Source organism: Podarcis liolepis (genome assembly GCF_965112155.1).
Source record: "Podarcis liolepis genome assembly, chromosome: 13".
Lineage (NCBI taxonomy): Eukaryota > Metazoa > Chordata > Lepidosauria > Squamata > Lacertidae > Podarcis > Podarcis liolepis.
This window is the reverse complement of record NC_139573.1, coordinates 42015602-42076786: the sequence shown is the minus strand read 5'-3', so window position 1 is coordinate 42076786 and position 61185 is coordinate 42015602. Positions and strand designations below refer to the sequence as shown.

General features: G+C 47.4%; 1 protein-coding gene across 1 annotated transcript; it reads right to left on the bottom strand.

The window, feature by feature from the left end:
• Positions 1–2136: 2136 nt before the first annotated feature.
• On the bottom strand, positions 2137–23222 carry EREG (epiregulin). Its single transcript, XM_083470287.1, has 5 exons — positions 22686–23222; positions 9063–9149; positions 8214–8337; positions 6356–6505; positions 2137–2616 (listed from the first exon to the last, which is right to left on the bottom strand). The coding sequence occupies exons 1-5, from the start codon at positions 22939–22941 to the stop codon at positions 2523–2525; spliced, it is 711 nt and encodes a 236-aa protein (XP_083326413.1). The 5' UTR covers positions 22942–23222; the 3' UTR covers positions 2137–2522.
• Between the last annotated feature and the right edge of the window lie 37963 nt (positions 23223–61185).

The following is a 61185-nucleotide window of genomic DNA, read 5'->3' as shown; positions in this document are numbered from 1 at the left end:
GCGCGTAGATCTCCAGAACTCCAGAACAAACACCAGCAGAAGCGACCAAGTGTTACCTTTGACGATAAGTACTTAGCTATGTGCTGTATGCATTCCGCTGGCAGGAAATCACTCGACACAATCCTTTACATGCCTGCTCAGAACAGACGTAAGAGTGTGAGCCTAAAGCCACTTCCGACCTCGGGAGGAGGTGGTGTTGCAGGCTTCACGCCCCCAACACTCGCGTGGAGGCTAGCTCCCAGCCGCGCGCGAACAGGGGAATCCTCTGCCGCGTCAATCCCCTGGCCAGATAATCGGCTGGCTCAGGGGGTGTGGCTTGCCGCATTTAAGGCAAGCGCGGCAGAGGATCTCCCTCTTTGCCGCCGATCAGCTGGGGAATTTCCTACCCACCCACCCTTTAAGGTTTCTCCTTTGACCTTGCTATGGACTTCAGTTGGTCGCCGTTAAGGGGCCTGGCAGGAATTTTCCCACTTGGCAAATTGGCACCAGCCATTTGGGTTTTTTGCCTACCTCGTAGCAAATCGTCACAACTTCCACTGTTTGGCGGTTAGGCATTGGTTGGGGTATTGTTATGTAGATGAATGGGGGGGGAGCGCCATCACCTCCCCCAGTTGCGAAGGGTAATCCGGTAAAGGACTCCAGGGGACGGGGCCCCGTCCGAAGCCTCTGGAGGCCAGAGCCCAAGGCACGCCCCCGAGTGGTGACCCCCGGGGGAGTGCTTAGTTGATGTGCATCAGCAGGGCTCCCCCTGCTCGTGTTAACCCTTCCCATCCTCTCAGGCAGACAGTCTGAAGCCGGATAGTTGATTAGGACCAATGCCTAAGCCAATACCGCTCATCACCAATAACCAATAAAGTCGTGGCCAATTTTAGCCCATTAACCTTAATTATCGTGTCTCGTGTCTTTATTTCTACTGGTGGGAGGTGGGAACTCGCCACGCAACCCTGCCTGCTCAGTCCTATTGAGTGAAGAGCTGCTTATTCCAAGGTTAAATGGGTTTAGGATTTGCAGATTTATGCCTGATTCAGTTCAATGGGGCTTATCTCAGATACACAGGGCAAAGGATTGCAGGCCGTGTCACGTGTAAGAATATAAGGGGCCGGATGATAGGGAACAGTCTCTCTTGTTTGACTCCCTTAATGCCTGGGCCTCCATAATTTGGTTCTCTCCCTACCCACCCAGTCACTGTTTCAGTGTTTCCATAGGGAGGAAACTTTTCTACCGTATCATCTCTCCCCACTCTCCCCATGGAGCCTCTTCAATTCCCATGACTTTTGGCACCAGCAATATGCACATGCAGTCTGACCTGTTTGCCCCAGAACTTCCTCTCGTCCTTCTGCTTGGATGATGGCTAACAGATTGAGGTTGAATCCTGACAAGACAGAAGTACTGTTTTGGGGGGACAGGAGGCGGGCGGGTATGGAGGACTCCCTGGTCCTGAATGGGGTAACCGTGCCCCCGAAGGACCAGGTGCGCAGCCTGGGAGTCATTCTGGACTCACAGCTGTCCATGGAGGCGCAGGTCAATTCTGTGTCCAGGGCAGCTGTTTATCAGCTCCATCTGGTACGCAGGCTAAGACCCTATCTGCCCGCAGACTGTCTCGCCAGAGTAGTGCATGCTCTAGTTATCTCCCGCTTGGACTACTGCAATGCGCTCTACCTGGGGCTACCTTTGAAGGTGACCCGGAAACTACAACTAATCCAGAATGCGGCAGCTAGACTGGTGACTGGGAGCAGCCGCCGAGACCACATAACACCGGTCTTGAAAGACCTACATTGGCTCCCAGTACGTTTCCGAGCACAATTCAAAGGGTTGGTGCTGACCTTTAAAGCCCTAAATATAAATATAAGTTGTGGCCTATCTCAACCCTATACCAATGTCCTGAGTCTTATTCCTGACTGGCCCCTCACCAGGCTGTGAGCATCATGCGCCTGGGAATGCGAACGCATGCTCTAACATCGAGGGCTGGGCCTTCCTTCTCCCTCTTGCAGTTGTGGATTGAAGAGGAAGCTTGGCGGGGAGCAAGATGTCTTCCAAGGAAACCTCTCTGCCATTATTGGTTGAGAAAACCAGCCCTGCTTTCAAGGAAGCCCAGATTTGCCTGAACCAGAGTGTAAGAACCACGGCACGAGTCAGTTAGGATGAATGGAAAGATTTAATCCTCAAACGAGTGTAGAGTTTCTTCAAGCGAACAGGATAGACATGAAAAAAATTATGTCTTTCCAAAGTGGGTCACATACAAGCAGTGAGAAGATTACATTCTTTAATATATTATATATAAGTATTTACACACAAAGGAGCGCAAGACATCATGGCGTTACATTATCAAACATTGCACAGAAATAAGATAAAAAAATACAATACCAATAAAAACATTATTCATATATATAAAAAAACGGAGTTTTTGACCTGCACGTGTATTTTGATCCGCATCATTTTGAAATTTTGCTTTGGAACATAAATATTATTAATAAAATATTTAATAATAATATTAAATAAATGCCTTCTGGGATTCCCCGGATTCAGACATGAAGCAGCTTATTGTCTTTTTCGGTCTCTGTAGAAACTTCTTTATAGTTACTGCTTGCAGCAAGTCTCCTGCTTTTATTCTGGTACCTGCGAAGATTAACGGGGAAAGGAACATCTTTAGAAAGTCAAAATACACTACAGGCAACCGGCTCCACCATGAAGTCCACTGAAATTACTGTTCTTCCAAGGCATCTTCCTTCAAGGCGCATCTGCCCAGTGTCCCAGTCCACTGGCCTTCTGACTTAATTTGGAGACACTGGAGCACGCAATATTTGCTGCCATTGTTAACACAAATACACACAAAAACACACACACATGGGCTTGTTCTGTGTGTGGAAAGGAAGGGTCGGAGAGGTTTTTTGTTTGTCTCATGCTTCTGAGGCATGGGGTTGAGAGTTATTTTGTTTGCCCTACCACTTTCCCCGGGGAAAACCCGCTGCTTACTGCCGAATTGGAACAACTGATTGACTTTGTTCTGATCCAGAAAACAGAGGGTTTTCCTGAGGGAAAGTGGCAGGAAGTATAGATTAGTGCCCTCCCCCCGTGGCAGATTTCCCAGTAGTGATGTATGGAAGTGAGAGCTGGACCATAAAGAAGGCTGATTGCCGAAGAATGGATGCTTTTGAATTATGGTGCTGGAGGAGACTCTTGAGAGTCCCATGGACTGCAAGAAGATCAAACCTCTCCATTCTGAAGGAAATCAGCCCTGAGTGCTCACTGGAAGGCCAGGTCCTGAAGCTGAGGCTCCAATACTTTGGCCACCTCATGAGAAGAGAAGACTCCCTGGAAAAGACCCTGATGTTGGGAAAGATGGAGGGCACAAGGAGAAGGGGACGACAGAGGACGAGATGGTTGGACAGTGTTCTCAAAGCTACCAGCATGAGTTTGACCAAACTGCGGGAGGCAGTGGAAGACAGGAGTGCCTGGCATGCTCTGGTCCAGGGGGTCACGAAGAGTCGGACACGACTAAATGACTAAACAACAACCCAGGGCAGAGTGGCGTGCCTGGGGGCGGGGCTAGCCACCCACGGGAGCAGGAAGAGTGTCCCAGGGGGGCAGCGATGTCATCCCTCCTCAGGGATGACACCCAGGGCAGGCCGCACTTACAGCACCCCCTTCCTCCGCCAGTGCTCCCCCCTTCCGCCCATGGTTATGAAGGTGCATTGCCAATGTCAAGGTTTCCTTGGGTGCAATGCTTTAACTGATATATATATATATATATATATATATATATATATATATATATATATGCATTCTCAGTGGCGTAGCGTGGGGGGTGCAGGGGGGGCCGGCCGCACCGGGCGCAACTTCTGGGGGTTAGGGTTAGGGGGCGCAAATCCACGGGTTAGGGGGCGCAAATTACTTGCCTTGCCCCGGGTGCTGACAACCCACGCTACGCCACTGTGCATTCTTCTTAATGGCACCTTTCAAAAATAGAGAGGTGCCGGAAAGCAGCAGCCCACATAACACACACACAAAAAGTCCAGAAGTCATCTATTAAGTAATGGGCAGCCACAAACCTAAGAGCACCATTCAGCTTGCGAGATAAGATCATTTGGACTCCCAAAATCGGGTGGGGAATTCAAATGGAGGAAATGTCATAAACATCCTCAGGGGAATTTTTACTACGGCCGAGTGCTGTTGAAACACTAGGTATCGAAGTGCCAACTTGTAATTGGTTCCCCGCCCCCCCCTTGTTATTTAAACTGACTTTGCTCCAGTGCCTTTAAGGGCCTCTTGACATGCAGAGACGGAGCAGCTGAACTTTCCCCCATAATCTTATCTACATAACAGGAAAGGTTTCGCCTCCTTAGTTTCTGCAGGTTGCCCTGCTGTTAAAGAGGCAGGACTGACTGTCAGGACTGAGACGAAAACATCAGTTCAAGTGCTCAGCTGGTTATGTTTCAAAAGTGCAGAGATGGGCACATGTCTATCAGTTGTTTTCCCACTAAGAAGAAGAATTTGGATTTGATAACCCGCTTTATCACTACCCAAAGGAGTCTCAAAGCGACCAACAATCTCCTTTCCCTTCCTCCCCCACAACAAACACTCTGTGAGGTGAGTGGGGCTGAGAGACTTCAGAGAAGTGTGACTAGCCCAAGGTCACCCAGCAGCTGCATGTGGAGGAACGGGGAAGCGAACCCGGTTCACCAGATTACGAGTCCACCGCTCTTAACCACTACACCACACTGGGTAACGGCACATATTACAGAGCAACGAACCCAGGTTTGCCGTGATTTGTACACTCCACACAAAGCTACTGTAACTCCTGGCTCCCAAACAAGTGTTGTCGGCATCTGTCTGTCTTGAGAGAGGGTGGCTCCGGGGCTGAAGTCAAACCGCTGTGTTGGCAGCAGCAAAGTTATCTCCCCAAGGTGTAAGCCTGGGCAGTGTGGTATGGAGGTCCTGGCCTGCCCAGACAACAAGACCTCCCCTCTCAGCCTCACCGATGTGCTCCAAAGGAAAGCAGAGCAATACGTTGGCTGCAGGAGTTGCCTTTTCTTCTCCCGAAGATATCCCACAAGGCAGTGGAGGTTTAGGATCAGAGTTTTCCTTCTCCTAGATGGGCTAACTTCCCAGCCTCATCTGCCCCTCCTAACAAGTGTGCCCATTACAATATACATGTTTGCTGCCTTCACGTTAAAGATATACAATTCAAAGTGTTGGTGCTGACCTTTAAAGCCCTAAACGGTCTCAGTCCAGTATTTCTGAAGGAGCGTCTCCGCCCCCAACGTTCTGCCCGGACCCTGAGGTCCAGCTCCGAGGGCCTTCTGGCGGTTCCTTCACTGCGAGAAGCCAAGTTACAGGGAACCAGGCAGAGGGCCTTCTCGGTAGTGGCGCCCGCCCTGTGGAACGCTCTCCCACCAGATGTCAAAGAGAAAAACTACTACCAGACTTTTAGAAGACATCTGAAGGCAGCCCTGTTTAGGGAAGCTTTTAATGTTTGATGCATTACTGTATATTAATATTGTGTTGGAAGCCGCCCAGAGTGGCTGGGGAAACCCAGCCAGATGGACGGGGTATAAATAATAATATATTATTAATTATTATTATTATTATTATTATTATTATTATTATTATTATTATTATTATTTGGTGTTTACCAACATAGTGTTCCCCTGATACAGGGTTTTCGGACATCTCCATTGCTGAGCATTTTGGTTTTCGAACGCCGAAAACCCGGAAGTAAATGCTTTCGTTTTCAAATAGCCTTGGAAGTCAAATGGCTTCCACTACATATATCTGTAGTTTTTCACAATTTCCTCTATTTGCAGACCGCCCTTTGTGCCTCGGTTTTCAAATGTTTCACAGGTCAAACGGTCTTACGGAACATATTACATTTGAAAAGCGAGGTACCACTGTACAGTGGTACCTCGGTTTAAGTACTTAAATTGTTCCAGTGGTCTGTTCTTAACCTGAAACTGTTCTTAACCTGAAGCACCACTTTAGCTAATGGGGCCTCCTGCTGCTGCCACGCCACCTGAGCACGATTTCTGTTCTCATCCTGAAGCAAAGTTCTTAACCCAAGGTACTATTTCTGGGTTAGCGGAGTCTGTAACCGGAAGCGTATGTAACCTGAAGCGTATGTAACCTGAGGTACCACTGTACTGTGAACCACAACCCTCAGCAGCCCCTCCCCAGCACAGCCAAGGGTCAGGAATGATGGGAAGTACAACCGCAATTGTATCCTCGAAAGATCTCCTGCCAAATGTCCCAAAGGCCTAGCAATTGCAACACAGCCTAGCTCCGAGTACTTTTGTACTCACAGCTCCGGAATGCCTACAACCGAGAAAAAACAGAGCAGGCGAAGCAGAGGGAGGCTTACCATCTGTAGAAGTAGTAGATAACCACTGCAGCGGTGATGACGAAAAACAGAACCAGAAGAATAGTGAGCGCCAGGTATTCATTGCTCAGGGGCTGCTGGCTTGTCAAAGTGGAATGACCACACCGGTCGCCGTAATAACCATCTTCACAGCTGTGGGGTGCAGGGAAGAGAAGGAGAGAGACCATATCAGACCTGTTGTGGAGTTGGGTTCTCAAACACAGGTTGCAAGCTGGAGAAGCCCCAGAACAGGAGACGCTACCCTGGTTGCTCCACCGGAACTCCGGTTCCTTAAATTGTCACCCAGGTGCATGTTTACACCTGCTGGCACCAAATCCAGTTGAAACTGGTTTGTGGGTGAAAGGGTGTTAGGGAAACTGATGTGCCTTAGAGCATGTTTCGTTTTGTTTCACAAGAAATGGTAGTCCTAACTGGGACGTTGTGGTCAGTGCTATTTTTCTGGAAAGAGAGGTGCCAGAACTCGCTGGAACTCGCCTTGTTCTCTTATACAGTGGTACCTCGGGTTAAGAACTTAATTCATTCTTAGTTCTTAACCTGAGGTACCACTTTAGCTAATGGGGCCTCCCGTTGCCACCACACAATTTCTGCTCTCATCCTGAAGCAAAGTTCTTAACCCGAGGTACTATTTCTGGGTTAGCGGAGTCTGTAACCTGAAGCATCTGTAACCTAAAGTGTCTGTAACCCGAGGTACTACTGTAATGGCAATGGTGCTCACCTGAGAGGTGCCAGAACTGATTTCAAACTTGAAAAAAAAGCCCTGGTTGTGGTTATCTCTGTACCACAATACGAGAGGATTGGGTGGGGTATGTGAGCATATTATTAAACCTGATTTTAAGGTATGAAGTGGACATTTCCCCCTGTCTTAAATGCTTTGTCACTGTGATGCGTGCATGAGAAAAGCTAAGATTAGAAGAAAATCTAATGTAATGTTTGCTTTACACCCTACAAATCAAGATAGAATTTCACAGGTTTAAAAGCAGCACAATCTTTTTCTTCTAAAAGCCAGAAATTAGAACAGACTGACCCTCAAAATCAGTGTTTCCCAAACTTGGGTCTCTAGCTGCTTTTGGAATATAGTTCCCATCATCCCTGACCACTAGCTAGGGATGATAGGAGCTGTAGTCCAAAAACAGCTGGAGATCTAGGTTTGGGAAACACTGATCTAAATGAAGGTGGGGAGAGTAGCGCTCAAACACTGAAATAATGTGTGCAGGATTAATAACATAATAATGCAAGAAGAGTCTTCTGGATTTCGCTTCTGACAGTGGAGGTAGAACATAGGAGTCATCTAGTTAGATCTGGTCAGCAACTTGAGGTGGAGTGATGGCAACCACGAAATAGTTCAGTGCCAGTTTCAGTCATCTGTACTGCTGCATCAGTGAAATGGGCATATTCCCCCCATAGGAAGTTCGTCTGCCTTCAGCCAACGAAAAGGAAGGCCAATGCCAGCACAGAACTCATAGGCCCCACCCAGCCTGTGCTTCGAACAGCAACCTGATCCGTGAAACTTAAGCAGGTGAAACTTTCCCTTGGGATGAGATGAGCAAAACATTGCCTCATTCATTTCTGAGAGCCAAGCTGCTGCTATGGATGCAAGAGTGGGGCCAGAAGGAAGGAAGGAAAGAAAGAAAGAAAACCACACTATTTCAGGGACGGGGAACCTGTGGCTTTCCAGATACCATAGAACTACAACTCCCAAGCATGGCCAGTCGGTCAGGGATGATGGGAATTATAGTCCCACCACCTGGAGGGTCACAGCTTTCTCAGCCCTGCTCTGGATCAAGCGCTATGCAAAAATCAGGTGTTGTTTTATTGTCTTATCCCGCAGCATTCCACTTACGTGCACGATGGTGTACTCAAAGCCACAAGGTACTTGCAGTGCCCATTAATGCAGTAGTTTTTCAAGTCAGAGCCGCAATCTGTGGTCTTAACTTCAGCGACACGGGGACTGTGCACTGTTCGAACTATCAGAAAGAAAGAAAGAAAGAAAGAAAGAAAGAAAGAAAGAGAAAGAAAGGTGTCATTTTATTTGACGAAGGGGGGTCAGTAGTAACACATCTGCATTGCAAAGACCCTCCAAGTGTCCCTATTTTCCAGGGACAGTCCCAGATTTACAGAAGCCATCCCGATTCTTGATTTGATTCCAGAATGTCCCGCTTTTCCTTAAAAGGTAAAGATAAAGGAACCCCTGACCATTAGGTCCAGTTGTGGGTGACTCTGGGGTTGCGGTGCTCATCTCGCTTTATTGGCTGACGGAACTAGCATACAGCTTCTGGGTCATGTGGCCAGCATGACTAAGCCGCTTCTGGCGAACCAGAGCAGTGCACGGAAACGCCGTTTACCTTCCCGCCGTAACGGTACCTATTTATCTACTTGCACTTTGAGGTGCTTTTGAACTGCTAGGTTGGCAGGAGCAGGGACCGAGCAACGGGAGCTCACCCCGTTGCGGGGATTCAAACCGCCGACCGTCTGATCAGCAAGCCCTAGACTCTGTGGATTAGACCACAGCGCCACCCGCGTCCCTCGCTTTCCCTAGGACGTTCCTATTTCCATCAGGAAAATGTTGGAAGGTACGGAATAGGACGTCCCTATTCCAAACATTCATTTTAGCCAACCCAGTGGAGACAGAAGCCTGCAGGCATTCTGAAAAAGTTTGATATTTCATTAAGTGTCAAAGAATCCAACTCACTCAGAACTGTCGTGCAGTTGCCTGTTTCATTCCTCCCGCATAACGGTGTCACAGTTGTCCCAAGAACGGCTTGAAATAGGTGGAAGCCTGAAGAGAAAGAATGTGTCGGGTTGAAATAGAGACACCAGGAGAGGGGTTTCTTGAATTCCCCCCCGCATTAAAACAAGAACAACAACAGCCATCATTTTACCTTGCAAGTGCTCATGCCATCCGGCTTCAGCCGAAAAAGGTGGCATACGGTAACTAGATCTTCCTTCAACCTGCCTTTAAAATGCTACCGCTATACCCAACCCTGACTGAGAGCCGATTCACTCCTTGTGTTGCTTGCAGGGCGTGCGTGTAGTGGAAGTGCAAAACAGAAACATCCCCCAGCCCGTTCCAAGTCCGGCTGAAAACATTTTGCTGCCTGAGGCAGCACGGCAAATGCGCTCCACCACCCACGGTGCAAAATACCCATGGCTGACCCAGTTAAAATGCCACAAGCACTTAAAGACGAGAGTAAAAATAGCATAAAACTAAATTCAAAAGTAGCTATTTGCTGCCCAATCAGCTGCCTGAGGTGACTGTTTCAGCCTAATGGTAGGGCCGGCTCCATCTTTTTTGAGTCAGCACTCAGGAACCCAGAAAGCTATTGGTTCATCTAGCTCGGTGGTGAAGAAGAAGAAGAAGAAGAAGAAGAAGAGTTTGGATTTGATATCCCGCTTTATCACTAACCAAAGGAGTCTCAAAGTGGCTAACATTCTCCTTTCCCTTCCTTCCCCACAACAAACACTCTGTGAGGTGAGTGGGGCTGAGAGACTTCACAGAAGTGTGACTGGCCCAAGGTCACCCAGCAGCTGCATGTGGAGGAGCGGAGACGCGAACCCAGTTCACCAGATTACGAGGCTATCGCTCTTAACCACTATACCACACTGGCTCTCAAACTTTTTTCAAAGGGGGCCAGATTTGATGAAGTGAAGAAGGCCCGTGAGGGCCGACCAAAGGGCCAACCAAAGTTGCTAACATTTTTTAGGGTTGAAGTTGTTGAGGGTTTTTTTAGGATTTTACCCCAGGAAATAAACTGACAGAGGCGCCGGATTAAACCGACTGGCAGGCCATATTAGGCCCCCGAAATGGACTTTGGACATGCCTGATCTAGTTCATTCTCGTCCCTACTGACTGACAACATCTCTCCAACGTTTTAGGCAGGGGCATAGCTGTCAACTTACAGATTTGAAAATAAGGGATCAGCAGCCAAAATAAGGGATTTCAGTCAACCAGCAGCCAAACAAAGCCTCAAGCGGTGGTTCCCACAGCGCAGCAACCCGGCAAAGGGGATGCAGCAAGGAAAACCACCGTCACCTCTCCGCTGGGAAGTGCTGAGCAAAGGCGAGTCCCCAGGCAACGCGGCCGATTTGATCGGCACAAGGCATGCAAGCTCCACCCCCCGGTCGTTCTTAGACTCCCTATTGGGTGAGCAACACAGCCAAGCAACACAGTTGGAGCCTCCCTCCTCCCTGGCCGGCAGGCAGGGAGGGAGAGGAGCTGCTTCCTTTGAAACCCGGGAAATTTAAGGGACATCATCAATCTGGGACAGCAGCGGGAAACGGCGCTGGGATAAGGGAGTTTCCCGCCAAATAAGGGACGGTTGACAGCTATGGGCAGGGGACCATTTCCAGCCCAACCTGAAGATGCCTGGGACCTTCTGTGTGAAAGGTGGAAGTGCTATTACCGAGCTATCACCCTGCCATCAGGATTACCTGGCGTGTGTCCGTTACACCTCCCCAGCGGCTTGCAAACATGCATTTCCATTTCAGACTTGTTTGCTGCACCCAAGTTGCTTGGGCATCCCTGTCACGTAAAGTGGGACCCGCCATTGAAAAACATACTTGACATGTATCATCATTAATGCTGATTATATAATGGGACTTTGTGTAGCAGAATATTTTTGATCACCATCATTCCTAGGTTGGGAATACACTTCTTGTTTTTCACATAATTTACAGTGGTACCTCGCAAGACGAATGCCTCGCAAGACGAAAAACGCGCAAGACGAAAGAGTTTTCCTTTTTTGAGTCATTCCGCAAGACGAATTTCCCTATGGGCTTGCTTCGCAAGACGAAACGGCTTGCGAGTTCTTGCGAGTTTGTTTCCTTTTTCTTAAAGCCACTAAGCCGCTAAGCCGTTAATAGCCGCTAAGCCGCTAATAGCCGTACTTCACAAGATGAAAAAACCGCAAGACGAAGAGACTCGCGGAACAGATTAATTTCGTCTTGCGAGGCACCACTGTATATTGATAACTGGATGGATGGATGGATGGATGGATAGATGGATGGATAGATGATGGATAGATGGATAGATAGATAGATAGATAGATAGATAGATAGATAGATAGATATAGATGGTGGATGGACGGATAGATAGATAGATGATATAAATAACAACAACAACAACAATAATTATTTATACCCCGCCCTCCCCAGCCAAGGCTGGGCTCAGGGCGGCTAACAAACAATAATAAAAACAAATTGAATGAATACAACTTAAAAACAAGATTAAAGTACAACATTAAAATATTGAAAAATTTAAATATTAAAATGCAGCCTCATCACAGGAGGAGAAAGGAAAAAGAAAAAAGAAAGAGGGGGAGGGTGAGGGAATCAAATTGGCTCCAAGCCAAAGGCCAGGCGGAACAACTCTGTCTTACAGGCCCTGCGGAAAGAAATCAGATCCTGCAGGGCCCTGGTCTCATGAGACAGAGCGTTCCACCAAGCCGGAGCCAGAGTTGAAAAGGCCCTGGCTCTGGTTGAGGCTAATCTGACTTCCTTAGGGCCCGGGACCACTAGGGTGTTGCTATTTATGGACCTTGAGGCTCTCCGTGGGGCATACCGGGAGAGGCGGTCCCATAGGTACAAGGGACCTAGGTACTTAGGGATGTAGATAGATGATAGATAGATAGATAGATAGATAGATAGATAGATAGATAGATGATAGATAGATAGATAGATAGATAGATAGATAGATAGATAGATGTCCTACAGGATACTTTAGCCATGTGAAAGAAGACCTGCCAGTTTACTTTTTTGAAAGAAAAGTTTTGTTTGCATTCTTAAAGATTATATGAGCTGCACAGTAATTATTATTTTAAACTGTGAGTCAACGCTGGCATGGTTCAAAAACCATGCAAGACGTAGCAGGGAGATTACACGGAGGCTGAAAAGCGAAGCAGAGGCAGCTGTTAAATGGACAGGGATCTTCCGAGGGAATCCGTGTAATCGCTGGAAACAGTGACTCAGCAGCTGGAATGCTTTTTTGCTGACTCAATGTGAGCCGCCACCCTGCAATTGAATGAGATACAGACACCACACAATACCAACAGTGGCTTGTGTGGGAGGCAATTCATTACAGGGTTACAAATGAGCGCTGCATGGAGTAATCCTTAGGGGACATAAGGGACGTTCAGGGACGCTGGTGTTGCAGGCAGATGTGCAATGTGAAATGTTTTAGGGTTGAGGGGAAATCCAGGGAACTGCTAGGTACCGTATGTGGAAGACAGGCCCCTGGGGCAGATTTGCATATGCTAATTTCCAAATAATAAATTAATAAATAAAGACCTTTTCCTCTCCCCTCAAGCTTTGGGTTACTCTGTGAGAAAAGAAACTAACAAATATGATAAATACTTGTAATAAACATTAATTTCTATTTTTTTTAAAAAAAATGCAAGTTTTTTTAAGGCTGATTTTCAGAGGTGGGAAAACGAATTCTGGTTCTTGCTGTCAGGGCTTAAATTTGTTCTTAGGCCTTAATCTGCCTCGGAGCTCTCCTAATGTATAGGATAAAACCATACATTTTCATAATTGCCTCAGGGTAGGTGGCTGGAGTATCACCAATACCACAGCTTGTAGTGCCTCGGAGAAAAGAAAGAAAGAAAGAAAGAAAGAAAGAAAGAAAGAAAGAAAGAAAGAAAGAAAGAAAGAAAGAATCGAGGCCTAATAATGCTTCTGAGAGAAACCAGGCCAAGGAGTCACACATTCATACGTTTAAGAGTGCTTAAATTTCAAGTGTTCCTATTTTCCTCACATTGCTACAATTCTCAGAGTAGTTTAACAATCAATTCCTCTCCATGGGGAACTCTGGGAATTGTAGCTTTCAGAGGGGAATAGGGGCCTCCTAACAATTCTCAGCATCCTTGACAAACTAGAACTCCCAGAATTCTTTGGGGGGAAGCCATGACGGCCTAAAGTGGTGTCATAGTGCTTTAAACGCACAGCATGGTGCAAATGTGGCCACAGAAACTGAAGCTCATCCTGTTCGAATGACAAGTTCCTTCCTTGGGCAATTGCAACCAAGCAAGCAAGCAGTAAATAAAAACGCCCAACTCCAAGACCTTGCCGTACCCTCCATAACAGAGCCATCTTCCTAACTGCCAACTCCTTCCCCTGTACGGATAAAGTTATATTCATTGCAGAGCAGACAAGCTGTTCCTTTAATCAATTACCCATTGGGGAGTTTCACATGCTCTCGAGTGCCTCTCAAACAGATTAGCCCAAGAACCGAAGAAGGTGGGGCAATGTTTGCATTAATACGGCTGCCTGGGTCATTAAACAAATACTGTTATCTTCTCCTTCACAGGCGAGATGCTGCCTAGTTCATATTGCCTTACTGGAATGCTATGGTTATTGTCATTGCCGGGCTGGTGGAATGTTAGTGCGCAATGCACATTCCTGCTTTACAGGAAAGTTAGCATTGCTCTGCGTTGCAAGCTGCCTGCCCCAGAATGCAAGCCCGGTTCCTCACAGGTGGCCTGATGAAGGGAAAATATGCACCTCAAAAGGGATAGATTTTCCACTCTTGTCAAGATCCGGTGACACTCAAAGCCAAGTCTTTGGACAGAGGTTGCACGGAAAGGGCTATGCGCTGGCTGGCTTAGTTCAAACCAGTGTGAGACATAGCTGTCAACTTACAGATTTGAAAATAAGGGACCAGCAGCCTCGAAAATAAGGGATCAGCAGCCAAAATAAGGGATTTTAGTCAACCAGCAGCCAAACGAAGCCTCAAGCGGTGGTTCCCACAGCGCAGCAACCCGGCAAAGGGGATGCAGCAAGGAAAACCACCGTCACCTCTCCGCTGGGAAGCGCTGAGCAAAGGCGAGTCCCCAGGCAATGCGGCTGATTTGATCAGCACAAGGCATGCAAACTCCACCCCCCAGTCGTTCTTAGACTCCTTATTGGGTGAGCAACGCAGCCAAGCAACACAGTTGGAGCCTCCTTCCTCCCTGGCCGGCAGGGAGGGAGGGAGAGGAGCTGCTTCCTTTGAAACCTGGGAAATTTAAGGGACAGCAGCGGGACACAACGCTGGGATAAGGGACTTTCCCGCCAAATAAGGGACGATTGACAGCTATGGTGTGAAATTGGGCCTCATCCCATCACACTGCCTGCTCTCTTCAGGATCACTAGATGACAGCAATCACCTCTCTACGCTACACTTAAATCAGAGATGGGGAAACATATGGCTCTCCATTTGTTGTTGGACTCTTGAATTCCCATCAGCCCTAGCCAGCGTCCCTAATAGTCAGGGATCATGGGAGTCCAGCAACACTGGTTCCCTCCCCCTGTCCTAAATGAACTGGAGCTTTCACAATATCTAGACCTGGCGTGCAATGTCACTCTGTTGCCTTTGTTCATAGTCCCCCCCCCCATTTTTTTCTTGGGACTCTATCTCTTTGTCTGCTTCATCTTACCCCATTGCTTTCTCTCTCCCTTTTGTTCAGCCCTCATCTCTCCGTTTTTTATTCCTTTACACCTGAAGGAGCATCTCCACCCCCATCGTTCTACCCGGACACTGAGGTCCAGCGCCGAGGGCCTTCTGGGGGTTCCCTCACTGCGAGAAGCCAAGTTACAGGGAACCAGGCAGAGGGCCTTCTCGGTAGTGGCGCCCGCCCTGTGGAACGCCCTCCCACCGGATGTCAAAGAGAAAAACAACTACCAGACTTTTAGAAGACATCTGAAAGCAGCCCTGTTTAGGGAAGCTTTTATATGTATTACGGAATTTTAATATTTTGTTGGAAGCCGTCCAGAGTGGCTGAGGAAGCCCAGCCAGATGGGTGGGGTATAAATAATAAATAAATTATTATTATTATTGTTGTTGTTGTTGTTGTTGTTGTTCTAGCTTTTGAGAGCTCCTTCTCAACCAGATTTCTCTCCTTATCTTGCCACAAAAAGTTCCTCCTTCTGAGGGACCTGGGTCAGGTTTTAATCTCAACGAATGACTTTTCCTTCCCTCAGTGAAGTTGCACGAAGACGACGGCTCTCCAATCGCTTTTGTTTGTTGAGAAGTTGGGGTGTTTGCGGGCAGCACACCAGCTCAAATACTCAGCAAAAAAGGCTGCAGTGTGTCACGAGGCTAATGAAAGAACAGAGACTCTTATGCTAACAGCCTCCCATACACAACTTTCTTTAGACAGCGTGAGAGAGTGTTCCCTTGTGACTAAGCACCAGCTACGTTTTCAAGTAGTAATTGTGACCACAGAAGCCCATAATGGGCTGGATCCGTGACTGGTTTCATTTGAACAACATTTATATACTGCTTGATCGTAAGAAAACCTTTTTGGCGGTTTACAAGGGGCAATGATTACCTACCACTGGGGATAGGTGAATTGGAGAAGTTTAGGGGTACTCTCATTTTGACTCAAGAAAATCACCATTTTATAGTTCAAATCGGGGGAAATAAATGTAGTAAATGGACAAAAGTACAAAGATTCACAAAATGCTTAGGGGTATGCGTACCCCTGCGTCCCCCCCAGAGAAAAGCACTGCTTATTACCATTTAGTCATGTGTGCACGAGCAATATTTGTGATGCAAATTTTACTCATAAACATTTGAACCAAGTCAGTAAAACTACTCTGGAGCAAGTGCCTGTCGAACTGTAGCTGCTATCACATAATCGTTCCATTTATTTGTTCCTTCCACGTCCTTCCCCTCCTCCTAAAGCAGCCCAGTTCAGGAAGCAATAAAACAGTAAAAAACCACCTGAAAAACAGTTCCAATAGGGGTGCAGACTGGGAAAGATTATCTACCCAGAAGGCTTGTTGAAAGAGGACGTTCTTCAAAGAACGGAGACTGCGCTTGAGGCTGAGCACGCAGGACATTAGCCATGATCCTTAGGTAGCCTATAACGTCTTGAGAAATACTGCTGTTCGATGCGTATCCACGCCAAAACCAACTTCCATCCAATTCGAAAATGGAAGCTGAAGTGTGGCCATTTCAGAGAGCCATTGAACGCATGGTAGCCTTGTTGAATTTGAGTTTGACGCAGGGGAACGTGCATTGGGCGAAGACACCTGTGGCCTTCTGTGGTGTGACGATGCACAGCAGGGGAAACAGACCTTGCCGCATTTCAACCCACAAATGTGTACATAACCTTAGAAAAGAACGTAAGCGGGTGCATTGCTCCTTCTTTCCTTTCTGCTCCCAACATAGCTGTCAACTGTCCCTTATTTGGTGGGAAAGTCCCTTATCCCAGTGCCGTGTCCCGCTGCTGTCCTTTATTGATGATGTCCCTTAAATTTCAAAGGAAGCAGCTCCTCTCCCCCACCTCCCTGCTGGTCAGGGAAGAGGGAGGCTCCAGCTGTGTTGCTTGGCTGTGCTGCTCACCCAATAAGGAGTCTAAGAACGACTGGGGGGTGGAGCTTGCATGCCTTGTGCTGATCAAATTGGCTGTGTTGCCTGGGGACTCGCCTTTGCTCAGCGCTTCCCAGCGGAGAGGTGACGGTGGTTTTTCTTGCTGCATCCCCTTTGCTGGGTTGCTGCACTGTGGGAACCACCGCCTGAGGCTTCGTTTGGCTGCTGGCTGGGCTTTCTGCCTTTGGCTCGGAGGGGCTCAGAAGTTGAACATACCTGTGCTTGGAAAATCCCTTATTTTGGCTGCTGATCCCTTATTTTCAAGGCTGCTGGTCCCTTATTTTCAAATCTGTAAGCTGACAGCTATGGCTCCAACAACTGATGCCGTCATGTTTACACTTGCAAAGAATTGGTCCAGGGTTGGCCAATGTGGTGCCCATGGGCACACAGGTGCCCACAGAGGACATCCACTGGATCCGCATCCCCACCACTTCTTTAGGTTTTAGGCTTGAAGAAAGCATTCTCTCATAGCCAACTGAATAGACTGTGGTGCATGCTTGGTTGTGGGGTGTGTTAGTGAGTTTCTCTAGTTTGCAAAGGTTGGCGACCCTCGCGTTTCTCTCCTTGGCTGAAGCTTCTGAATGGCAGCTGAAGTTTGGCAACAGAAGCTAGGAAATAGGATTTAATAGGCTAGAAGCTCACCCACTCTTTGCCAAGAGAGCTTGTTGCATGAGGAGAATGATACACCAAGCGTGGCAGCCCACATTTTATTTATTTACCGTATTTTCCACTCTATAAGACGTACCAGACATAAGACGCACCTAGTTTTTGGAGGAGGAAAACAAGAAAAAAAATATTCTGAATCCCAGAAACCAGAACAGCAAGAGGGATCGCTGCGCAGTGAAAGCAGCAATCCCCCTTGCTGTTCTGGCTTCTGGGATAGCTGCGCAGCCTGCATTTGCTCCATAAGATGCACACACATTTCCCTTTACTTTTTAGGAGGGAAAAAGTGAGTCTTATAGAGCAAAAAATACGGTACTTATTTATATCCTGGCTTTCCTTCAGGGAGCTCGACATGGCATACTTGGTTCTCCCTCTCCCCATTTTCTCTTCACAACAACTCCGTGAGGTAGGTTAGGCTGAGAGGCCTTGACTGGCCCAGTGAGGTCACCCGGGAAGTTTAATGGCCGAGTGGGGACACCCTTGTATTTCCCTCCTTCCTGTATATATTTCGGCTCAGAGATTTGCTGCGCAATGGCTGAAACGCAAGGCAGCTGAGAATTAACTGGCCAGGCATTTTAAAAAAAACAAAAAAGGGAAGAAACAAAAACAAAAACTGAGCAGCTCCTGTTGAAATGGACTTGGCAGATGAAGAAACACCTGCCCTGTAATTAGGAGGCGCAACCGAGTGGCTGAGTTTCCTTGAGAAAAGCTCAGAATCACTAGGCAGAGGGTGGCTGGCAGTGCAACTCTGGGCAACACCTGTGCCACCAAACAACTCAATTAACAAATCCCCTGCCAAAAACAAAGCAACAACAACAAAAAAACCAAAGAGGGAAGAGGTGTAGGCCTACCTATGAAATTTCTGTTCCTGACACATCACCACAACATCCAGCAGAACCGCAACTTCCCCGGCTGAGGTGACACCGAACTGCAGCCAGGTTGCAAAATTGGCTCTGAGCTTCTCTAGTGACGGACCGCGCAATCCCAGGGCATGATAAATCTGTTAGCTTTGCAGGTGCTCCCGGCAAATGTCAGAAACACCTTCATGCCACGGCTTGTTCGCAGCATTCTAGCACGGCCAAGAAGAGAGGAGAGGCTCAAGGAGAGGCTGGCTCGGTTATTTATATATTTTTAATGTCTTTATTGGGTTTTTCAAATTGCAATTTTACAGAGAGATATCAAACATAAATCGTAAAAACAAGGTTCCAAGGAATCTCCTGGATTTCCATCTTCCCCTTTGTGGGTCCTGTTATTTATCATTTCCTTCTGCATCTTTTATGATAGTCCAAATCTTTTACATCTCCATTGCACCCAGAATTCACTCTTAAAGCGATATTCCAATCCTACTCACCGTTTTCACTGTTTACAATGGTCTTTAAGCTAAGTTATAAATTTCCCCCATTCCTTATTAACATTTTGGTCTTCCTGAGGCTGCCTTGGTTATCGATGGACGTTAAAGGGCAAGGAGCAGGCAGGTTTGAACCACGCCGCGACGGGAACCCTGAGCGCATCGCTTCCTTTTCTCCCATATGAGAAACAGTGGTACCTCGGGTTACATATGCTTCAGGTTACAGACTCCGCTAACCCTGAAATAGTACCTCGGGTTAAGAACTTTGCTTCAGGATGAGAACAGGAACCAAGCTCCGGCGATGTGGCAGCAGCAGGAGGCCCCATTAGCTAAAGTGGTGCTTCAGGTTAAGAACAGTTTCAGGTTAAGAACGGACCTCCGGAACGAATTAAGTACTTAACCCGAGGTACCACTGTAATGGTTGACATTCACCCCTATGGAGAAAAGGGGAACGAGGGAGGATCAGTGCCATTTGCCACGGTGATGGAAAACCCGTCTTGCGCCATAAGCAGGTCGCAATGTGTCTTACTGGTCCCCGCTTAGAGAAATCCCCCTAAGGCAGGGGTACCTGTTTGGAAACCAAGGGCACAGGCAGTTTCTGCATCTCCCATGAGTCCTTACTACAGATAAGTCCCACCTTCCGGCTTGCACCACCCCTCATAAGTACAGGCACATTGCTAATCAGAGCTAACGACTATGGGCACGATCCGGCAGAAAGTTCTCTTGCACACACCCCTTTGAAATGAATGGGCACCGACCAAGGAATCGCATGTATTTAATAGGAATTCACGTGCATCACTGTTTCGCCAAACAGGTAGGCCATACAGCGGTTCCTGCAAGTATAGACAGATCTGGGAATTGGAATGCATGAACATTCAGCCGAGAGAGAATTCGATCTTCTACACTCCGTCAAACTTCCCCAAGAGCAGAACACCAAACTTTCAGAGAACGTGAATTGCATTGCAGAATTCAGATATATGAGGCGGACTCCAAACCCCCACCCCTTTGCTCTCCCCCTTTGCTTTATTTATTACCGGAATAATAAAGTTTGGGAGTCAGTTCAGCCTCACAACTTGCTGGGTGTAATTTAAGACTGGGTCATATATGCAGGCAGCTCCCCGTTTGTGCAGGGGTTGCGATCTGGGTCATTGCAGGCTTGTGTGAAATCAGAAACCCATTGAAAAAGCCTGCAGACACCTCTGTCCACCCCCAGCCATCGTTCTGCCCTTGTAGTGATGTTTCAGTGACATCTTTATGTTGTTTCCAGGTCACTTACATGTTCTGCGTTCACTGTGCGCATGTGCGCACATATCGCTCGCCCGTAAAACAGGAGTTGTCTGTGTGTATGCATATTAGTGCTTGAGTTTGATTTTCTTTTGCATAGTTATTTAGCCTTTCCCCCCTACATCTGTGGAGTCGGTTTTTGTTTTATTTCTTATTTTATCTATTAAATGCGTATGCAGCCCTTCACCCAAAGATCTCAGGGCTGTTCACAGCATAAAAAATACTAGGGAAAAACACAAACCAAAATACATAATAAAAACCAAACCGACCAAACGTTGCTGTCAAATGAACTTTTGGGTTTTCTGTTCTTTTTGCAAATGCATTGCTTTCAAAGACGTTTTAACGCTCTATAAACTCCTATTTCCCTAAAGTGTGCATGCACACAAAAGCTCATACCAATAACTAACTTAGTTGGTCTCTAAGGTGCTACTGGAAGGAATTGTTTTATTTTATTTTGTTTCGACTAAGGCAGACCAACACGGCTACCTACCTGTAACTAAATCTAACCAATTAAACATGCTAACCTGTGTCTTTCCGCTCACAAAGATTAACGCCGCTGTCAAAGATTAACACCACAGCAATCGTGACAAAGCAACCAAAGGTCTTCTACCTTTGGACCAAAATGATCGAGCCTATGAAATTGGTGCGATCTCAGCAAGTGAGATATTTAGAGTAGAAGCCGTGCAGCAAAGAACATTTGTTGGAACAGGAATGTCACCTTTGTCCAACTGTAAGGAACCAGTGACTTGACCCCTGATCAACTGGCACCCTGGATTTCTCTCTACTGGGTGGCCTGGCAGCAAGGTTCTGTCCTCGCCGTCCTCTTTAAACCAGCTACCTCTTCCTCACCTCTGGGGCAGACCCACTGGGAATATTCTAGCAACAGGCTGAAATCCCTGTCCACACTTTGGGAGATTAGTCTTGTTGAAGGCAGTGGGATTTTGGAGTAAGCACACTTAGAGCATTAGGGATTTCTCTTAACAGTCTTAGTACTGTTAGCGAGTGGGTTGTTTGTCCAGTTAAGCCATGTTCGCCCTACCTTGGATGGTGTCACGACTCAAGGATGAGGTTTGCAGCTAGCAGGTGCTCTTTGGCCCAAGCATATTGCCACTTGGAGCTGTGGCTGACACAACCTGCCATCTCCAGGTTGGATTCCGGCCGCACATTGTATGTGGGGCTGCCTTCGAAAACAGTCCCCTCAAAACCCCCCATGGAAACGGAGAGCAGCTGCAGGAGAACGTCGCTGCGCCATAACACAACAGTCATCGTGATAAAGCACAAGGGGGGGGGGGACCTTTTCTGTCTGGAGGGCCGCAATCCCTTCAGAACAATCTCCCGAGGGCCACTCGCCAGTGGCGGGCAAAAGAGAGTTGAGCAATCACGGTAAGTTTCCCCTTGGGAATTGTAGGCAAACTTCGACACACACACACACAATCCTCTCTGTTCTCTGGATGAGCTAAAGGCACCACCAAAATTCAAGGACATATTCCAGTCAGGCAAAAATGTTTGGAGGCGTGAAGCTGAGGCCAGTGAGGGTGTGTGTGTGACCTGGGGAGAGTTTCAAGGGCCAAACAGAAAGGCACTGAGGGCCGCGTTAATTCTGTCTTGTAATTCTGACCTGTCAGATTCTACTGTGTCCTCATCCACCTCACCCTTTATTCCCATGGGGGAGGGGGGAGTCCTACAGCGGATTGCAATCGTTCTGTTGGGGCTGCAGGGATACCAACTTGAATAAAATATTCAAGGCGCCCAGGTAAGCTCCACCCCACATAATTGATCACAAGACACAGCACACCCCCCCCCCATTTGAATGGCAATGCCCATCAACTGAGGGGAAGGGCAGGGACTCCCTCAAATATTTTAGGGGTGTGTGTGAAGGGACCTTGGCCCATAGCTGTCAACTTTTCCCTTTTCTTGCGAGGAATCCTATTCGGAATAAGGGAATATCCCTTAAAAAAAGGGAAACGTTGACAGCTATGCCTTGGCCCCTAGGAGTTCGCTCCCATGCCAAGCTGTGAGTTTCCCATGCTACCTGCTACAGAATTAAAACATGAGCCCTGCAGGATCAGGCCGGGGGCGCATCCTGCTTTCACAGCCGCCAGACAGATTTCCATTGAGAAGTATCTGCATTTTCCTTTAGCCAACCACTCTTGGATTTGTAAGATATGCAACCTGTCAGACGCACACCCCAATAATTCCGGTCCAAGAAGCAACACAGCTTGCCAATTTTCTTTTGTCGGGACTTGCGAGCCATGGAGAGAGAAAAAAGGACCGCGGATAGAAATTCATCAGCAAAAACGTCTTTCTCTCTCCCCAGCTCCCATCCCGCCCGCCCTCTTTCGCCGTGATGAGAGAAGGGAAGTTTCACCTGCGGAATGACTCCTTTCACCCCACCCCAGCTGTCAAACCCCGACGCGGAAAAGCGAGGGCTTCTTCCTGCAAAGCCGTCGAGAAAGCCAGCAGAGACGCGCAGCTCTCTGGCTGAGCTCCCTTCCACGCCAAGCCCGTCGGGGAAACTGGGAGAAAACCGGACGGCCCGACGGCAGAGCCAGATCTCCTTCGACGGCGCGTCCCTTTGGGAAGGAAGAAGCCACCACCCCGCATTCTCCCTCTGCCTGCTAGACGGCGCAGCTTTGGAGCCAAAGCAGGTCGGGAGCGCACAGACTTACCCAAAAGCAGAAGGGCGCCTTCGACGGTTTGGGAGCTGCAGCTGCTTGCCATCCTGCTGGAGCCTGTGGGTAGCGGGTTGCCGTCGGAAGGTGAAGGATGCGCGGGCGGCTGGGTCGTACGGGCAGGTGGCGCGGAGCTGCTGCGACCGTCCGAAGAGAGACCTCGCCTCCTTTCTTCCCGGCAGGCGTTCCCTCGGGTTTTTATACCTTTCCCCAGTGGGTGCGGACGCGCAGCGGAAGCTGGCCCCAGGCTCATTGCCTCTGAAATTTCCCCGGTGATGAAATCGGAGGCCGGAGGTGGGGGAGCCTCCGTCGCCTACCTGCCTGCCGCGTCTTTCTCGCCACCTGCCAGGGCGCAGCGGACAGAGAATTACGCGCGGCGCAGGGCGCGTTTGCTTCCAGAGGGAGGTTCTTAGGCGCGCGGGGAGCCGCGAGAAGGAAGCAAGAACCTCCGCGGTAAAGCTTGCTGGACGGAAGTCGCTCCCGTTCCGCAGAACTACCCTTCTTTTTCCCCCTCAGAAATTTGATTTTACAAATATGAATTAATAAACATACCAATTATATTGACCACAAACTTGACATGAGCCAACAGTGTGACGCGGCAGCTAAAAAAGCCAATGCAATTCTGGGCTGCATCAATAGGAGTATAGCGTCTAGATCAAGGGAAGTAATAGTGCCACTGTATTCTGCTCTGGTCAGACCTCACCTGGAGTACTGTGTCCAGTTCTGGGCACCACAGTTCAAGAAGGACACTGACAAACTGGAACGTGTCCAGAGGAGGGCAACCAAAATGGTCAAAGGCCTGGAAACGATGCCTTATGAGGAACGGCTAAGGGAGCTGGGCATGTTTAGCCTGGAGAAGAGGAGGTTAAGGGGTGATATGATAGCCATGTTCAAATATATAAAAGGATGTCACATAGAGGAGGGAGAAAGGTTGTTTTCTGCTGCTCCAGAGAAGCGGACACGGAGCAATGGATCCAAACTACAAGAAAGAAGATTCCACCTAAACATTAGGAAGAACTTCCTGGCAGTAAGAGCTGTTCGACAGTGGAATTTGCTGCCAAGGAGTGTGGTGGAGTCTCCTACTTTGGAGGTCTTTAAGCAGAGGCTTGACAACCATATGTCAGGAGTGCTCTGATGGTGTTTCCTGCTTGGCAGGGGGTTGGACTTGATGGCCCTTGTGGTCTCTTCCAACTCTATGATTCTATGATTCTATGATTCTATATCCATGTAGAGAGATTACTCTGAATCTCGGGACTTCTTCCCATCTTCTCCATGGGTCCTGTTGTCAACATTTCCAACTGCATATTATTTCGTAATCTATATTTTATGTCTCTCCATATTGTCCATAGTATTTGTTACATTGCAAGTGAGATTAAAATCCTGCTAATGTTCTCCTTGGACCACAAAGAAGGCTGATCGCCGAAGAATGGATGCTTTTGAATTATGGTGCTGGAGGAGGCTCTTGAGAGTCCCATGGACTGCAAGAAGATCAAACCTCTCCATTCTGAAGGAAATCAGCCCTGAGTGCTCACTGGAAGGACAGATCCTGAAGTTGAGGCTCCAATATTTTGGCCACCTCATGAGAAGAGAAGACTCCCTGGAAAAGACCCTGATGTTGGGACAGATGGAGGGCACAAGGAGAAGGGGACGACAGAGGACGAGTGTTCTCAAAGCTACCAGCATGAGTTTGACCAAACTGCGGGAGGCAGTGGAAGACAGAACTGCTTGGCGCGCTCTGGTCCAGGGGGTCACGAAGACCCACTAAACGACTAAACAACAACAAATGTTCTCATCTGCTTACAGTGGCCTTCTAAATAAATTATAAACTTTTCCCATTCTTTCTTGAATTTCTTGTCTTCTTGGTCTCTTGAGTTTTCTAGTCAGTTTTGCCATTTCAGCATTGTCTAACAGCTTAGTTTGCCATTCCTCTCTGGTAGGAACTCTTTATTCTTTCCATCTCTGGGCTAGTAGCATCCTTGCTGCTGGTGTCGCATACAGAAAGAGTCTTTTCTGTTCCTTTGGGATGTTGGTACCTATAATTCCCAATAGAAAGGCTTCTGGTGTGGTTTTTTTTACAAAAGTTATTTTTTAAAAAAATATTAAAGATTTTCTTGATTTACAAAAGTTTGTGCAACGTCTCTCTCTTGTATATCCCCCCCCCCCCATGTAACATTTTTACAAGTCAGTTTCATTTGTTGAGACATTGGGAAGAAAAGGAGGTGGAGGGGGGAAAGACGAGTGGGTGTACAAACATTTTAAAACATTTTTTAATTTCTAAACATATTTTTTAAAAATTTCCCAGTTCATTATATATCATTTCCCAGAAAGCCTTTATTCCCTTACCTGACCACCACATATGATAAAAGGTACCTTCTTTTCCTTTACATTTCCAGCAGGTATTTGTACTTGTTTTATACATTTTTGCTAATTTAAAGGTAAAGGGACCCCTGTCCATTAGGTCCAGTCATGACTGACTCTGGGGTTGTGGCACCATCTCGCTTTATTGGCCAAAGGAGCCGGCGTACAGCTTCTGGGTCATGTGGCCAGCATGACTAAGCCGCTTCTGGCAAACCAGAGCAGCACACGGAAACGCCTTTTACCTGCCCGCCAAAGTGGTGCCTATTTATCTACTTGCACTTTGATGTTCTTTCGAACTGCTAGGTTGGCAGGAGCTGGGACCGAGCAATGGGAGCTCACCCCGTCGCAGGGATTCGAACTGCCGACTTTCTGATCAACAAGTCCTAGGCTCTGTTTCCAGTTTCCAGTTGCCAATCTTCTTTGGTCGCGACTGCTTCCTCTTTCCATCTTTGGGCTAATAGTATCCGGGAGGCCTTCGAAGCATACATAAACAATTTTTCCCTGGTCTTTTGGAATTTCCACTCCTTTCAGGAAATGATTTATAATGAAATGAAAAAAATGTTTAGAGTATCCTTTGTTAAAAAACCAGAAGCCTTTTTATTAGGCTTCTGGTTTTTTAACAAAGGTTACTCTAAACAATTTTTTTCATTTCATTATAAATCATTTCCCAAAAGTTTTTAACCTTCCTACATTCCCACCACATATGAAAAAAGTACCCTCTGTTTCTTTACATTTCCAACACTTATTAGAACTTGTTCTATACATTTTTCTAATTTAACAGGGGTTAAATACCACCGATACATCATTTTCATGTAATTCTCTTTCAACAAAGTGCATGCAGTAAATTTCATATCTGACTTCCAAAGCCTTTCCCAATCCGTCATTAGTATGTTATGTCCCACATCTCTCGTGTGGGCATCCTTTTAAAAGAGCAGTCTTCTATTCAAATATACTTTCTCAGAAAAAGCCAGACGCTTTTTTGCTAGGCTTGATGGGAGAAGAAATTGAGAAAGCAGACCAAAGATTATTCATGTATGCAATGACTGCTGCCAGAATTTTGATAGCCCCCAAAATGGAAAATACAGGAAAGCGTGTTCTCCCTCATGGAGAGCGCGTGTTGCGGTGGGGTCTGCCGAGCCACCCCTCTGTTGCCAGGCAGGGTTTCTAAAGAGGGCCTAGGGCAACGATTGGATGGCTGGGTCGCTGGGGTAAAAGTTATGTTGCAATTTGGGTGGGAGGGGTAAAATCTTTTAAACACTCTGCACGCAGCCTGGAGCTTTCTCTTTGCTGCGTGCAATGGATCACCCACCCGCCCTAAATTAAGGGTTTTTTTGCACTGACCTTGCTATGCCTGTCATGGGGTCGTCTGCCGTTGGGGCAGGGGCCTAGTAGGAATTTTGTCCATCTGGCTGATTGGCTGAGCCATTTGGTTTTTGCCTACTGCGTAGCAAATCGTCACAACTTGTAAGGTTGCGGTTAGGCATTGGTTATAAACTGGTTGGAGGAGGGGTTAGGATAGGCTGGGCCTGCCCCTCCATGGTTGCTGCGGAAAGGGAATTCCGTTAAAGGAATCCAGGGGCTTGCCATCTTTTCGTCTGAATCCTTGGAATGGGCCTAGGGCCAGCAAGCCTTGGGGAGTATGTGGGGAGAGGTGAGGGCCTGTGACTCAGCTCCATTTCTCCCTGATATTGTTTTCCCTTACTGGCTTTTGGTGGTACTCGGAAGTCAGTTCTGTCCCCAGGTGGGGGGACAGATAGCCTTAACCAATGCCTAAACAACCACTCACGTTTATGTATTTCAATAAAGTTGTGGCCAAAAACCTTAAACAAAAATTATGTGTCTGTTGTGAGTTATTTGGGGGGGGGGTGGCTTGGGGACCTCGACAAGCAACTACCAACCATGGAGCAGTGGCAAACAAAGATGGTTGATTATGCGGAACTAGCAAAACTGACTTACGGGATCCGTAATCAAGAGGAAACAAAGTTCCAAAGAGAATGGAGTAAATTTATGGACTATATAAGTGATAACTGTAGAAGTTTGAAGACGTTAGCAGGGTTGAACTAAATCTTAGGACTAGATATTATCAAGGAACTGTGGAATGGAGACTGAAATAAGAAAACCTGCTGAAGAGAGAGCGGGAAGAAAGTTAGTAGCGGACGGATATGAAATATCATTGTATTTTGTTTGTACATATGGAATGAAAAACTAATAAAAAGTATATTGGGGGGAAAAGAGCAGTCTCCTAATAATCAGATGGCAAAAAATGGCAGTGAACAAGTTAAATGATGAACAAGTTAAATCTGTGATGATAGATTGGGCAAGAGATGTAGGACATAATATAATGTTTGAGAGTTGTGAAAGACTGTGGAAGAAAGGGGTAAAGTGCATGTACTGTGTTAAAGGAAAATATAAGGAAAATGATGTACAGATGGTATTTAACTCCTGTTAAATTAGCAAAGATATATCATAATAGTGTTAATCTATGCTGGAAATGCAAAGAAAAGGAAGGAACTTTTTACCACATGTGGTGGACCTGCCCCAAGGTGAAAGACTTCTGGGAAAAGATTTATAATGAACTGAAAAAAATGTTGAAATATACATTTATAAAGAAACCAGAGGCCTTTCTTCTTGGAATAACAGGTTTGGAATTGCCCAAGAAAGATGTTAAATTATTTTTGTATGCCACAACTGCTGCTCAAATTTTACTAGCTAAAAAGTGGAAAACGCAAGAATTACCAACGGTGGAAGAATGGCAGATGAAGATGATGGATTTTTTGGAGCTAGCCGACCTAACCGGAAGAGTCCGCAACTAGAAGGAGGAGGAGTATCAGGAAGAATGGGAAAAAAATTAATGGCTATTTAGTTAAACATGTTAAGTTAAATTAATTGGAAACAGCTTGCAGATGCTTAATTGGCAAAGGATTATAAATAAGTTAAGTGGTGAATTAATATGTTTAATTCCAAAATGAAAAGACTTAAGGATGTTAATGTTCAAGTTAAATTTTATAAGAACTGTGATTTGGAAAACCGTTCAAAGGATATGCATTGAAATTCAACCAAGGGGAAGCGAGGAAGTCACTTAACAATGTTAATAAGTGTAATTTTTAATAAGGTTATGATTTTTGTTTGTTTTGTTTGTTTATATTTTTGTGAAAATTAATTTTAAAAATTGGGAAAAAGGCAGTGCCGTTTCTGTCTCTTTGTCATGTGCCTTAAAAAAGCCATGCTTCTGGGTCAAGGCAATGAATGGTCCATATAGCTTTGAGCCTTTCCTGGACGCTTCGCAGGTAGTGTAAAGTGGAAACAAGGCAGTCATGGAATATTCCGTTCACTGCTGGTTGGTCTTCTATTTCAGGGGCAGGAGATCTTGACTACCTTCCCTTCCAGGAGACTGCCCTTTGACCCTTTCCAAGAGCTTGTAGCTCAAGCAATTGCATTTGCTTTCTAGAAGAAAAGCTCTAAAGTTCAGGCTCTGCCGGAGGCAGACAGCGTGACTGTGAGTATTCAACACCATATCGCACCGGTCCTGAAAGATCTACGCTGCATCCCAGTACGTTTCCGAGCCAACAATTCAAAGTGTTGGGGCTGACCTTTAAATCCCGAAACGACCTGAAGGAGCGTCTCCACCCCCATCGTTCAGCCCTGAGGTCCAGCTCTGAGGGCCTTCTAGCGGTTCCCTTACTGCGAGAAGTGAGGTAACAGGGAACCAGGCAAAGGGCCTTCTCGGTAGTGGCACCCGCCCTGTGGAACGCCCTCCCATCAGATGTCAAAGAATTAAACAACTATCTGACTTTTAGAAGGTATCTGAAGACAGTCCTGTTCAGGGAAGTTTTAAAAGTTTGATTATGTTTCTATACAGGGTTTTTTTCTGGGGGGTACGCAGGGGTACGCATACCCCTAAACCAGTGGTTCTCAACCTGTGGGTGCCCAGATGTTGTTGGACTACAACTCCCATCATCCCTGAGCTCTGGCCTTGCTAGCTAGGGGTGATGGGAGTTGTAGTCCAACAACATCTGGGGACCCACAGGTTGAGAATCGCTGCCCTAAACATTTAGTGAATCTACGTTTGGCCTCATTCAGGGGCAGTATTTCAATATCAGTAGGAAAATGAGAGTACAGTGGTACCTCAGGTTACATACGATTCAGGTTACAAACGCTTCAGGTTACAGACTCCGCTAACCCAGAAATAGTGCTTCAGGTTAAGAACTTTGCTTCACGGTGAGAACAGAAATCGGGCTCCGGCGGCGCGGCGGCAGCAGGAGGCCCCATTAGCTAAAATGGTGCTTCAGGTTAAGAACAGTTTCAGGTTAAGTACGGATCTCCGGAACGAATTAAGTACTTAACCTGAGGTACCACTGTACCGCAAACAATTTTTTTAAAAGAAAAAAAGCACTGTTTCTATATGTGTTGGAAGCTGCCCAGAGTGGCTGGGGCAAGCCAGCCAGATGGGTGGGGTTTAAATAATAAAATTACTATCAATAATATCCCCAGGAGCTGCAATCCTTCCATCTTATCCTTAGAAATCAGCAGTGAAGCCAAATTCCTCGCTAGACTGTGTGTGGCTCGGCTGCCCTTAGTAGTGGCTGGTCTGCTGCCCAAAGCCAGGAGTTTCTGGCAAGAGTAATTTCAAACATTGTTCTCGGTCACAAAACCAGCCATCCGTTGGAAAGAATTTGGTCACAGCCTTTGGGCTGTTCCGCCAACCGCAGATCTCAATGGGTGACTGCAGGCTGGGCAAAGGGCTCCCTTTTTATTTGTGCTAAATTTACCCGCTGTGAAACGAACGGCACGAGCACCTGTCCCAGCTGAAAGGGCCTATCGTGGAGCCGGGCGTAGGAGGTGGCATTACACGGGTACCTTACCCTTCTGCGAAATACCTTGCATGTACGGAAAAGAATGCCAAGTTTGTTGCCAAATGGGTCGTATCTCACGGCAGGCATTGTGTTGAGGTCACAAGGACAGGTCTACTGTTCTTATCTAAGCAGCATCAACAGAATGGGAGGAAATACATTCCACAGCTGCAAGGGTGCTCAAACCATAGTTTGGTTGAGACAGGAGTATTTCTTGGACCCTGAGAGAGGACCTGTTATATGTATGTACTGTATGTATGTATGTATGTATGTATGTATGTATGTATGTGGGATGCGGGTGGCGGTGTGGGTTAAACCACAGAGCCTAGGACTCGCCGATCAGAAGGTCGGTGGTTCGGATCCCCTTGACAGGGTGAGCTCCTGTTGCTCGGTCCCAGCTCCTGCCAACCTAGCAGTTCGAAAGCACACAGTGCAAGTAGATAAATAGGTACAACTCCAGCGGGAAGGTAAACGGCGTTTCCGTGCGCTGCTCTGGTTCGCCAGAAGCAGCTTAGTCATGCTGGCCACGTGACCCGGAAGCTGGACGCTAGCTCCCTTGGCTAATAAAGTGAGATGAGCGCCGCAACCCCAGAGTTGGCCACGACTGGACCTAATGGTCAGGGGTCCCTTTACCTTTATGTATGTATGTATGTACAGTGGTACCTCAGGTTACATACGCTTCAGGTTACATACGCTTCAGGTTACAGACTCCGCTAACCCAGAAATAGTACCTCGGGTTAAGAACTTTGCTTCAGGATGAGAACTGAAATCATGCTCCAGCAGCGCGACAGCAGCAGGAGGCCCCATTAGCTAAAGTGGTGCTTCAGGTTAAGAACAGTTTCAGGTTAAGAACGGACCTCCGGAACGAATGAAGTACGTAACCAGAGGTACCACTGTATGTATGTATGTATGTATGTATGTATGTATGTATGTATGTATGTACAGTGCTGGATTTACGTATAAGCTAAACAAGCTATAGCTTAGGGCCCTACTCTCTTGGCCTGCCTCCCAAATATACTTCTTCTTAATTGTATTTCACTATTAAATAGAAGCTGAGGCTCTAATACCTCATGAGAAGAGAAGACTCTCTGGAAAAGACCCTGATGTTGGGAAAGATGGAGGGCACAAGGAGAAGGGGACGACAGAGAATGAGATGGCTGGACAGCGTTCTCGAAGCTACCAGCATGAGTTTGACCAAAGTGTGGGAGGCAGTGGAAGACAGGAGTGCCTGGCGTGCTCTGGTCCATGGGGTCACAAAGAGTCGGACACAACTAAACGACTAAACAACAACAACAACAACATTAATATACCGTACCTCTTCTTTATTGTATTTCAGTTCAACAATTACTTTGATAAAATACATATTTTGTTATGTGCAAATGGCTTTAGATACCTGCTGGGTCCATAAATTACCATATAGCATATATTCAACACAAAAACAGCAGCAATTTGTTGTTGACAAAGGGCAGCTGGACATATAAAGGGCCCCATTACCTTCAGGAGCTTAGGGCCTCATCAAACCTCAATCCAGCCCTACATACATACATTCAGTGGCACCTTGGTTCTCAAACACCTTGGTACTCGAACATTTCGGCTCCCGAACACTAAAAACCCGGAAGTAAGTGTTCCGGTTTTAGAATGTGTTTCAGAAGCTGAATGTCTGATGCGGTTGTCAGCTATTGTTTCTGGGGTGCCTGCACCAATCAGAAGCCGCACCTTGGTTTTCAAACGTTTCGGAAGTTGAACGGACATCCGGAATGGATTACAGTGGTACCTCGGGTTAAGTACTTAATTTGTTCCGGAGGTCCGCACTTAACCTGAAAATGTTCTTAACCTGAAGCACCACTTTAGCTAATGGGGCCTCTTGCTGGCGCCGCGCCGCTGGAGCACGATTTCTGTTCTCATCCTGAAGCAAAGTTCTTAACCTGAAGCACTATTTCTGGGTTAGTGGAATGTGTAACCTGAAGCGTATGTAACCTGAAGCATATGTAACCCGAGGTACCACTGTACGTTTGAGAACCAAGGTACCACTGTACATACATACATACATACATACATACATACATACACTGCCCTTTTTTCTGACAGGGACTCAAAGTGGCTTACAGATAAAAACAACAACAGCTAAGAACATAGAAAAAAACAATAATTAGAAAAATGATATACAATGAAATGAAAAGGATGTTTAAAATAATGTATGCAGAAACTTACCTGAAGAGTAAGAAATCAAGATAACAAACTTTTTATAAAAGAACGAAAATGGTTTATTGAATATTTACAGACAAATTGTAAACAGATAAAAACACTGGGAGGATTACTGTAACAACCCGCAGCTACGTAAGAGTACTGTATATATTTAAAGAAGATAAATAAATGAGTAAGTTAAGTTAATTTGGATATGGAGGAGATATTAAAAGTAAATTTAAGGAACCGCAGAAAGAGGGGGAGGTAGGTCAAATTTTAAAATGTCAAAATGACTGTAAAACCAGTGAAATGTATATACCATATATATGAAAAGTAAATACAGTGGTACCTCAGGTTAAGAACTTAATTCGTTCCAGAGGTCCGTTCTTAACCTGAAACTCTTCTTTTTTTTATAAGTTTTTATTGTTAAAATAGTTCATCATTAATACACATATACAAGCATACAAACATACATTTCATACAATCCTTAAAAGTGTTCAAACATACCTACATTCAATCCCACAAATAATTGCTTTCCCCATCACCATCCACCACCCCTCACCACACCACCTTTGTGTTTGACTTCCAATCTACTCAATTACAATTTCTTAACTGTTCTTAACCTGAAGCAACACTTTAGCTAATGGGGCCTCCCGCTGCTGCTGCGCCTCCGCCATGAGATTTATGTTCTTATCCTGAAGAAAAGTTCTTAACCCGAGGTAATATTTCTGAGTTAGCGGAGTCTGTAACCTGAAGTGCCTGTAACCTGAAGTGTCTGTAACCTGAGGTACCACTGTGTGCACACAGATTGTGGTTGACTACAAAGCCACTTCCGACATCAGGAGGAGGTGGTGGTGTTGTGGGCTTCACGCTCCCAACACATGCGCGGAGGCTGGCTTCCAGCCACCGCGTGATCAGGGGAATCCTTGGGCCGCGTCATCCCCTGAGCCAGCCAATCGGCTGGCTCGGGGTGTATGGGTTGCCTCATTTAAGGCAAGTGCGGCCCCGGGATCTCCCTCTTTGCTATTGTTTCCCACCCGCCCTTTAAGGTTTCCTTCTGACCTTGCTATGGACCTTGGTTGGTCGCCGTTAAGGGGCCTGGTAGGAATTTTTCCCACTTGGCAAATTGGCACCAGCCATTTGGTTTTTCACCTACCTCATAGCAAATCGTCACAACTCCTTTGGCCTTGGCGGTTAGGCATAGAATCATAGAATCATAGAATCATAGAATCATAGAATCATAGAATCATAGAATCATAGAATCATAGAATCATAGAATCATAGAATCATAGAGTTGGAAGAGACCACAAGGGCCATGGAGTCCAACCCCCTGCCAAGCAGGAAACACCATCAGAGCACTCCTGACATATGGTTGTCAAGCCTCTGCTTAAAGACCTCCAAAGAAGGAGACTGCACCACACTCCTTGGCAGCAAATTCCACTGTCCAACAGCTCTTACTGTCAGGAAGTTCTTCCTAATGTTTAGGTGGAATCTTCTTTCTTGTAGTTTGGATCCATTGCTCCGTGTCCGCTTCTCTGGAGCAGCAGAAAACAACCTTTCTCCCTCCTCTATGTGACATCCTTTTATATATTTGAACATGGCTATCATATCACCCCTTAACCTCCTCTTCTCCAGGCTAAACATGCCCAGCTCCCTTAGCCGTTCCTCATAAGGCATCGTTTCCAGGCCTTTGACCATTTTGGTTGCCCTCCTCTGGACACGTTCCAGTTTGTCAGTGTCCTTCTTGAATTGTGGTGCCCAGAACTGGACACAGTACTCCAGGTGAAGTCTGACCAGAGCAGAATACAGTGGCACTATTACTTCCCTTGATCTAGATGCTATACTCCTACTGATGCAGCCCAGAATTGCATTGGCTTTTTTAGCTGCTGCGTCGCAAAAAGGGGTATTGTTATTTAGATGTGTTGGGGGGGACGAGCGCCATCACCTCCCCCAAATATTGAAGTGTAGTCCGGTAAAGGATTCCGGGGGACGTGGCCTCGTCGGAAGCCTATGGAGGCCAGGGCCTAAAGCGCCCCCCCCCAGCAGTGACCCTGGGGGAGTCCCTAGTTGATGTGCATCAGCAGGGCTCCCCCTGCTGGTGTTAACCCTTCCCGGTCTTCAAGCTAACAGGCTGAAGCCGGATAGTCGAATAGGACCAATGCCTAAGCCAATACTGCTCTTACCTGTAACCAATAAAGTTGTGGTCAATTTTAGCCTACTAACCTTAATCAATGGTGTAACTTGTCTTTATTTCTACTGGGGGAGGCGGGAACTCGCCACACAACTCCCATTGGTCCCAGACAGTGCAGTCAATGGTCAGGGATTATGTGAATTGTAGTCTGGCAATGTCTGGAGAGCATCGTGTCAGCGGAGCCCGAACTACAGAATTAATTTCTTGAGAACCGGTATAGGAAGCATCCTTGCTTCACAATTTGTTGCCTATACTTCCTTCCTCGTGGCTTGCAATATATTCACAAAACTAACCACAAGCAAATGTAATGTTGGCAAAGGCTGGCCTATAGGTGTGATTCTTGCATTTGTTGAGAGAGAAATCCCAAGTTCAGGAGTCTACCTTCAGTTCTGGAGATGGTATTCTGGAGATGGTAAAAAAGGTAAAGGACCCCTGGATGGTTAAGTCCAGTCAAAGGCGATTATGGGTTTGCGGTGCTCATCTCACGTCAGGCTGAGGGAGCCACCGTTTGTCCACAGACAGCTTTTCAGGTCATGTGCCCAGCATGACTAAACCACTTCTGACGCAATGGGACACCGTGATGGAAACCAGAGCGCACGGAAACACTGTTTACCTTCCCGCCACAGTGGTACCTATTTACTTGCACTGGTGTACTTTCAAACTGCTAGGTTAGCAGGAGCTGGGACAGCAACAGGAGCTCGCCCCGTCGTAGGGATTCGAACCGCCAACCTTCTGATCAGCAAGCCCAAGAGGCTCGGTTGTTTAGATCACAGCGCCACCTGCATCCCTTGCTAGTACCAGTTGCTAGAGGACACATGTGGGGAGAGTTCTGCTGTGTTCCTGTCCTACTTGTGGTCTCCTATAGGTATCTGGTTGAAAACAGGACAGCAGGTTAGATGGGCCATAGGTCTGATCCAGCAACCTCTTCTGGGACTATCGAGTCCCTCTGACATGGCTGAGAAGTGGGCAGTAAGGCCTTGTGCTCTGGAGCAGTTCAAATGGACTATAGACCAAGGCCTTGTTTTGCATATGGAAAACAGAAGGTTTGATCCCTGTCAGCTCTCATGCTGAATTGACAGTCTGAGGGGGTGGGGAGCCCTTCTAAGACTGCAAAGAACACTCTGTTCAGCACTGTCAGAATAAAGTGAGCTGGACCAATGAGGCAAAGACCTGGATAAAGTTTAATACTGGCTTCATTCCATATCAACATTGCAACATGTGACTCTGTTGTTTCTGGGTGTTAGCTGTGGCATTTTTCATAATTGTCTCCGACCACCATAGATCATGGAAGCTGCTGTAGATTACATATCCTTGCATCTTACACCTTGAATAATAATAATAATAATTTATTTATTTATGGTTTCCCCAGCCACTCTGGGCGGCTTCCAACAGAACACTAAAATATAATAACCTATTAAACATTAAAAGCTTCCCTAAACAGGGCTGCCTTCAGATGTCTTCTAAAAGTCTGGTGGTTGTTTTTCTCTTTGACATCTGATGGGAGGGTGTTCCACAGGGCGGGTGCCACCACCAAGAAGGCCCTCTGCCTGGTTCCCTGTAACTTGGCTTCTCATAGTGAGGGAACCGCCAGAAGGCCCTCGGCACTGGACCTCAGTGTCCGGGCAGAACGATGGAGGTGGAGACTCTCCTTCAATTCGATGCATTCAGTTGGTGGGGGCTATTGATGGTGGAGCTGGTGTCTTGCATTGCAGGGGGCGATGTCCTCTGGGCTTCCTTCCAACTCTCCAACTCTATGATTCTATGAAATACACAGGCAAACCTAATACTCGAATTAGCCGTTAAAGAAATCAAGGAGACAAAAGGACATGGGAGGGGATGATGACCACCCTCTGGAAGCTCAGCTGAGTTCCACAACTTTGCTTTATATTGGTGGGATCCAGACTTAGTCATTCTTCGAGTCCAACCACTGAAAGCAATGATCCCATTGATTTCAATGTGTCTACTCTAGGCATGACTAAATTTGGATTTGACCCTGTGGCTTTTAGATCCCTCAGCCAAGGGATTTGAGTAGTTGTCCTAGTTCACTGTCTGCTCAGCAGAACTCATGATAGCCCATTGCCCTGAACAACAGCGTCAGAACTGCTCCTAGTCTTGGGCCTGAGAAGACTGCCACGCAGGGATGCCCTGGCACGTCTGCACCAAGTGCTCAAGGAGAGAAACGAGAAGTTCAGAGGATGAGTGCGGTCTCATTGGGAAGAGGGATCTCAGTCACCTGGAAAGAAGCAGTCTTGAGAAACCACTCCTAAAGGAGGAGCCTTCCCTAGACATGGACTATTGCTCCTGCTATTGGCCCATTGCAACTATTCCCTTTACAGGTAAAGGGACGCCTGACCATTAGGTTCAGTCGTGACCAACTCTGGGGTTGTGGCACTCATCTTGCTTTATTGGCCGAGGGAGCCGGCATACAGCTTCCAGGTCATGTGGCCAGCATGACTAAGCTGCTTCTGGCAAACCAGAGCAGCACACGGAAACGCCATTTACCTTCCCGCCGGAGTGGTACCTATTTATCTACTTGCACTTTGACGTGCTTTCGAACTGCTAGGTTGGCAGGAGCAGGGACCGAGCAACAGGAGCCCTCCCCGTTGCGGGGACTTGAACCGCCAACCTTCTGATCGGCAAGCGCTAGGCTCTGTGGTTTAACCCACAGCGCCACCCACATCCCTTAATATTCCCTTTGGGGGTGAGGAATTTTGGATGCTGCTGATCTCGATCTAGAGATGTACTTAGGCTCCCTTGCGCCCTTGGCAAGGAGCTCCGCTGAGGCACCCAGAGGAGCCCGTGCACCTCACCCAGCTGCCCAGAGCAGTGGAGAATGAGCCCAGGGAGCACATGTTTGTGCCCACCCCTGAGCCCTTGGCGGGGGCCAACCTAACCAAGCCTAGGTACACCTCTGCCTAGTTGGATTCCCAACTCAGATTTGGTACTGAAGATCCCTTGGTTGTCTTGGTGGATGTCTTGGAAGAAGGACAGGGGGCGTCAACCCTCTTAACTCTTGTGAACCTCTTGTTGTTGTTGTTTAGTCGTTTAGTCATGTCCGACTCTTCGTGACCCCATGGACCAGAGCATGCCAGGCACTCCTGTCTTCCACTGCCTCCCACAGTTTGGTCAAACTCATGCTGGTAGCTTTGAGAACACTGTCCAACCATCTCGTCCTCTGTCATCCCCTTCCCCTTGTGCCCTCAATCTTTCCCAACATCAGGGTCTTTTCCAGGGAGTCTTCTCTTCTCATGAGGTGGCCAAAGTATTGGAGTCTCAGCTTCAGGATCAGTCCTTCCAGTGAGCGCTCAGGGCTGATTTTCTTAAGAATGGATAGGTTTGTTCTTCTTGCAGTCCATGGGACTCTCAAGAGTCTCCTCCAGCGCCAAAATTCAAAAGCATCAATTCTTCGGCAATCAGCCTTCTTTATGGTCCAGCTCTCACTTCCACATTTCACTACTGGGAAAACCATAGCTTTAACTATATGGACCTTTGTCGGTGAGGTGATGTCTCTGCTTTTTAAGATGCTGTCTAGATTTGTCATCGCTTTTCTCCCAAGAAGCAAGCGTTTTTTAATTTCGTGACTGCTGAACCTCTTAGCAGTGTTGAAAACCATTGGTATGACCGAACATACAAAAATGTTCACGCACAAAACAAAACCCGACGTAGAAATAACCATCCTACCCACAGAAGGATGAACTCTCTCTCTCTCTCTCTCTCTCTCTCTCTCTCTCTCTCTCTCTCTCTCCCCCTCCCTCTCTCTCTCTCTCTCTCTCTCTCTCTCTCTCTGTGTGTGTGTGTGTGTGTGACAACCAAAAGCCAGACCATTCAACTAGACTGTTACACTTTGGACTATGAGAGGAGGATTTCTCATTTGGCCATAGAGCAAGGATGAAGAATCTTGGATCATCCAGATTTTGTTAGATTCCATTGCCCGTTGGTCCCAGCCAGAGAGGCCAATGGTTAGGGATGATGGGAGCGGTGGTCCAGAAACACAGAATCACAGAACTGTAAAGTTGGAAGGGATTCCTAGTTTTTATGTACTGAGTTGAATAGGATCCAAAGGGCTGCAGTCTGATTGGTCCACAGGAGCCACCCAATCCAGCTCCAGGTGGAAGGGAATCCACAACCTGATTGGCCTACAGGAGAATCGCAGAATTAGCCAATCACGTGGGGCCCATTGTGTAAATAATGTATATAAGGCAGACATTCTGGGAGAACTTCCATTCCTCCTCACCACTATGAGCTGAATAAAGAGCATGAAATCCACTCTCGACTCTGAGTATATTTCACTGGTGACGAGGATGGGATCCTGCTGAGCTGACCACCACACACAGCACCACAGCACTGCCACCTGCCGCACTGCTGCCTCGCACCATGTATCCAGGCTTCAGCTCCGGCCCCCAAGGAACTGAGAATGGCAACCGACAGCAGCTTCTCACCGTTCAACCCAGCTTCAGGAGACTAGGAAGCATACGCCTCCCCTTTCACCTTCCTCCTAGAAGCCAAAGGGGTCACCAACGAAGAAGACGCCAAAAGGAGGGTGATATTCTTCAGCGTCTGCAGAGAGAAGACGTTCAAAATCGTCCGGGCTCTCCGTGCGCTACTGTTCCTTACAAAACAATAATGGAACGGCTGAAGGGGCACTTCTCGCCACAGCCCTCGGTGGTGGCTCGTCGAAATGCCTTCTACGCAAAGCGGCAAGCTTCTGGGGAAACCATAACTGGGTTTGTGACCTCTCTCCGCAATGCAGAAACCCTTTGCCCAATGTGGGACTCAAATCCATGACCCTGAAATTAAGAACTGCAAGTTCTGCCTGTTGAGCTATCCCAGGCATCTGAAAGGCCGCATATTCCCTGCTGTTGTCGTGGAGAATGCTGTGATGCATCTCTTGGGTTGAGCAATGCAGCCACTTAGGTCAGCAAAATGTATGCCAGTTAATCGGGGCTGCAATTCTCTGTTCACTTACTAGCACCCAGCGGGACTTTCTTCCTGAGCAAGCCTGCTTTGGAGTGGGCTGCAGCCCTAGCAACTCTGCGTGCTAAACAATCTGACGCAGGATGGCCAAGCGGAGTTTACTAGCTGGTGATTCATTTGGCGCCTCTGCATTTTGAGGAAGGTCAAGAGGCCCGGTGGTGGGCCGTATGTGGTGTGTGTTTCTACATGCTCCAGTCATAACAAAACTGCGCATTATTCACCGAAGATGTTGCCTGGATAAACATCATCACTGTAGCTGATGGGTTCGGGTGCCTGCAGGCAGGGACACTTGTCAGTTCATGTTTGCAGGATATTAAATAGCCCATACATTTCTCATAGAGATTCTCTCCCTCTGCCCCATGTCCCCACATTTTAACAACACTGGGGTCATTTCTGGGCTGTGTTGGAGCAGATTCTTGCTTTACTTCCATTAAAGGGGACATTCCGCCACAATTCTCTGCCCTGGGTTCATTGTGTGCTAATTGCAAGGATGCGGGTGGCGCTGTGGTCTAAACCACTGAGCCTCTTGGGCTTGCCGATCAGAAGGTCGGCGGTTCGAATCGCCACGATGGGGTGAACTCCCCGTTGCTCTGTCCCAGCTCCTGTCAACCTAGCAGTTTGAAAGCACGCCAGTGCAAGTAGATAAAAAGGTGCCGCCCTGGCAGGAAGGTAAACGGTGTTTCCATGCGCTCTGGTTTCCGTCACGGTGTCCCGTTGTGTGAAAAGTGGTTTAGTCATGCTGGCCACATGACCTGGAAAACTGTCTGTGGACAAACGGTGGCTCCCTCAGCCTGACGTGAGATGAGCACTGCAAACCCATAATCGCCTTTGACTGGACTTAACCGTCCAGGGGTCCTTTACCTTAATTGCAAGGGGTTCCTACATTTTGTCAGGTATTCCATCATGTGAAAGAAAAGAGAGAAATATGAAATGATTGCTGCTATTGTTCCTGAGGGGATTTTTCACACTTGCGGCAGGTTTCACCCACATACTTCCACCGACCTCTTACCCTGTAACTAGTTTATCTCATAGACTTTGCTATTGTTTATGATTGCTAGGGCAACATTGGATTGCTGCCTGGTAATATTGATTTACTTTGATTACAGCCTGGTATCCATTTAAAGCTAACATGACTGGAACAATTAATTGGAATATCCTTTTTTCCCCTCTTCATATTGTGGTGTACTGAAAACCATTATCACCATCTCACCACAGGGCATTATCTTATCTCCAGGGCTATTTAATATCTATATGAAACTGCTGGGAGTAGTCATTAGAAGTTTTGGGGCAAAGGGCCATCTGAATTGAGAGAGGCCATGTAGTTCATGGGCCAGAGCCTGGATGCAGTGGTGAGATGGAGGAGGAAAACTGGGAAGATGGAGGCGCAAGGGGTGGATATCTGAGAAATTGGTCAGTTGCACTTCCTCTGAAATAGCAGTCTGGCAGTCTGGAGGTGCTGCTGGATCCAACTTGGTCAACGGAAACCCAGGTGGTTTCCGTGGCTTGCAGACCTTTCCCCAGCTGCCACAGGTACAACAGCTACAAGAATTCCTGGCTCAGAATTGCTTGGCCACAGCAGATCATGCATTGGTTGCTTCAAGACTAGATTGGTTGGTTGGACAGTGTTCTCGAAGCTAGCCAGCATGAGTTTGACCAGACTGCAGGAGGACAGGAAGACTGGAGTGCCTGGAACAGGTGAGGCTGCAGGTCCCTTATTTTCAAGGCTGCTGGTCCCTTATTTTCAAATCTGTAAGTTGACAGCTATGACTGAAAGCAGTATGAAAAGAGGACTTCTCCAGAAGTTTCCAACTGTTCTACAAATGTTGTCAACCGTGCATTGTATCAGAGGAGACCTACTTTGAGGGCCTGTAAGGTATGTATGTTTGAATATTTCTCACTGTCCAATTTCTGTGACCATTCACTGAACTTTCCGGTCACACCTTGTATAATCTTAAAGCAATAAAATCGAAAAGATTTTTTTTTAAAGTATAGATGTACTTTATACTTTAGTTTAAAACACCCCATCATTTCGTCTGGATCAATACTAGCTTAACTTGTAACTACGCATTAATTACAAGTGATCTGCTTTGTCTCATGATCTACCAGGACATTCAGAGAGGTAAATCTTCATCCTTGGGTTTATTTTTACACATACTTGGGTAATCACCAGATAACAGAGGAAGGCATCACTCACCTCAACCCTGTAGAGCCCAGCTCATGTTTCATTAAGCCCCTTAATCTTGGCATTCCAGTTTAATCAAACAAAAACAGAGGGAGTGTGCCAAATCAAAAGAGAGAGTCAGAGAATCATCAAATTGTAGAATTGGAAGGGACCCCAAGGATATCAAAGAATTGGCATAATAAGGTCTGATACTGGATTATGGGATACTGGATTATTTATTGAAATAAAATTAATGAAAAGAATAGGGAGAGTTTTCTCTGGATTTAAAGAGCCCTGGGCCAGGAATCAGGAACCCCACAAGGATGTAGGCAATAGATGCAGAAGCAGAAGGAAACATACCTGTACTCCAGGTTTTACCAAAACTAAAAGGTAGAATAACCATAACCATATGAGGATGATGCTCAATATGATGGTGGTGATTTTTTAAAAGGCTTCAATCTACTCTTCTCCCCCCCCAAAGGTTGATTCTGTAGTCTTTGGCAAGGCACTAAAAGTTCCAGCCATTCGTGACCTGTAGAATGAAGCACTTGGCTACCAAACAGACCTCAGAGATTCATTTTTCTTTTCTTATTTGGTATGTGGAGAGGGTCGGGGGGAGATGCCGACGTTGTTTTGGTCTACGGATTCGCTTATTAGGTGCCCTGTTGTCTTCCCAATCCCAACCCTGATGAGACGTAAAGGTAAAGGTAAAGGTAAAGGGACTCCTGACCATTAGGTCCAGTCGTGGCTGACTCTGGGGTTGCGGCACTCATCTCGCTATATTGGCCGAGCGAGCCGGCGTTTGTCTGCAGACAGCTTCTGGGTCATGTGGCCAGCATGACTAAGCCGCTTCTGGTGAACCAGAGGACACGGAAACACCATTTACCTTCCCGCCAGAGCAGTACCTATTTATCTACTTGCACTTTGACGTGCTTTCAAACTGCTAGGTTGGCAGGAGCAGGGACCGAGCAACGGGAGCTCACCCCATCATGGGGATTCGAACCACCAACCTTCTGATCGGCAAGTCCTAGGCTCTGTGGTTTAACCCACAGCCTGCATCTATGCATATAAATTGGCATAAGGACCAGGGCATTATTTTCAGCAGGAATTCCCCGGAACTCAGTTCCGGCACATCTTGGGTGGGCACTATTGCCATTATGAGAGAACAAGGGAGACGTTCATGGTGCATTCCAGGACCTCTTTCTCTAGAAAAATAGCACTGGCTAAGGCAGTGTTTCCCAACCGGTGTTCCGCGGCACACTAGTGTGCCGCGAGACGTTGGCTGGTGTGCCGTGGGAGGGAGGTGGGCGAGTCAGGCGGCGAGAGGCAGGGCGGCGGCGGCGAGGATCCGCGTCGAGCCGGGGGCGGCTCCGCGGTGGTGGTGCCGAGGTTTCTCTCTCCATTCTCCCCTCACACACACACACAGGAAATAACACAGGATCAGCTGACAGGACCCGGCCAATGGGGCGGCGGCGGGGCAGTGCGCGCAAAAGGGAGGAGCGCGAGACAGCGGACGAGGAGGAGGCCGGCATGTCCGGGCAGCAGCAGCAACAACAGCAGCAGCAACTCCCGGCGACGGCTCCTCAAGCCCCGGGCAACCCTACTCCCTCACCGGCCTCGGCCGCCCTCCTGCTCCACCCGCTGCCGCCTCCCCCGCCGCCGGCCACCTCGGCCCCGCCGCCACCCCTCCTCCGCCCGCTATCGCCGCCACCACCACAACAGCCGCCGCCGCCTCAGCTGCCGCCGTCCCTCAGTCCCTCGCTTTGCTGCCTCCTCCCCCCCCCACCCCCAAAGCTTGGAGGTTCCCCGGCAAGGGGGAGGGAAAAAATTGAAACTTTCACTTTCGTGCGTCCCTCCCGGCGTGACGCTGCACGCTGACGTCACGGGGCTGTAATGGTGGTGTGCCTCGAGATTTTTTTCATCAAACAAGTGTGCCTTTGCCCAAAAAAGGTTGGGAAACACTGGGCTAAGGACCTGTGATGCAAATGGGTCTCTACAGCCACAGCAGGCGCTGTGACTCTCCAACAGCCTTGAAACTTCCTATCAAATGTGGGCAGCAGGCTGTGCCCAATCTGTGAAGAGTAGGGCACCTGAGGAAGAGAGCCATTGACCTTATCTCCTCCCCTGCAGACCCACTTGATCACTCTGATTGACCCTTTCATCTTCCCACACACCCCACTTATTCACAACGACATCCCAAACAACCCTCCCCTCTCTCTCTCAATCCATCACATTCACTTAACTCGTGAAACAGAGGAGATTAGATTTTATGATAAAAGCACCATGCATTCTGAACCACCTGGTTGTACCAACTGAAATCAGATCTACTACATCACACTGGTCAGTGTGATGCAGCAGCAACCATGCTGGACATGTGTTGCGAGATCTGGGTTCAAATCTCACACAACTGCAATGCACTGAACGTAGAGACCAATCGCCCTCGCTCAGTTCAATTAATCTCACAGGAAACCAATGTAGCTGTTGTTCCACTGAAATTTTTCACTTTCCCCCCTTGCAAAACCCTGATATCACAGGCTTTGAATGGAGTTAGCCACTTCTCTCAGAAAAAGTCAATTGTTGTTTTTGCTTTTGCATGGAGGTTTAAAACTCAACAGTGAAGATGAGGTGTGTTTTGTTCTGGGTGTCAGGTCTGGTTTATTGAGGACCTGAAGTCAAGCTTTGGTTGGTAACTGGATCTGGAATCCTATGCATAGCGTAAATCCCATCAACTCAATGAGATTTAAGAAGTTCAGCTGTGTGCAGGAGTATGTCCTGGTTTTCAGATGTTTGAACGAGTTGATATCTAGATGTATCAATGGAGCATGCAGATGCCATTGTCTTCCAGCCGTCCCCCAGCAAGGCCTTTCTTGTGATAAGGATGGCATTTCAGTGGTCCTCGCAAGACGAAAAGAATTCGTTCTGTGATTCTCTTCGTCTTGCGGTTTTTTCGTCTTGTGAAGCAAGCCCATTGACGGATTAGTGGATTAGCGCTATTAGCGCTATTAGCGCTATTAGCGGCTATTAGCGGCTTTTAGCGGCTTATCTGCTGATCGGATCAGCTGATACGCGGCTTAGAAAAAGGGGGGGGGGAACCAGCAGGAACTCGCAAGACATTGTCGTCTTGCGAAGCAAGCCCATAGGAAATTCGTTTTGCGAAGCACCTCCAAAACGGAAAACTCTTTCATCTAGCGAGTTTTCCGTCTTGCGAGGCATTCGTCTTGCGGGGCACCACTGTAAAAGCAAGGTTTCCTAAACTAGTATAATCTTCCAGGTGTTGCTAGACTACAGCTCCCATCATCACTCCCTGGCTGGGGCTAGTGGGTATCTGATAGTATCTGGAGGGCACAAGGTTGGGAAAGTCTGACTTAAAGAGAATTTAGACAAACTCACGAAGTTCTCAACAGCCATGATAGTTAAGAAGAAGAAGAAGAAGAAGAAGAAGAAGAAGAAGAAGAGGATGAGGAGTTTGGATTTGATGTCCCACTTTATCACTATCCTAAGGAGTCTCAAAGCTGCCAACAATCTCCTTTCCCTTCCTCCCCCACAACAAACACTCTGTGAGATGAGTGGGGCTGAGAGACTTCAAAGAAGTGTGACTAGACCAAGGTCACCCAGCAGCTCAGGGGCACCGACTTATAAAAAATATTGGGGGGGCCCATACCGGGGTCCTGCCACTGGTTCGCTCGGGTAGCCGGGAGAACGCAGTTCGAGGTGGCGGTATTGGGGAGAGACCCTTGCTCAGGGCGCCACGAGACTTGGCGGCCGGCGGCCTATCTGGGGGGTTTTGGAGCGTATTTTGGCGGAGCGATTGGGGAGGAGGAGGCTTGTTGCCGGATTCTTCAGCGGGGCCGGAGATCCGGTGCTGGGGGGTCCCTGGGCCGAGTTGTGAGCACGGCCTGCTGAAGGGAGATCCAGCCGATTGCGCGACGGGGACGGCCGGGGCTCTCCGGCTAGGGCGCGCGGCTGGCTGGCTGGCTGGCTGGCGAGGGAGCCTCCCCCTCTCTCAATCTCACCCCTATCCCTCCCTCCTTCCTTCTCGCCTTCCCCACAGATTCACACTCTCCCCCCTCACCGCCCGCCCTACAGCCCAGCTGAAACTCTCGCTCACCCTCCAGCCGCAATTGATTTTATATCGCTATTCTCCCTTACTCCCCACTGCTGCTGCCGCCTCTCCCCTCACCCCCACTTCCCCCCCGCCTACCTCCCAGCACTCGCCTTTCCCTGTGGTGTGTGTGTGAGAGAGAGAGAGAGAAAGGGGGGAGAGGGAGAGAGAAAGAAAGGGCAAGGCGAGAGGGAGGCTGAGCCAAGGAGCATAGCCGCGCGATCAGCGGCGGCGCTCTGCTGGAGGGGCGCCCGAGATTATTGGGGGGGCTGAGCCCCCCCAAACGAATTTTTGAGGGGGCTCGGGCCCCCTCAGGCCCCATGGAGTCGGCGCCTATGCAGCAGCTGCATGTGGAGGAGCAGGGAAGCGAACCCAGTTCACCAGATTACGAGTCCACTGCTCTTAACCTCTACACCACATGCAGCAGTATGCCTCTGAATACCAGAATCTGGGGACAAACAACTTGAAGAGGGCTGTTTCCTCTGTTCCCTGCTTCCTGTCAGAGATATGATAGCCATCTTCAAAGATCTAAAGGGGTGTCCCATGGATGATGAAGCAAGCTTGTTTTTGTCACGGTCTGGTTCACAGGCGATCAAAGTCCACTGGGGACGTTGGGACCGGGGGCAAGATGGCGGGGTGGGAGCAGGAACGGGAGTCCAGAAGCCAGGGGTCAGGAAGTTGAGGGTCTGAGGGTCAGGAAGCAAGGAGTCACAAAGTCAAGGGTCTGAGGATCAAGAGGCAAGGAGTCAAGGAACCAAATGCAGCAAGGCAGGAAACATGTTGCTGTGGCAAAGAGCCGAATGGAAATGCTGACCTTATATCCCTTCCCGGCTCTTGCCACCAGGTGCTGTGAGTTACCAATCGGCCTCATCTGTGCAGCCGCGCCTTGCCTCTTCAGAACAAACTTAGGAAGGCTCCAGTCCTGCAAAGTCCTACTGGTCATAGGGCCTGGCTCCTGCACACACTCCTGACAGTTTTCTCCTGCTGGGGAGGGTAGGAACTGAACCTATCTCCAAGAAATGAGATTCTGATGAAACACCAGGAAGAACTTTCAGGTGCTAAGAGCTGCTCAACAGTGGAACAGACCACCTTGAAAGGCGATGGACTCTCCTTCCATGGAGGTTTTGAAGCAGAGGTTAGATGACCACCCATCACAGATGCTTTAGTTGAGATTCCTGCATTGCAGGGGTTTGGACCAGATGACCCCTCAGGACACCTTCAAACTCTACAATTCTACGATGCTACAATTCTACGATGGAAGGAGACTCCATGATGCTCATTTCTACAGCTGGTAGCTCTTGGACAAGATCTACAGCTAGAGGGAGACCCAGAACCTTTGCCCTCCAGTTTGTTGAGTGCAACAGTGAGGCCAACCTGTGAGCTTTCATCTATGAGGATGCCTCCTTTAGGCCCTTGGAAACATTCGGGCAGGACTTGGATAGGCAGGTTGAGATTTGTCTCATCGTCGAGAGCTTTTCAAAATGCCAAACAAACATACGTATTATATAAGGGAAGCAAAGGAGCCTCTCTGCCCGCAGAAAAGTGATGATGACAGGCTGGGTGAAGAGAAAGAAGTGTCAGGAATTTGGGATGACTAAGTGGTAATTTTCCTTGGGAACTGGCCTCACCGGTTTGTTGGCTCTAGCTTTCGCCACAACTGGGAGAACTCTCTTGCCGTGCCTTCCCACAATACCTTCCGGTTTTGCTCTGTTTGGCTTTTCTTGCGATGCAGAGCAGGTCCTCTTCAAAGAAGTGTGGCCCGAAAAAGCAAAGAAATGGGGCACATTGCCCACAGAGAGAACACACATTTGCTTCCAAGTCGGCGTATGCTAACAATGACTAGGTCTAGAGGCAAATATAGAGATAATTGCTCTGAGATCAAACCTCTCCATTCTGAAGGAAATCAGCCCTGAGTGCTCACTGGAAGGACACATCCTGAAGCTGAGGCTCCAATACTTTGGCTACCTCATGAGAAGAGAAGACTCCCTGGAAAAGACCCTGATGTTGGGAGAAGGGGACGACAGAGGACGAGATGGTTGGACAGTGTTCTCGAAGCTACCAGCATGAGTTTGACCAAACTGTGGGAGGCAGTGGAAGACAGGAGTGCCTGGAGTGCTCTGGTCCATGGGGTCACGAAGAGTCGGACACGACTAAACAACACAACAACAACAACAAATGGAAAGAATAGATCTCACTGTAGTAGACTTCATGCTTGCTCAGTTTGCTGTTCAGGTGTTAACTTCTTGGCTCCTGCTCTGCCTTTATGCTTCTCTGTCTAGAGCAGCCTTTCTCAACCTGTAGGTCCCCAGATGTTGTTGAACTACAACTCCCATCACCTCTAGCTAGCAAGGCCAGAGCTCAGGGATGATGGGAGTTGTAGTCCAACAACATCTGGGGACCCACAGGTTGAGAACCACTGGTCTAGAAGGTTTGGACCAGAGAGCTCATCAAACCGAGAATTGTCCTCTGACAGCTCTTCAAACAGAAGCGTGTCCTTTGTAAAGTAGGACATACAGTATGGTCACCCTACATGAAAGCTGGCCTTTGGAAAACTGGTGCAATACGCTGAATTAGACAGTCTCTCGGAAAGGATTAAAGATAAGTCAAAGCAGGAATTCATTTCAAACCGGGAACCTTTAATGAATTACCTAAAGAATAATTGTTGTAACCTGAATATGGTAATAGCCTTTGACTAATCTCTGTGAATAATTTAAACTAAAAGAGGAAAATAGGAATATATAAATATTTTTATTGGCAATATATAGTCAAGTTGAGGCAATAGGTTTATTAGAGTAGAAAACAAATTGGGAAAGGGCGGGGGGTCAAGTATATGTATCAAATGTATAGCAGGAAGACGTATATTCTTTTGTTGGAGTGTGTTTCGAAAAAAAATAAATGTAAAATAAGGAAGATATGTCTTCGATGTATTGGTGCTAGTATGGAAAATAAAGCATAAAAGAAGGAAAGAAAGCTGGCCTTTGGGCTTCTATGACATTAGTTAGCTGGAGCTGACCCCCAGACCTCATTTCCCTGTGAGTTAAGCTAGCAGTGACATAGGGAAATTCAGTACTTGCTTCACACAAGTGATATGGCTGTGATTGCACTTCTGTTTGTTTATATCCTTGTTTTATCTTCATCATCTTTGCTCAGAAAAGAAGTCATATGAAATGGAATGTTTTTCCACTCCACCCCAGTGTCCCAGACCGGAAGAGCAGTGGGCAGTTGGGTACCATGTTGACCAGGCAATGACAGAATCCCAGCCCAGGCTGGCCCATCTAGCAACTCCCTACACCAGGAATGGGGAACTTGTGGCCTTCTTGACGTTGCTGGACTACAACTCCCATCAGCCCCAAGCTCTGCCCATGTGGCTGGAGCTGATGGGACTCCAGAAGCACTAATAATAATAATAATAATAATAATAATAATAATTTATTATTTATACCCCACCCATCTGGCTGGGCTTCCCCAGCCACTCTGGGCGGCTTCCAACACAATATTAAAATACAGTAATGCATCAAACATTAAAAGCTTCCCTAAACAGGGCTGCCTTCAGATGTCTTCTAAAAGTCTGGTAGTTGTTTTTCTCTTTGACATCTGATGGGAGGGCATTCCACAGGGCGGGTGCCACTATCAAGAAGGCCCTCTGCCTGGTTCCCTGTCATTTGGCTTCTCGCAGTGAGGGAACCGCCAGAAGGCCCTCTGCGCTGGACCTCAGTGTCCAGGTAGAACGATGGGGATGGAGACGCTCCTTCAGGTATACTGGACCGAGGCCATTTAGGGCTTTAAAGGTCAGCACCAACACTTTGAATTGTGCTCAGAAACGCCTCATGTTCCCCTTCCTTGTCCTACAAAATTGCTGCGGCTGATGTTACTTGGATGATCCCCTTGGGTTCTTACTGTGGATTCTGGACCTGGTCTAAGCCCAGCATGTGATCTAGCCTCCTCACGGGACAGGCTCACCTGGAGAAAGGCACTCAAGGTATGTAGGTCCCAGGCGATGCCCCAAGCCAGAAGCAGTGTTTGTTTTGCCTGGTAACAGGCAGTTAGATAATGAAAAGGTTTTGCCAGTTAGTGGATTGCCCTCTCCACGTTACTAATTGGACACACCTAATGTTATTACAATTATTGCTAATCATTTATACGCTGACAGTGCCTAAAGTCAAAAGCAGAGGTATTTTTGGCGTTAGGACAGAACTGGAGAAAAGAAGAGCCATTTTCACTGCCCTCGACAAAAGTATTTACAGGCTGGCTATCAGAAAACGCTAGCCAATCTTCATGCTTTCTGCTCCTTGGTTTCAGAAAGTTGAGGGGGATGGGGAAGTATATTCCTGATAAGAGAATGGGAAGAGGAGAGAGAGAGAGACTGAGAGCAGCCTTTCTTCGCCTTTGCACTTTCTATTGTTCTTCTCCTATTGCCCCTTCCGCCTTCATTATCTCTGCACAGACCTGGTTGTAATCTGGATCAAATGGACTGAGTTTCAGAAATGCGTTCAATGGATGCCAGCGTAATAAACAAAAAGCTGCCCTTATTCCCTTATGGGGGACACAAGAGCCCTTAGTATGTTCTCCATTGGTTGGAGAAAATAACAGAGGCCAAGCAGAGACTATTGAGAAGCAAAGCAGCTAGTAAGCCTGATCTTTATTGACTGTTGCAACAGGGTGCTCCCCTCACACACAGGAAAGGAGGAGGACCCAGAACCAAGGTGTGCCCGCCCTTATATAGACATTTTAAATTGCCCACCCTTCAGTCCAAGACCACCCCCAGAAACATCATACATACATCACAGAAAAGGCGGTCTACACCAGAAATCTGAGTGCGTTGTTTATCTCCTGTCTGGCAGGTTACCTGTTAATGGTCACTTGATTGGATTACCTGGGGAACCTGGCCAGTTTTTTAAAATGATAAATACTTAGTTCCTGAGCCAGGTCACAGGCTCACCCTATTCATACACAGACATACCCTTAAGACAGGATTTGTGAAGGAAAAGACAATGGGGAGGCTTTCCCATTTTTCTTCGACCTTGCAGAGAAATATTTGAGGTCAATTTGGGAGGGACAAAATGGTTTCAAGACTTTCTCTGTGGGGTTTCAGACATATGGTTTATATATCTATGTATGTGCTATGTATAACGGTAAAGGTAAAGGCACCCCTGACCATTAGGTCCAGTTGTGGCCGACTCTGGGGTTTTGGCGCTCATCTCGCTTTATTAGCCGAGGGAGCTGGCGTACAGCTTCCGGGTCATGTGGCCAGCATGACTAAGCCGCTTCTGGCGAACCAGAACAGTGCACGGAAACGCCGTTTACCTTCCCGCCGAAGTGGTATCTATTTATCTACTTGCACCTTGATGTGCTTTCAAACTGCTAGGTTGGTAGGAGCAGGGACCAAGAAATGGGAGCTCACCCCGTCACGGGGATTCGAACCACCGACCTTCTGGTCGGCAAGTCCTAGGCTCTGTGGTTTAACCCACAGCGCCACCCATGTCCCCATGTGCTATGTATATATGACCTTAAATTTTTTATTTCACCAGCGAAGTACAAACAGCAAGTGTTCACACAAGGTAGTTAGGATTTGTCCCAGCTAGGGATGTAGTTCCTTTAGGCCAGGTGCAGATGTTGCTGAACCACATCTCCCATCAGCCTTAGCAAACACAGCCAATGGCCATCAATGATGGAAATTGTAATTAAGACTGGGTGGAGATGGCTGGATTTGTCATTGTTGTGTTACAGTGGTTTCCCCAGCATTGGGCATATCCCCCATCTTCTGTTTTGTTTCCTGTCCCAAGCGGATAAGGCTGAAAGTAAAACTAGTTGGGGGCAGACGGCTTTGACGATGGGCGACAAATAGCAATGGCAGCACTGTAAATAGCGACAAATATAAGATTATGACATCCGTCATGTACAGTGGTGCCCCGCAAGACGAATGCCTCGCAAGACGGAAAACTCGCTAGACGAAAGAGTTTTCCGTTTTGGAGGTGCTTCGCAAAACGAATCTCCTATGGGCTTGCTTTGCAAGACGAAAATGTCTTGCGAGTTCCTGCGGGTCTTTTTTCCTTCCCCCCCTTTTTCTAAGCCGCTAAGCCGCTTATCAGCTGATCCGATCAGCAGATAAGCCGCTAAAAGCCGCTAATAGCACTAATAGCGCTAATCCGCTAATCCGTCAATGGGCTTGCTTCGCAAGACGAAAAAACCGCTAGACGAAGAGAATCACAGAACGGATTCTTTTCGTCTTGCGAGGCACCACTGTAATAGGCGATCATGCCACCATCAGGAGAATTGAATACAATAACGCTATTTTTGAAAATCACCATACCAGGCTGAGATCATTCAAACATGAAATGTGAACACCAGCGGACCAAATCTGAGTTAGGGTAATATGTTCAAAAGATGAACAGGTATAGGGCAACAAACTACATCCCTAGTGGTAGTGTGCATGTCTTGCAAGCAAATGATCCCAGATCCTAGATCCGGTGCCTGGCATCTCCAAGTAAAGTGATCAGGTAGCAAGTGATATGAAAGAGTTGAGCCTGAGATCCTGGAAAGCTCTGTTAACCAGAGCAGACAATACCAGGCGATTGATGAGTACAGGATGTTCTGAGGGATGAATTAACTCTTTATTGTCAAACATGCACTTACAAATTTGGGGAAGGCATGTCCATCAGTTCCACGTCTCTCAGTTGCCCCTAGGTGTGTACTTGATGAAGCAGTTGCTGCAACAGAGAAACCCCATCCCTGACCTTCGCTTATGTATCTTCCCTATATTGGGTGCGGATGGCGCTGTGCTCTAAACCACTGAGCCTCTTGGGCTTGCCAGTCGGAAGGTCAGCTGTTCGAATCCCCGTGACGGAGTGAGCTCCTGTTGCTCGGTCCCTGCTCCTGCCAACCTAGTAGTTCGAAAGCACGCCAGTGCAAGTAGAAAAATAGGTACCACTGTGGCGGGAAGGTAAACTGGCTTCTGACACGCTGTCCCATTATGCCAGAAGCAGTTTAGTTGTGCTGGCCACATGACCCAGAAAGCTGTCTGTGGACAAACGCCGGCTCCCTCGGCCTTAAAGCAAGATGAGTGCCACAACCCCATAGTTGCCTTTGGCTGGACTTAACCGTCCAGGGGTCCTTTACCTTTGCCTATCTCCCCTATTCAAGTTGCATGCAAGCAGGCAAAGACTGCCTGTTTCTGCTCCTTCCACTTCCTCCTCTTCTTTTTTAAAAATAATAATAACTTTTATTAGTTTCCATTGCAATCCTATAATAGCCTCATTGTAACAATACCAATTTATAATACAATTATCAATACCAATCGTTCAAATACCAAATTATATAATGTAGATGAAGCTGGCCCCCACGTGCTAGAATTGATGGCTTGATTATTTGCTTTATTCCTATGTTCCAAAATCTTACTAATTTCCATTGCATTCCAGTCATAATAATAATCCCTTATACAACAATTGCAATATTCGTGTTGACACATTCAATGATTTATAAAGCTACAAGTGAGGCACTCAAACTACATCCTTGTTCTTCCTGTGTGTGGCAATTATTGCATGGACAGGTGGAGACCCCCCCAACCCCAGGTTGGCTCCCGCATGGAATAAAGACACACGACACTGTGCTATGGGATTAAAATTGGCCACAACTTTATTTAAGATTCAGATGTAGGGAGACCTTGGCTTAGGCCTTGGCCGTTTATTCCTTGCAGTCTTCAGCTGGGCATCTTGGGAACATCAAGGTTATCCAGACTGAGTGGGGATTGGACTGGTTCTGGAGAACATCTGTTCAAGCAGAGAGCCCGCCCCCCAATTCGCTGCAACACTGGGGAGACCAATGACAGCCTCTCGGCGTATGGCCAATGACTGCCCTCAAAACAACCCCTTTAACAGGGAACCCTGGGAACGCTGCCCCAGGGGGGGCATGGGTCACCACTTCACACACACACACAGCCTTTTAGGGAAGAAAGACTAATGGATTCCACCCAAGGCCTGAAACCGCCAAAGTTGTGATGTTTTGCTACGGGGAAGGCAAAGCCTGCCAATGCAGGATAATTCCTTTCTGTCCCTTTAACAGTGACTCCATGATCACTGCAGATGGTGACAGCAGTCACAAAATTAAAATTATGGTGCTGGAGGAGACTCTTGAGAGTCCCATGGACTGCAAGAAGATCAAACCTATCCATTCTGAAGGAAATCAGCCCTGAGTGCTCACTGGAAGGACAGATCCTGAAGCTGAGACTCCAAGATTTTGGCCACCTCATGAGAAGAGAAGACTCCCTGGAAAAGACCCTGATGTTGGGAAAGACTGAGGGCACAAGGAGAAGGGGACGACAGAGGATGAGATTGTTGGACAGCGTTCTCGAAGCTACCAGCATGAGTTTGACCAAACTGTGGGAGGCAGTGGAAGACAGGAGTGCCTGGCGTGCTCTGGTCCATGGGGTCATGAAGTCGGACATGACTAAACAGCAACAATAACAACAAACAAAGGAAACGTACTATATTCTAAATGTGAATCTTGCTGTCAATTTCTCATTATCAGTTTTGAATGGGGAAATTGGGCAAAGTCTGAAGATCTATGGATATTTATTTCAGCTCCATGGTTACAGTTAGGAAACGCAACAAGGCATGGGACTACCCAAATGTGGTAAGGGTTTGACTCACCTGCAAAGCCTACGAAAGGACGCTTCATCCACCCCAGAGCCATCTGAGTTGATGCAAATCTATGCATGTGGAGATAGCAGTAGACTGATAACCACAGAACTGGAGCACCCTGGACTTAAATTGGGACCGGCCTGTTCCACCTACGTTGTTGCAAGGTGCTGCTGAGGAGATGTTGGCATACGCCACCCCCTGGGTTCCTTCATCGCTTTAGGGCTGAGACACCAACCCAACCATTTTGTGGTTCCTCTCAGGTGCCAACATGTCTTGGGCCAACCCTGGGCACAGTCCTTTCTGAGATGAATGTTAAGAACATAGGCAGAGCTCTGTTGGGTCAGACCAGCAGCTTCCAGGTGCCCATGAGAAGCCAACAAGCAAGACCTGAGAACAATAACCCTCTACCCCTCATGTCCCCCCCTCATGTCCCCCAGTAATGGGCATGCTGCCTCTGATACTGTTGGGACGATGATTAAGTGTCATGGACTGGTTGGAAGCAGAAGAATGGTGGGAGGAACCAGCTGGGGAACTACCAAGTGAAGAAGGTTCAGAGCCTGGGGACTGGTGGTGAGATGATGATGAGTGGTCATGCTGGGAAGAGGAGGAGTCAGAAGTTGAAGGAGTAACAGGGCTTAGTTTGCAAGAGAGGATCTGTGGTAGAGAGAAGTCCAAAATCGGAGGCAGAAGTCAAAACCGGTGAGTGAGAGGGAGGCAAAGAGGCAGAAGAGTTTGGATTTGGATTTGATATCCGGCTTTATCACTACCCGAAGGAGTCTCAAAGCGGCTAACATTCTCCTTTCCCTTCCTCCCCCACAACAAACACTCTGTGAGGTGAGTGGGGCTGAGAGACTTCAAAGAAGTGTGACTAGCCCAAGGTCACCCAGCAGCTGCATGTGGAGGAGCGGAGACGCGAACCCGGTTCACCAGATTACGAGACTACTGCTCTTAACCACTACACCACACTGGCTCCAGTGGGCAGAGATGAGTCAGACTGGTAAAGTGTCTCTTGCTGTGACAAGCTCCCCTCCCCACTTGTCTCCCAGACCAGAAGCGGGCTGAAAAGGATGGAGCAGTGGCAGGTTGCATGCAGGTGCAGTCTCTGATTGCTTGCGGAAAGCCTCAGAGAAGAGGGGACTTAGACGGCTGTGGGGAGGTGGGGACTTTCAGTTTCGACAACCCATTCATACTGTCAGACCTACCTGAGAAGAGCTGCTGTGCTCATTAGGCCTGACACTTGGCCAAGTCTTCGAAGATCGTGTTTTTGCTCATAAAGAGTTAGCTCCAACTTTGAGCAGTGTGATTTACTGCCGGCTCGCTCTTTGACAATAGCCTTATCTGCCATAAAATGGTTGTTGCCATGGGAATTGCTCAAGAGAACTTCCTAATGGATTGGCTCCCATATTCCAAATCCCATATTCTTCAGGATTAATAATACCCACCTCTTCGAGTGGTTACCTGATCTCACCTGGCTATCAGTACAGGTAAGCTTCCCTTGTGACTGCTGAGGGATGGAAAGAGCTGTCACTTTTTCCAGTTTCTCATTCTTTGATGCTTAAATTCATTTCTGCAGCCATTTGCAAAAAATAAAAATAAAAATCTTAAAGAAAAGATCCTCATTTGGATCCCTTCCAATCGGGGTTCAGGCCTCATCATGGGACTGAAACTGCCTTGGTCGCACTGGTTGATGATCTCCGGCGAGCTAGGGACAAAGGTGAGAGTTGTTTCCTAGTTCTGCTGGATCTCTCAGCGGCCTTTGATACAATCGACCATAACACCCTTCTGGACCGTCTAGAGGGGTTGGGAGCTGGGGGCACTGTTATACAGTGGTTTCGCTCCTTCCTCCTGGGCCGTGTTCAGAAAGTGGTGGTGGGGGATGAGTGTTCAGACCCTTGGGCCCTCACTTGTGGGGTGCCTCAGGGTTCCGTCCTCTCCCCCATGCTTTTTAACATCTATATGAAGCCGCTGGGAGAGATCATCAGGGGGTTTGGACTGGGTGTCCATCAATATGCAGATGATACCCAGCTCTATCTCTCTTTTAAAACAGAACCAGTGAAGGCAGTGAAGGTCCTGTGTGAGTGCCTGGAGGCGGTTGGAGGATGGATGGCGGCTAATGGATTGAAGTTGAATCCTGACAAGACAGAAGTACTGTTCTTGGGGGACAGGGGGCGGGCTGGTGTGGAGGACTCCCTGGTCCTGAATGGGGTAACTGTGCCCCTGAAGGACCAGGTGCGTAGCCTGGGAGTCATTTTGGACTCACAGCTGTCCATGGAGGCGCAGGTTAATTCTGTATCCAGGGCAGCTGTCTACCAACTCCACCTGGTACGCAGGCTGAGACCCTACCTGCCCGTGGACTGTCTCGCCAGAGTGGTGCATGCTCTAGTTATCTCCCGCTTGGACTACTGCAATGCGCTCTACGTGGGGCTACCTTTGAAGGTGACTCAGAAACTACAGCTAATCCAGAATGCGGCAGCTAGACTGGTGACTGGGGGCAGCCGCCGAGACCACATAACACCGGTCTTGAAAGACCTACATTGGCTCCCAGTATATTTCCGAGCACAATTCAAAGTGCTGGTGTTGACCTTTAAAGCCCTAAACGGCCTCGGCCCAGTATACCTGAAGGAGCGTCTCCACCCCCATCGTTCTGCCCGGACGCTGAGGTCCAGCGCCGAGGGCCTTCTGGCGGTTCCCTCATTGTGAGAAGCAAAGCTACAGGGAACCAGGCAGAGGGCCTTTTCGGTAGTGGCGCCCGCCCTGTGGAACGCCCTCCCATCAGATGTCAAAACGATAAACAACTACCTGACATTCAGAAGACATCTTAAGGCAGCCCTGTTCAGGGAAGTTTTTAATGTATGATATTTTAGTGTTTTTTGGTTTCTATGGAAGCCGCCCAGAGTGGCTGGGGAAACCCAGCCAGATGGGTGGGGTACAAATAAATTATTATTATTATTATTATTATTATTATTATTATTATTATTATGAAAACTCTTCAGCATTTTAGTGCAAATTTCACCCGATAAGCACATTTTTGCATCCAGTTTTGATTAATGGTGAAGTCTGGGTAATGAATGATACATACAAAGCAGCTGGAAAACTGAAATTTGATTCAGAAATACCCCTAGGAACCCTAATTTTTAGAAATAACTATTTATACTAGAGGGCAATATACTCCACCAAAGAGGAATCCAAATTCTACATAAGACAGGATGTTGGGCAGTGAACGCTGTTGCCTCCATATGTTTGAATCATCCTTGGGTTCAGGGAGAAGAAATTTCCAAAAAAATCCAGGAATGTACTAATTGTGTTCTGTAGCACAGTGAGTGAGCCCTCTCCCCAATGCTTTTTAACATCTTTATGCGCCCCCTTGCCGAGATTATCCGGAGGTTTGGGCTGGGCTGTCACCAATATGCTGATGACATTCAGCTCTATCTGCTGATGGATGGCCACACCGACTCGGCCCCGAACACACTGACCAGATGCTTGGAAGCTGTGGCTGGATGGTTTCGTGGGAGCCAATTGAAACTAAATCCTTCGAAGACAGAGGTCCTCTGGCTGGGTCAGGATGGTATGGGGATGAGGGACCAACTCTCTTCTCTTGCGGGGGCCCAATTAGTGCCATTGCCTTCTGTTAAGAGTTTGGGTGTAATCCTTGACGCCTCCCTTTCCATGGAGGCGCAAGTTACAGCAACAGCCAAGGCGACATTTTTTCCACCTTTGCCGCATCAAGCAGTTGGTCCCTTACCTTTCCCGCCCCGACCTGGCCACAGTGATCCATGCGATGGTCACCTCCAGGCTTGACTACTGTAATTCGCTCTATGCGGGGCTGCCCTTGAAGCTGTCCCAGAAACTCCAGCGGGTGCAGAATGCTGCAGCGAGGCTCCTCACGGGGTCTCTGCCATGGGAGCATATTCACCCAGTGCTTTTCAAACTGCACTGGCTCCCGGTGGAGTACAGGGTCAGATTTAAGGTGCTGCTTTTGACCTTTAAAGCCCTTCACGGCCTAGGACCCTCGTACCTACTGGACTGCCTCTCCCGGTATGCCCCACGGAGAGCCTCAAGGTCCATAAATAGCAACACCCTAGTGGTCCTGGGCCCCAAGGAAGTTAGATTAGCTTCAACCAGAGCCAGGGCCTTTTCAACTCTGGCTCCGGCTTGGTGGAACGCTCTGCCTCATGAGACCAGGGCCCTGCAGGATCTGATTTCTTTCCGCAGGGCCTGTAAGACAGAGTTGTTCCGCCTGGCCTTTGGCTTGGAGCCAATTTGATTCCCTCCATCTTTTTCTTTTTTCCTTTCCTTCTCCTCCTGCGATGAGGCTACATTTTAATATTTTAATGTTTCAATATTTTGATGTTGTATTTTAATTTTGTTTTTAAGTTGTAACCATTCAACTTGTGTTTATTATTGCTTGTAAGCCGCTCTGAGCCCGGCCTTGGCTGGGGAGGGCGGGGTATAAATAAAAATTATTATTATTATTATTACAATCACCAAAAACCAGGACAAAAGATGGCACAGATTTGCATTAAAATATGCATTGGTTAATTTATATGTGTATATGCAAGGGAAGCGGGTGGCGCTGTAGGTTAAACCACAGAGCCTAGGACTTGCCGATCAGAAGGTCGGCGGTTCGAATCCCCGCAAAGGGGTGAGCTCTCATTGTTTGGTCCCTTCTCCTGCCAACCTAGCAGTTCGAAAGCACGTCAAAGTGCAAGTAGATAAATAGGTATCACTCCACTGGGAAGGTGAACGGCGTTTCTGTGCGCTGCTCTGGTTCGCCAGAAGCGGCTTAGTCATGCTGGCCACATGACCTGGAAGCTGTACGCCGGCTCTCTCGGCCAATAAAGCAAGATGAGCACCGCAACCCCAGAGTCGGCCACAACTGGACCTAATGGTCAGGGGTCCCTTTACCTATGCAAGTTTAAAATAATGACTACATTCTGGGGAAGACCATGATTAGGTTACCTGTGTGCCTGCTGAGTTTTCTGGACATGAGTATGAGCTGTTGGTGGACAACTTCAGACCCCTTTCTTAAGAGTTCCTTCTCTTTATTTTTATCCAACAGCCTTTCAGATGGAGAACTGTCCTCAGTAAGGGTGGCCACACCAAGGCAAAAGTTATATTGAGTTGCAACTACACACACACTCATACAACCACAGTAAAAAAAAACTGAGACTCGTTGAAGCTTTGCTGTGTGTTAGCAAGAAATGTCCAGATATTTAAAGTTCCATAGTAAAAAGTTAAAATTGTAAGTTTAATAGCAGCAGGGATGTATTTTTTTCATTCTCTTGTGCTACTTCATAAACCACCATGTACATTAGTGGTGTTCTATAAACAATGACAACTAAGAATATTGCCAAATCTTCCACTGTCAGCAACTCTCACAATTTCGTTGGAGGGGAATCACTGCTTAAGAGCATCCAAAGTTTACAAACATAATGCGTTTCCTTTCCAAATGCATCATTTTAATGGCCACAAAGATCTCATGCGATTAAAATAGAACCTTTGCGGAAATCTGATTACGCTTTCCTGACGCACTGCTCTTAGGAAACGGAATGCAAATCATAGCATTCCTTTGATTATCACTTACATCACAAAGCGTGAGATGCCATCTGAATTGCAAATGTTGGAAGATTATGGGCACTTCATGGGGGATCTAAGCACAAAAATTGTGGGGGGTTTCGGCCTGCACTGTTTGCACCAGTTTGTAAACAGGATATGTAGAAACTGTAAACATCCTGTTGGAAATGTTTCCCGGCAAAAATCCAAGGCTCAAAATAAGCTGTTGGTAAGTGTGCCGTGATGGAAATGAGGACGTTTACTTAAACATCAGTTTTCCGCGATCGTATTCCAAAGGTTATCTCTGATAAATGCCATATGGTGGGCCTTAAGCAAGTCGCATGGACGCTCTTAATAATATCTTCCTGCTATCTTTAGGTGTTTGCTACATCAGCTGAGCATTGCCCAAGCTTGCTAGGTCAGATCTTTCTCATGATACGGCTCTAGGTTTCTTTTCATCTCTGGGGAGGTGAAAAACCTCTGCCTTGACCTGCGTTGCACTTACCACAAAGGAGTAGATGTGCTTCTTCCGGTGCTCAGAATGAATTGATTCTGTTAGGAAAGGTCCACTGAAACAGGAGGTTGCAGAGCTTTGAAAAATTAAAGAGTAAGGTGCAGGATTGGTTTCATTACGCTCAAATTCAAGAGGTTTTTAAATTGGACAAAAAAACAGGATTCCAGGTGGAAAAATCGAAACTAGAGACAGAATTGTTAGAACCAAAGACTAAGGTTCTTTCAAGAATGTATAACTTGCTGCTTAAATGGAATACCCAATATGAGACAGTCAAATCAGCCATGATAAAATGGGCGCAGGATATTGGGTATAACATTATGTTTGAAGACTGGGAAAGGTTATGGACCACCGGAATGAAATTCACGGCATGTAATGCCTTGAAAGAAAAAATTATGAAAATGATATATAGGTGGTACATGACCCCAGTCAAGCTTGCAAAGATATATCACCTGTCTGACAATAAATGTTGGAAATGTAAGGAGGCTGAAGGAACATTCTTTCACCTCTGGTGGACTTGTCCAAAAGTGAAGGCCTTCTGGGAAATGATTTATAATGAATTAAAAAAGGTATTTAAGTATACCTTCCCCAAGAAACCAGAGGCCTTCCTTCTGGGCATTGTCGGCCAGAAAGTGTTAAAGAAGGATAGAACTTTCTTTATGTACGCAACTACAGCAGCAAGAATTCTCATCGCAAAATACTGGAAGACACAAGATTTACCCACACTGGAAGAATGGCAGACGCAATTGATGGACTATATGGAACTGGCTGAAATGACTGGCAGAATCCGAGATTTGGGAGAAGAAACAATGGAGGAGGACTGGAAAAAATTTAAGGACTATTTACAAAAATATTATAAGTTATACGAATTTTAAGAACTTGCATGAATTGGAAAATCTAGCTCCAGCAATAAGATTCGGTGTTATGGTAAATTAAGTTATAACTATGAAAGGACTAAAGTTTAAAGTAATATTATA

Bases quoted from the DNA above. Each gene is read 5' to 3' on its own strand.
- EREG (XM_083470287.1), bottom strand. From the start codon at position 22,941: ATGAGCCTGGGGCCAGCTTCCGCTGCGCGTCCGCACCCACTGGGGAAA. The intron at 9,150-22,685 runs GTAAGTCTGTGC...CTTTCTCTTCAG, and splicing joins AGGCGCCCTTCTGCTTTTGG to GCTTCCACCTATTTCAAGCC. The intron at 2,617-6,355 runs GTAAGCCTCCCT...TAATCTTCGCAG, and splicing joins ATCTACTACTTCTACAGATG to GTACCAGAATAAAAGCAGGA.